The following is a 72,089-nucleotide window of genomic DNA, read 5'->3' on the forward strand; positions in this document are numbered from 1 at the left end:
TCTCTATGGATATGTCTGCTACCAATCTAATGTTTCTATCATTGTAGGTTACAGACCCCTTGTCCCAAGCTGCTTTCATGATATTCTCTTTGTCCCTGAGATTTGAAAGTTTTACCATTAGATGTCAGGGTGTTGACCTATTTTTATTGATTTTGAGGGGGTTTCTCAGTGCATCCTGGATTTTGATGCCTGTTTCCGTCACCAAATTATGGAAGTTCTCTGCCATAATTTCTCCAATATAACTTCTGCTCTTCTTCTTCTGGGATCCCAAATGTTCTAATATTATTTCATCTTATGGTATCACTTATCTCTCGAATTCTACCCTCATGATCCAGTAGTTCATCTCTCTTTGTCTCAGCTTCTTTATTCTCCACCATTAGGTCCTCTGTGTCACTAATTCTCTCTTCTGCCTAATTTTTTCTAGCAGTAAGAACCTCCATTTTTATTGTAACTCATTAATAGCCTTTTTGATTTTGACTTGGTTAGATTTATTTCTTCAGAGAAGAATTTTCTAGTATCTTCTAGCTTTTTTCACACCTAGCTAGTATCATTATAATCGTCATTTTGAACTTTAGTTCTGATATCTTCCTAATGTATATTGATTAGGACCCTGGTAGTTGGTACTGCCTTTTGTTCTTTTTTTTGAGGTGAGTTTTTCCATTTTGTCATTTTTTCCAGAGAAGAATAGGTGAATGAGAGAAGAAAATGCTAAAAGGTTAACAATGGCCCCAGAAAAATATACACGAAACAATTCAGAAGAGAACCAAAACTGGAGGAAAAGAAAAAAAAAGAATATGATAAGGTGGTGAATAGAACAGAGCCACACACTAGATTTTGGGTATATTTTGGTCTGTTAGAAGAATGTGTCTCCCAATATTTTAAAGAATGAAAAACTTACATATATGCAAAAAATAAGGTTAAATGCGATGAAGAGATAGAATATGACTGTAAAAATGAGAGATAAAAAAGATTTTAAAAAAGGAATTGATATTTGTTGAAAAAGGAAAGAAGAAAAATAAGAAAAAAATTAGAAAAAGAAAAATGAATAAAAATTTAAAAATTAACATTGAAAGACAAAAGGATCATGGGGAAAAAGCCTTGAATTCTATGTGCTCTATTCCCATAGTGCTGGAGTTTTGCATTTCTTATTAATTGGTAAACTTGGTCTTTTCAGGGAGGAGCTTGTTGCAGTGATTCTTAAATGTCTATGCCAGAGGCCAAATTGCACCACCCTTGCCAGGGACCAGGCTAAGCAATCTGCTCAGATTAGCTCTAGGTAGGTTTTTTCCCCTGAAGGATTTCTGCACAGCTTTGGAGGACAAGAATGAACGTGGCCACCTCTCAGTCTCTTTCCTGGAGGAGCTGAGAACTCTGGGCCCCCCTGCTCAGTACATCTTCAGAAAAGCAGTCAATCATTCCCATCTCCCTGGTCTCCAGCTGTGCTCTGTGCTCACCCAACTTGTGACCAAGCATTTCTCCCATCCAAGTACTAACCAGGCCTGACCCTGCTTAGCTTCCGAGATCAGACGAGATCGGGCGCGTTCAGGGTGGTATGGCCGTAGACTGTGACCAAGCATTTCTATCTCTGGCAGACAACCCCCATTTGGAGTCTCCAAATCCAGTAGATTCCTATGGTGTGCTCGTGCAGTGGGGTCCCATGCTGTTCCTCCTGGGGGAGGAAGGAAAGGGGAGTCTCTCTGGATCTGCCACTTGTTGGGTCTCTGCTGGAAGAGTAGTGGCATGATTGTGGCTCAGATCATGATTTATGGCAACCCCGAGCCGAGAGCTCACTGCTTGGCTCCATCTTTACAGCTGGCTTCCCTGCTCTAATACCTGGGAGCTCTACTGCGCTCAGGTGCCTCTGGTCCTTCTGTGACCCCAAGGGTCCTGAGACCACACTGTCCCCATGAGGGCTCTGCCTCCTCCACCCCTACTAAACCACTAGAACAATGTCCCTCAGCAGAACAGGCTTCTAAAAGTTCTGATTTTGTGCTTAGCTGCTCTATCACTTGTCGGGAATTGTCTGATGGAGGCTCCCCCTCACCCCCTACCACACGGTCTGTCTTCCCAAATATTCCTCTGATTCACTTCTCTGCGTGTGTGCCTTCCAGAAAGTAGTCGCTTTTCTGTTCATAGAATTGCTGCTATTCTTTTCTTCAATCTCTTGATGAGTTCATAGGTGTTCAGAATGCTTTTTGATAACTATCTAGCTGAATTCCTGCAACCTTCCCCCAACTACTTATTTTTCCTGGTTATTATTGTATATCTAGTTTTGATATTAAAAGTTATTTTAACCAAGTTTCTAGAAAGGAAAATGTTTGGATTTTTATCATGATTGTATTAAATTAATTATTACTATATGACATATCCTGCGAGTTCTTCTTCCAGACAAAAGCATGTCTCTCCATTTACTTCAGTCTTTTATGTCTCTCAAGAGAGTGGGTGAGGCCTTTCTAAGCAAAACAAAACAAGACCTAGAAACTATAAGGGGAAAGACTAAAGGATATGAGTACATACAAATAAAAATAAAATTCACCAAGGAAAAAATGGCAAAAATTAAAAGACAATGTCAAACTGGAAAAATATTTGCCACACACAGCAGAAAAAGAACATGTTGCTAAAATAAAGCCAGGGATTACAAATCCATCACCAAAATACCAAAACTCAATGGAAAAATTGACAAAGAACCCTCACAGGCAATCCATTGAAAAAGATGAGACTAAACTACCTCCACCACTACCACCAAAACCAGAGTCCCATCGTTCACCTAACAGACCGGCAAAGAGTAAATTTCCTTCTAATAGCCCATTTGGCAAGAAGAGAGGAAAATGCCTCCTACACTTATACTTTGGCAGGAGAGCACGTTTGTGCATTGCTTTTGGAGAGCACTTTTGTGGTTTCTCACAAACAAAGGACAGATTCTTGGACTGTACAATTGCTCCTCTAAGAGTTTATCCTACAGGCACGCTCTATGTGTGCAGAAAGGCACAGAAACAAGGGTGTGGCAGATCTGTAAAGGCAAAAGATGGAAAGCCCTTAAATGCTGATCTGTAGGTATTTGGTAAGATGCATTATCATTCCTCCATAAAATAAAATACAACACAGTCTTGAAAAAGAATGATTGGTCTGTAATTGGGCTGAAATGTATTATTGTAGTAAAGAAAAGCTTGATGCAAAAAAGTGGGCACTGGTTGCTCTTATTTGATGTGAAAAGAATATGAAAAGATACACAAATGAACACAGGGGTTTGAATATGCAAGGACATTTTTGGAGGCACACAAACACTAATAGGATGGGTACATCTTACAAGGAGTTTGGGAGTCTGGTTTATGATGGAGATTTTTCTTCCCTCTTCCCTCCTTCCCTCCCTTTCTTCCCTCCTCTCTCTCTCTCTCTTTTACTTTTATGTAATATTCCTAACACATACTTATCTTACTTTTCAATAAATAATGGGGATTAGATAAAAATCCAAGAATGAATCAGAAATACGAATCATCCATGTTTGGCAAACAAAGAGCATAGAATCTCTCTTTCAGAAATACATTTCTAAATTTCTGAATTTGCAAAGTTGGTTAAGTTATGAGTTCCTAAGTTTTGCAAAAATTTTATTTTATTATTTTTTTAAAGATTTTATTCATTTGATTGGCAGAGATCACAAGTAGGCAGAGAGGCAGACAGAGAGAAAGGTGGAAGCAGGCTCCCTGCTGAGCAGAGAGCCCAATACAGGGCTGGATCCAAGGACCCTGGAATCACGACCTGAGCTGAAGGCAGAGATTTTAACCCACTGAGCCACCCAGGTGCCCCACAAATATTTTAATTCAATCCCATCATGCTTTTAAACTTTGGGAGCAGGTGGTTTGAAACCCAGATGTGAGGGGAACTGCTTGTAGGGATCAGATCACTTTCAACTGGAAAAAAAGAAAAGAGAGATTTAGGTTGATTAATCTCGGTGAGATTAACCTTTGCAGAGAAAGTGAGACTGACAGGGTGCTGGGGGAGGTGGAGGAGAGGGACAGGAAGCAAGACACAATGACAGGGCTGGGTGGAGTCTGCTATCATGCAGAAGACTCTTGTTGAGACTTTGCATTCTCTTCAGCCTCTTAGGAATATGCATTTACAAATGATTCTCTGGGGGTGCCTGGGTGGTGCAATCAGTTAGGTGGTGGACTCCTGATTTCAGCTCAGGTCATGACCCCAGGGTCTTGGGATCAAGCCCTGTGTGGGACTCTGCGCTCAGCCAGAGAATCTGCTTCAGGATTCATTCTCTCCCTCTACCCCTCCCCCTACTTGCTCAGATTCTCTCTCGCTCTAAAATAAATAAATCTTTAAGAAAATGATTCTTTGTTCCTTTTCTGTAGCTGAGTATTATTTTTGTTTGAACTCTCTTTGGCATAATAATTTTAATTATTTCCTCAGCTTTTGGTTTGACAAAGGTTAGAGAGTCAATTTCTTCTTACTAAAATTTTCCCAGAATCCTGGCTGTAAGGCTATCTGTGGGAATCATATAGAAATAGGTTGTACTCTATGAATGATTGCTCATACATCCTTTGTGAGTTCTGAGAGTGCTGAGAGCTTTTCAGAATAGTCTGGAGATAATACCCTAGCCTTGTCCATGCTCATTTTTGAAATAAAGCAGATGTGGAATAATTAGTTGTTGGTTCCATATTTTTAGAAGACATGAGTGATTTTTTTCCCTCAAAGGATGCACAAAGCAGATGCATTTCACTACAGCAGGAGGAGCATCGTAATAGGAACACGCGCGGTGGCTTATGGGAATGGAGTGGAAGGAGAGTGGGAAGGACTCAGATGAGGAGGAGAAATTCACTCGGGGAGAATGGTTGCAGGATAGAAAAGGAATGGAAAATAGATGGACTGGAAAATGACCACAACCAGGTTAAAAACACATGTGTAAGAGACTCCTGAGGTCACTGGACTCTCACTGTCAAGGGTTCTTGGTAAGAGAGAGATGAGGATGTTTCCCACTCCTCTTTCTCTGCTAAGTCTCTCCCTTTGGAGGCACAGAGGCCTGGCTCTCAGGTATATCTCCTCTACTTACCAGGAGCAAATCACCTCTCAGAGCCTCCATTTTCTCATCAGTGAGACGGAAATATTTAGCACCAACTTCACAAATCGTGTGCTTGGCCCATAGCAGTTCCTTAGTAAATATGAGTTCTCTTTACTCCTCATGGATCCTTTCGGTCCTAAGTATCACTTGTGAATCAGCATAGCATTCAGTCTGCCATGTTCTGAATTCTTATCTTATTGAGCAAATATAACCTTCTAACACCCTTAAGTATTAGTCCTTGACTTTAACAACAGAAATGACCATTATTCTAGCAATTACTCCTCACATAGGCTTCTAGATCCTTCTATCATATGTATCTTGTGGCCCTGCTAAGCTAGGATTAATATGGTGTCCAACAGATAAATTCAGAAATGGGGACTGAGGTGTAAGTGACAGGCAAGGTCATAATAAGTGATGAGCACAACCAAACCTCAACCAGCATCCTCTGATACTTACCTAAACTGGTAACAGTCCCTTAGGGAGGTCATTAGACATCAGAGTCATGTGGTTCTCCGCTTTTCAAATGTTCTTCCTTTATGCTTGTGGAAACCCATTTGTTTTCAGGATTCATCTCAAGGTTTTCATATTCCAGGGATTTTTCTGACACCAGTGCAAGGTGTGTGTGTGTGTGTTGACACTGTGTATAATCTGGATGTTCTGGCATTTTTGTAGGAGACCCTTTGGAACTCAATTCTTCCTTGGCATAAGAAGAAGATGTGGGTTACAGCAGTGATTGTGTTTTTTGTTCTTTAGCAAGGAAGAGTGAGGGGCTGTGGGCCTCTTCATAGAAGATGGATTTTGCAGGCTGTAACAGAGGAAAGGGATGTGGGAGTTTGTAGGTGCTCTGGGAGAAGTCTCTTTTTTCCTAGAAATTATTTATGCTTCCCTTTATAATGCTTCTGGAGGAAGAGAAAGAGAAAGTCATTTCCTGCATGAGATAAGAGAGTTTTGATTGGGTGTCTCTATTGAACCAGCCCCAAATGACATGAGAATTATGCTTGGATGTCACTATTGACCCATCATTTCAGTCCTAATAAAAGTAATAAAAGGTGCCAGAACCCCTTCACCCCATTTGAAATGGTTGGTTGCTGGTTTACCTTGGTGAGGCTCAGCTTTGGTATGGGTCCCTCCCCCACCCCCACACCCCCGTTATCTTCCCAGTAGAGGAGACAAGCTAATTTGGTACTGGACCACTGAACATGATGTCTGAGTGTTCCTTGTCACCAAATTTGGTGATATTAAAGACCTTTTGTCTTGACATTTCCATCTCATTGTGATGAAAAGAATCAAAATGAGGTTTAGCCTGCAGGGGAGTTTTGGCATGTTGGAGAGCTCCTTAACCACAGTGAGCGTGCCTTTTTGGAGCCAGAAGAAGGGGACAGCTGCTGTGTTCCTTGCAAAGTGCTCTAACAACTCTGAAGCCAGAGCTGTACCTGGTGACGGTAACAGTGACACATGGTGAGAACGAAGCTTCTGTCTAGGGAAAGGTAGGAATAAGCATAGACCCAAGGTGTGTGCTAGCTAGAGTGTGAGCACAACACCAAGAGTCTGGATGCTGGAGGACAGAAGCCGAGGGCCTCCAAGGCCCTCCCGGGAGGTTTCATGGAGAAGGCTTAGACCATAGAGAGGATTTCTTCCCCAGAACTCATAGAAATAAAATGGCTTATGCTGAGTTTTAAGGTAGCACTTATCACAGAGTTTATAATGGATTAAAATCTAACATGGGAGAACTTGGGTCTAGGCTCAGAGAGCGGGATCAGAAAGCCTCCTGCTTCTATCACCATGAGGTGGAGTGGCCTCTGGGCCTATAGTCAGTGGCCACAGCTGGTCCCAGGGAGAAGGAGGTTCCAGGCCTCAATGGGAACCACAGGGGCATGTCAACTCTGCCAGGTCTCTCCTCTCCAGAGCTGGCCACCCCACTGGCGGCCTTGATTTCAGGGGCCCAGAAAGAGGGTGTGGCCCAAAGTGCAGCCCAGAGGGTCATCCAGGGCCCAGCTCCCTCTGTTGGTGTCAGCGAGAATGTGGAGGAGGCTGGGGTAAGGCCGTCTGTTAAAGGCAACTTGAAGTTAAAAACAGTTTCACAGAGATTGTAGGCAATTTATAGGCAGGGAAAGTGAGTTGGAGGAGTCAACAAAGAGTAGATTAATGATTCCATTATTAAATAACTTTGGTTTCTTTCTGGAAATTAGTGTTCTTCTCTTTAAAAAATGACAGCTGGCCTTTTCTGTAAACATTGCTGCCTCTAAGTTTTCTCTCTGAAGCCGGAGCTATTTGGCGCACTGTAAGCCTGTCAAATGTATGGAGGGACTCTGTGGTTCATCACGGAACTTCCAGAAGCAGTCATTTGTTTTTTTCCATTGGTTGTGACATTCCATAACTAAGGGATTAGTGGACCCTTTAATGTTCTCGGTCTTCCTAAAACCCTGAAAGGAATTCTTCCCAGACTCTGAAAGATGCCCCAGAATGAGTTTTTTTTTTTTTTTTGGTCTTGATGAAGCTTCACAAAAAGGAAGATAGATAGCTAGGGTCATGCATCATGTAAATTAGACACTGCAAGAGAATCTCTTTCAGCATGGAGAATGAGTTGGCTGTGGCAAGTCAAGGAAGGACCATTTGTTCTTCCTGGGAATCGTATCCCCTTTAAAGACCTTTAGTCAGTGAATCAGGAACTCCTTCAGACATAGCAGCCTGGTGGTACCGTTGTTTTGCATATAAGTTTTCAATGAAATTTCTCACTCTCGGTGATAATGGATAAAATCCTTCTTTTCAGGAATTTCACCATCTAGGTGAAGAAATGGGGTGAAGATAAAGGACTTTTGGGGAAGCACACACAACCTGGTGTTTATCCATGTGTTCTGAGTGCTATTTGAGTGGAAAGACAAGTGACATTCCTGTGGTCTGGGGTCACCAGGGACAATTACTTGGACTTGAGTCAGATCTTGAAGATGACATTAGTTTCAGCTAGACCAGGAGGAAAAATCACTTTCTCTGAAACACTGGGTGTCCCAAGGACCCCATGGGGCTGCTTTTGTTTTCACTTTCTAGTCCCTCTACCCCAGGGAACATAGCACCACTGGGGGTTGCTATGATCGATGTCCCTCAGGGACCCACCAGAGCCATCTCAAAGCCTACTGAGTCAGTTCAAGAGATGAAAGTGACACTACTCAGCCCAGCTCTTTCCTTTTCTGCAGCACTGAGGGGAACTACTCACCAGGAATCTAGAGTTCTCTGCTGCAGAGAAGCTGCTGACTTTCTGATAAGTCTTCAGACTGTTACTAGCATATGAGGGGAAACTATTTTTCTCATTTATTCTGACGAGGAATTAGACTTCTTAAGGTTTTTACCACTTCCTTATCCTATCACTTAGAGTTTTATAATTACATGGTGAAATCGCCCAAACTTCCTCGGAGACTTTGCTTTCTTTGAAAACACAAACATGGTAGAGAAAAGTAGGGAGCTAGAAAATCTTCTGCTCTGAGTATTAGAGGATATATATATACTTTTTCCTGGGCAATTTTCTCAAGGAAACAAAGAAAAGCAAGCCAACTTTGGACTGTGGGTCTGTATCATGGCAGGAGAGTGAATGGCTGAGTTGTCTGGAATTCTAAGGTTTGTAGATGCATCAGGTAAAGGGTTGTAGGTAAAAAGAGGATGGGAGAGAGCCCCGGGAGCAAGGTGGGTTTCTAAAGACTTGCATGAACAGGACTAGGGGCCTCAGAACTACTGTTCTGTGTTTCTGTGGTGGGTGATAGGCTGGTCCAGCCTCTCTGCAGCTGGTAACGTCCCTTCAGCACAGAAAGGAGACCTGGCACCAGGCACTCGGACATCAACTGCTTCTTTAACTTCCAGTGGGCCTGGAGGAACATAAGGAGCCCTTTCGTTCTCCTGCCCCTACTGTTGTGCACCACATATGAAAGAGCGAAGGACCCCAGCTTCTGAGAGGCTGGGTCTAGGGAGGGGCTGAGCCTGGCCTCAGACCAGCAGGGGGAGTAGGACACACAATGGTGGGGTGGGGTGGGCTTGGCAGCCCACAGCACAGTCTCAGTTAGGAGCAATGTTGCCATCCTACCAGTGCCCTCCTGTGGCAGTTTTAAAATACGGCCCCCAATTCTGTGACATTCCTCCTATGAAGAAGCGGGGTCTTTGATACCTCACCTTGATGTGGGTGAGTTTTGACTGTTTCTACCAATAGAATGTGGCAGAAGGGGAGCTGTGTCACCTTTGAGGCTGGATGAGTTTTGACTTGATGTGGGTGAGTTTTGACTGTTTCTACCAATAGAATGTGGCAGAAGGGGAGCTGTGTCACCTTTGAGGCTGGACCATAAAAGCCTTCCACCTGGTTCTCTTGGAATGCTTGTTCTCAGGACATTCCCTCTGGGGACAAAGCCAGGACAAAGTCCTGATGTGAGAAGCCACACAGAGAGGCCGTATGCGGATGCTGCAGGTGACAGACCTTGCTGACCTCAGCCTTTGTGTCATCCCAGTCCAGATGCCAGAGGTGTGGATGGAGAAACCTCAGCAGGGATAGGCCTTTCCCATTGGTTCCTGTCTGAGCTCCGAGCCACAGAATCTGAGAGCATAGTAAAACAGTCATTGTGTGATGTCTCTGGTATGGGGACACTGGTCACATAGAAATAGATAACCCACACACAATCCAGACACTTTAGTTACTTCACACCTGTGGCATGTGCCTTGTCTGCTTGCAAACGATGAACTAGACCACTGCCATACTCACTCGAAGGGAAAAGAAAGGAAAAAGAAAATGTACTGTGCAGCTTGGGAGAAGCTGGGACACAAAGGAAGCTAGGTGTTACCTTGATAATTAGAAGAAGCTGATCAAGTAGATTAGAAAAGAAATTTTTTGGTGGGGGGGGGGTAAAAAAACCAACCCTAGTTATCTTCAGAAAAACACAGGCAGTCAAGGATAGAACGTGTAAAAAATAAATCCATGACCCCCTAGCATTAAAATTAGGAACAAAATTCTCTATGAAACACAGGCTAATTTTAGCCTTTTTCTGTGTGCAAATATGAGTGTAAGAAAATATTTCCACACATGCACAGCCCAGAAGGTGTTTCCTCTCCAGACCCCTGCCGAAGCTTGCATGGCTCACTGATGGATAAGTCAAGGGGAACGTCCATGAGAAGCTGTAGCGTGAAACAGCGCAGGGCTCAGTGATGCAGGAATAATGGGGGTCTTCCTGGGGTCTCCTCTCGCCCTGCCCCTCCTCCTGACACTGCTCATTTTAGTTCCTCGACGTCTCTTCTCCATCTCCTCCTACCTTCACTGCCTCACCCCTCTTCCAGTCCTCTGACTGCAGGAAGAATAACACAGAAGACTGACCACATGACTCTGAAGCTTAGAATGCCTCCAGCCTCCCTTTCCAGCCAGTGGTTCAACCCAGGGCTGGTTCTGCAGAGGACTGTCCCCTGTGGGCTCTTGTCCTCTCCCGGCGCAGTGGTCACCACCCCCCCTCCCAACCCCCAGGGAAACCTCCCCATCCACACACAGCCCATGCCAGGCCCCACACTCCCAGCAGCCAGCATGTTCTCAGGGCACTGGCACAAGTGGTTGTACCCCTGAGGTCACAGCTGTTGCCACTGATGCCCTGGGAAGGCAGCATACTCTCAGGTCTGCCTGTCTTCCCAGCCTGCTTCACCAGCCCTGTGAGAGCAGGTAGCGCGTGTGCAGTCAGCACTGGTTAAAGAAATGAGCGATGAGCTTTGGCTTCAGTTCAGTCCCCTGCCATGTTTCCTCTTCCTGCTCGTTCCTGGGTGTCTCCACGTCGGGCCAGCATCTTGTCGGCCTTTGTGAGTGGTTTGCATGTTATGGGCCCTGCACAGGGTAAGTGTGCAGTGATGCTATGGGGTGAGGCAGACGCAGTTCTGGCTGGCAGTTTGGGGATGAGTAGAAGGTCACATCTTGACCTTTTGTCCTTCAGTTAGAGAGCCACCATCTGCAGGAAGTCTGCCCTAGCTTCCCAGGCAGGGACAGATCCCTTTCTGCTCCCTTGGAGCTTTGTAAAAAACTGCAGTATGATGCTGCTCAGCACATTGAATTTTAATGCGAGTTTACGTCTCATTTAACCTAAGCTGGGTGCATTTTAAGGCACCAGAATTGAGTTTGATCCGTCATGTGCACAACAGCATGAGGTCTCTGAGGGAGATGGATAAACGCTTGTGGAATGAAGGATTAGATCAGGATATTAGAGGAGATGCTCTATGGGGTGGGAGCCAAAGCAGCCCATATCCTGCCCAGCCTGTCTGACCAGAGGCTTGCTCTCCTGTCCATGTCCAGGCTCCTGCCTGGGTCACCTTGGGGAGCTCATTTGAGCTCTGGGCTTTGAAGACATGATCTTTTGCTCCTAGGTATTACACAGGGAGAAACTAACAAAATCTGGGAAAAGTGGAGTATTGGGGAACTATCCAGATGGGCATGTGGGGTTGGTGTGTTTCAGGGGATACTGTCTAACCTGTCCCACCTGCCTGTGGAAGGGAGAGAACAAGTGTGTGAGCAGAGCCCACACTTAACCTTCAGAGGAGTTTCCCACCCCACTCTCACGAGCACAGGTGTCCCAGCACATTGTGGTTTATATATATATATTAAAAAAATTTTGTTTTTGTTTTTGTTTTTGCATTTGCCTTTGTGCCTGGGATACAGATGCTAAAACATGAATCTAATTGTGCTTGGGAAAAGTTTGTCCAAAGGGAAAATAGATCCTGTGACTTTCAAAATTGATGTCTTTGCACTAAAATCACTGGGCTGCTCCCAGAGAGTGATGAAAGCTTGGGCTCTGGAGCCAGCCTGCCTGGGTTCAAACCCCAGCTCTGCCACTTAGCAGCTGGGTGACCTTGGGGAAATTACTTAACCTCTCTGTGCTTTAGCACCCTCATCTATAAAAAGTGACATAATAGTTATCTAGTTCCTGCTTGTTTCAATGATGAGAACTGGATCCAATCACCATTATATAGAAGTTAGCTTTTACTTTTATTGCTTTTTTAAAAATTTGATGCAGAATTCAAATGATTTGGTATGAATAAAAGCAGGGGGGCACAACTTAGAGGAGGTTGAGAGGAAAGTAATTTAATGATAAATCCAGGCAAAAAGCCTGTATATAAAATTAAACATGAAAAAAAATGCCTGGCTAATAAAAACAGAGTACTGTTTCTGGCAGAAACATAATTTTCCATTGTAAATACTATGGTTATTAAGTCCTTGTGTGATTTTTGGCATCTTTTCATTTTTTTGGAGGATATTTTCAATAATTTTGTTTCTGTCTGACTACCCTTACATGACTTCATAATGCTATTTGGGAGAAATAATGGGAGCTGAGAGGCCGTAATAGAGAATACTGAAAGCATCATCTCAGAGTGTTTTAACAGCGTTGTCATTGGGGTTTTCAAAATACTGTTTCTGGTGTGTTTTTGCTGCATATACAAGTTGTGATGTTTTCGGAGAAATGGATTATATTTTATAATGTTATAAGAAAAGAGTCACAGACCTAGAGCCTATTACAAATATATTGACATTATAGTTTGTATTTTCTTTTTCTAATTTTATTTGCTAACTGTCTTCAGTGACAAAGAAGTCCTAGCACACAATGAGACTATCTAATATATTTGGAACCACTTAGAATAACTGTGACATAGCACAGAGTATTTTTTCTAGGCTTTTATTTAAAAGGCCTTTCTCTAGTATCTCTCTGGATGCTCTTGTCTGACTGTGGGAAGAATAAGGGTAACATGTGAGACTGAAAATTCACCTCATTATAGAACTTGGCTATGTTTACCTGCTTTCAATAAAAAAGCTCAAATTAAACAGATATACCATTCCAGATATCTAGACAATTGACAGTATGTATGCAAAAGCAAACTTTTATAACTGAATTAAATTGTTTTACTTGTGTTTGGAACTGTGTGGACACATCCTTTGATTCACATCCTACCCATAAAGCAATTTTAAAGGGCAACAGGACCAGCAAAATTTATTCTTAAACAGGCATTTTCCTGAAAGTTTTGTTCCAAATGCCATTGCACATCTATTTCTTACCAAGCTTTTCTGGTTCATTTGCTTCAAAAGAAACATTTTAATTTGTTTTGTTTTGTTTTGCTTTGCTCTGATGGCTTTCTACCTGCCAAAAACAGTCCTCTAGTACCTTTTCCATATAAATAAGAATAGTCTTAAACTATTGGGCAACATTCATCTCATTCTGCCAACTTAGAGACCTTGCTTGGGATGTTGTCCAGGAGGTTATGGGAAGAAACTTGAAGTTGATTTAACATCTCATGATTTCCTTGTTATTATGTAACACTTAAAAAGAGCTGAGACCCTTGTGGTTCAGTCCCAGAGCAGTGTTGTGGTCACATGAACACAGTCCAGCTACCGATGGTTATTTCAAAATAATCAAGTTCTTCTATTTCCCAGAGAAGAAGTGGAGGAGCAGGAGAATGAGGAGGAGAAAGGGAAGGAGTAGGAGAAGTCACTGAGCTGGAAATGTTGCTTTGAGTCTCCTTTGGTTCCTCATGTTGTCTCAGGTTGTTAGGTGTTTGAACACCCCTCTTTAACCTCACCCAACTCCAGCCCCTCCAAATGTTCTTTTCTTCCCAGAATGTTTATTTAGCATTGCAGATGTGGAGTTAATAAAGTCATGAAGACCCTGCCTGGCAAAAAAGCAACTTCTCAGAGGACAGGGCTAGGGAGAGCATCTGAGAGAAGAGTGGGAAGAGGCAGACACCTCCTTCATGAGCAGGTGGAGGGAAGGCTTGGGATATGCTAATTTGAGAGAACATTCTTCTCAGACAACTTTGAAACTCTAGATTCCTTTTTTCCCCCCTTCTAATAATGTTGTGTTTATTCACAACTGCAGAGAGTCCTTTCTAACACATTAGAAGGGGCCCAAGCTGTTTCCACGGGCATGCTTTTTTAGCAACAGGAAACCAGCACATCCCAGGAATACTCTTCAGGAACATTCACTGCTGCTTATCACTCATGTTTTTCCTCGTGGAGAAGCTTCCCCTCAATAATATTTATAGATAATCCTTTACAGGCAATGTAAAAGGAATTTTCCTGTAGCTTTCTGATTGTATAACTATAGGCTGATTACAGCTGATGGGGAGTTCACCTACTTTGTGAGGAAGGAAAGGAGAGAAGATAAATACTAACTGTGATATTGCCGCCGGCCCCCCGCCCCCGCCCCGGCCCTCGAAAAAGAAACAAAATGCTGGGGCCTGGAAAGCAGCAAGGGAAGAGAAATGGAACACAGCCGTATCAGAAACCTGTGTTCAGTCAGTGGGTCTCTATCCCCCCTTGGGTCTCAAAGCATTGACTTCTTTAGTGCAGCATGTCTGGGTCCCTGTGCTGCGTCAGGACTTCCTGTCCAGGTGGCCCTTCTGAATGCAGAGGAAGGCTCTTTGCAAACCAGTCTGGAGATTAGGAGCACTTTCCCCCTGAACCTGAACATTTGTTTCCTCACTCTTTGCACCCAGCACATGTGAGACAAACAAAGCGTGTTGTGCACGGGTCCCTGGCTCTGGTTGCCTTTGGTGAGTGTCTCCTTCCCCAGAGCTCAGCTGACCTTACCCGGGTTGGATATTCTTCTCCAGGTTCTACTTTATGTAATAGAGTCCTGACAGCTAAGTAGCCTTACTGTTCATGTTTGTCAGATGAGCCAATGGAAGCACAGAGAGATTTATGTCCTTTGCCGAAGGTGACATGATTTGGAATGGGATCTAAATCCAGGAATTTGGTGCCCAGACCTGGACTCTGACCACTTGGCCCTATCATAGTACAACAAACCCAGGCCAGCCCAGGACTGAGCCACGAGAAGATGACACCATGCCCTGTAGTCTCAGTCTCCTGGACAGCTGGAACGATTGGCCCGTGCCACAGCGTAACCATAGTGTTGTCAAGAAGAGGCTGCTTGAATGCGGCCCATCAAATGCATCTTCCTTGACCTCTGTTGCCAGCCTATGCTTTTATGTGCCCATTCCGATTTCAGTAAGGATCTGGGAGCCCTCCGCTGCTCGGAGGAGAGGAAAGACTGAGCAAACAGCAGCTTTCACCTTGAGGCAGTGCCTGAGAGCTGCCGTGTGTCCCTAAGGCTGGCTCTGACTTTAGGAATTTGGGACCAAATAGTAGCAGCACCAGGGACTACAGATAAGGGTTCATTGCAAGGGCAGTGCAGTAGCTTGGGTATGTTTTCTAGTAAAGCAACTAACGGCAAGAGTTCAATTGGTGATTTAAAAATTCACAAATACATGAGTTTATTCTCTTCAAAATATTCTTGCCACTAGGATACTACGTTGATTCTATAAAATGTGACAAATATTACCCACCCTGTAAGCTCTTTTCTCTCTGTGTGTGTGTGTGTGTGTGTGTATTTAGGATTAGAATTAGTGTATGTGAAATGCTTAGGGCAATCCCTGATAGGGAATATATACTCAAAATAAAAGTTACTGCAAAAGTATATAATTTATCAGGCATTCATCCCCCACCCCCTAGCACTGTAAGCATCTTGTTGAACAGTTGGCAATTCCTCACTTGAAATAGATCATAAAGAATTTTGATTAATACAAACCATAATAAACTGGGGCACCTGCGTGGCTCAGTCAGTTAAGTGGCTGTGGTGGGCTCAGGTCATGATCCCAGGGTCCAGGGACTGAGTCCTGCCTTGGACTTCCTGCTCATCTGGGAGTCTGCTTTCTCCCTCTCCCTCTGCTCCTCCCCACACTGTGTGTTCTCTCTCTCTCTCTCTTTCTCAAATAAATAAATAAAATCTTAAAAAAAAAACCCAAACCATAATAAACCTTAAAACTCTAGAATGTAAGTTAAGGGTTGGTTTTCTGGTATGTCTTGACACAACTATCACCTTTCACCAAATTTCCAAATCAAAGAAGGAAAACAAGGGTCTTCTTGCTTGTGTCCACAAGACTTTCTCCAGGCATTTGACCACTTTCTAACGCATCTCACACCTATTAGCTTCTAGATATTTCACTGCTCCACTGTCTTTTCCCAACGTTTGCTGTTTGTCCAGATACTGGAAGCGTGGCTCCCACTGGGAAAAGATGCTGTTTTTTTTTTTTCCTCCAGAATTGCTTCCATTTTCCTTCCCTTTAAATTTTCCCAAAGGACTAAGAATTTACTCACTGAGTAATAGAACGTTCTTTCACACTGTCCTCAATTAAACCCTGGCCAGTTATTCCTTAGAAGTGATCAGTTTTATCATCCAAGGACAGACCCATCAGAAACAGAATTCTGGGGGCATCTGGGTGGCTCAGTTTGTTAAGCATCCAACCTTCAGTTTTGGCTCAGGTCATGATCTCATGGGTGGTGGGATCAAGCCCTGAGTTGGGCTCTGTGCTCAGTGGGGAGCCAGCTTGAAGATTCTCTCCCTCTGCACCTCCCCCCACCACTCCCTGGTCTGTCCCTAAAATAAATAAATAAATTAAAAAAAAACCAAAACCGAATTCCTGGAAATAGCCATTCGCAATTCTTATTTAAAATGCAAACCAGTGTTCGGAATGTGGTGTCAAATTGTTGCAATCAGGTCAGATCCCTTATGCCATTGCCTGAGATCATATTTTTCCTAGTATTTGCCTAAGAGTGAAAGACTTTCCAGTTAGTCATAGGCATCAGACTTCCTCTCCATACTTTCTAACCTAGGAAGGAAAAAAAGAAGGAAAGAAAGAACGAAAAAAGAAGAAGAGGAAGGGAAGTGAAGGAAAATGAGAGAAGGAAGGAAGAAAGGGAAAAAGAAGGAAGGAAGGAAAAAAAAAGGTGCTCTCTAAGTCCAGTAATGCGATTTCCCTTTTTGGCAAGTATAACTGACTAGATATCTGGAAAGACCATACAGTAGAAAACATCTAAAGATGCTGAATAAAATGTTGAAAAACATTTTTAAATGCATAAACACACGTGACTATAAGGACCATTTTTAGTGGCCGGAGTGATGAGGAGGTTCAGAGCTGGAGAGGTGGGCAAACTTCATCTGGGTTTTTGTCCTGGGGGCAGAGTGGAGACAGGCAGTTAACCCCTATCAAGGGTAAGACCTGGAGGGTGGCTTTTTCTAGACCTCACAGTGGGATAAAAGAGAAATTCTAGAGTCTAATCCATTTCAGTGGATAAACCTGGAAAATAGCCCTTCACTAGAGCCACACTCTTCAACAGAGCTGTGCCGGTGGAAGGGCTCTGTCTTTGTACCTATGTGTGGGTGTTGAACATTTGAATGTTACTGGGATGACTGAAGAACTAAGATGTACATGTTATTTAATTTTTATTAATTTAAATTTAACTTTATTTATTATTTTTTTAAAAAGCTTTTTGTTTTTTTATTTATTTGACAGAGATTATAAGTAGGCAGACAGGCAGGTAGAAAAGAGAGGGAAGCAGACTCCCCGCTGAGCAGAGACCCCGATGTGGGGCTCGATGCCAGGACCCCGGGATCATGACCTGAGCCGAAGGCAGAGGCTTTAACCCACAGAACCACCCAGGCGCCCCTAAATTTAACTTTAAATGGCCACAAATTTAAATAGTTAGTGGCTACCATACTGGGTAATTCAGTTCTAGAGTCTAGAGCACGGGTGTGTGAACTATAGTCTACATGTCAGGTATAGCCCGCTACCTGACTTTCTAAAGTTTTATTCAAGCAGAGTGTAGGGGAAGAAAAAACTCTACCATCTTATATTCAGTGGCTGGGTTTTGTGAATTAAATTGACAAAAGGCAGATTAACAGGAGAAAAGAGTATATTTAACATGCACCTGGGAGCTTGCAAGAAAGAAGTGAAAACGCAAAGAGCTGATCATCTGGGGGGCCTGTAGAACATTTTAACAAAGAACAATAAATTGTGGAGAAATGACAAGGAAAAGGTGTTTGGGTTTTTAGGTATGGCAAATTGTGGGAAGGTGGAGAGATGGGGAAGTTTACGGAAGATAAGTGTTAGTGAGGTTTTTACGCAGACTCAAGTTGGTGTCATCCCAGTGATAAGAAAAGAGTCATCAGCTCTTCCTGGTACAGGAGAGGGGAAAGGGAACATCTTCACAAAGGGAAATTTATGCCTGGCTTTTGAACAGAAAGTAGAAGTGCAGAGAGTTCTTTCTGCATTTGCTGTTTCTCAATACCTTTTAGCTCAGAATAATCTGTATGCAAAAGTGGCATAATTTGGGATGGTATGCAGGGGTCCCTTTCAACAACCACATCTGTTTCTTAATGCATTGTCTATAGCTGCTTTTGCAAAACAAGGACAGGGGCGAGTAGTTGGAATGGAGACCAAATTGGTCACAGAACAGAAAATATTTGGTATCTGGTCCTCCTCAGTAAAAGTTACTGACCCCGGTCTTGAATAATAGAATTGGGATAGATACTTGACTGACTTAGTCTTACTTCTGAGTGGAGGAAGGGATAAAGAAAAAATAAAAAATTCAATCCCTATATTCAGAAAGCTCAAGAAAACTGAGGCAGTTCCTCATTGGGATACATCACAGGAAAAAATCCAGAATCTCAAAAAAAAGAAAAGATCTTAAATGCTAAGAGACAGAGAATAAAATATTGCCACTACATTTCATCAAATCTAAAAGGAACATTTTCTTTAATAATTTAAGATATTTACATTCATAATCTATGAACAAGAAAACATTGTGTCATAGTTTAATTGGCAGTGTTTTTTCTTTCTTAATAGAAAAGAGAAAAGTGGTTATATGTTGACTCTGATGAAATATGGTACCTCTGGTGGGGGGGGTGTTGGGAGAGCCTTGTGGTGGGTATTAAGGAGGGCATGTATTGCATGGAGCACTGGGTGTGATGCATAAACAGTGAATCTTGGAACACTGAAAAAATTAAAAAAAAAAAAGGAAAAATCCAGCATTTTCCAAAGTCTGACAAAAATAAAAAAAAAAAAAAAAAGGAAAGAAATATGGTACCTCCAATTGGAATGGCATCTAGAGCTGGTTTCTCAGGTGCAGAAATCAGACAATAGTAGCAGAACGTTCCTAGAAGCCAGGCACAGTCCTAGGTGGCTTTTAAACTGTCAATTAACAAAACCTTCACAAAATCTTATGAGGTAAGCTTTATTATTCTTTGGTCCACTTTATAGGAAAGGGGACCCAAAGCAGAGTCAAGCAGATTCAGGTAGAATGGCTTTAGATTCAGTGGTTTTTAATTTTTTTTTTTATTCTAGTAACACTGAAATATAGTGTTACATTAATTTCAGGTATACAACATAACAATCCAACTTCTTTCTCTATTATGCTATGCTTACCATGAGTGTAGCTATTGTCTGTCTCCATATGAGGCATTACAGTATGGACTATATTCCTTATGTTGTGCCTTTTATTCCAGTGACTTATTCATTTCATAAATGGAAGCTTGTATCTCCCACCCGCTTCCCCTCTGGCAACCATCAGTTTTTTGTCTGTATTTATAGGTCTGATTCTGCATTTTTAAAAAATTCAATTGTGTTGTTTTTCTGATTCCATATATAAGTGAAATCATGTGGTATTTGTGTTTCTCAGTCTGGATTATTTCTAAAATTTTTTTAATAAGACTTTATTTATTTATTTGACAGACAGAGATCACAAGTAGGCAGAGGGGCAAGCAGGGGGTCAGGAAGCAGGCTCCCTGCTGAGCAGAGAGCCTGATATGGGGCTTGATCCCAGGACCCTGGGATCATGACCTGAGCTGAAGGCGGAGGCTTAACCCACTGAGCCATCCAGGTGCCCCACTCAGTCTGGATTATTTCACTTAGTATAATACCCTCTATGTCCATCCATATTGTCACAATGCCAACAAAACAAAACAAAACAAAACAAAACAAACAAACAAAAAAACCCCTCATCCTTTTTTATGGGTGTGTAATATTCTATTATATATATATACCACATCTTCCTTATCCATTCATCTATTGACAGGCACTTAGGTTGCTTTCATATCTTGGCTATTGTAAATAATGCTAAAATAAACATGGGGTGCTTATATCTTTTCAAATTTATGTTTTCATTTTCTTTGGGTAGACTCAGTGGTCTTAACAGCTGTATGATAATGTCTCAGTGAGAAAGGGGAGATGGTAAGATCAAAGGACTGAGATAAAATTGCATACCCAGTGGAGTTACTTTTTAAGAATGAGGAAAGGCAAATGGAAAGTTTCCACTAAGGAAACTTCTAGAAGATACACTTTACAAAGAAGGAAAATGATCTCATAAGGAAAGTCTCTGATGCCAGAAGAAATGGAGAACGTGAAAGCAGTAAAAATGAGAGAAAATATACACAAACACAAGCTCTGTTAATAATGCCCAATTGGTAGTATTTAAAAGAGAACAAAATGAAATTAAAATACTGTCAAATAAGCGTAAATAAACTGGGAATGGAGTGAACAGACTTAAAACACTTTGAAGTCCTTTAATTATTTGGTGGAAGGATAAAAGTACTGGTATAATCTAAACTGTTTTCAGTAAGAGTTATCTGTAAAAATTTAAAGAATAAACATTTAAAAGTATAGAAATGAAGTATAGAATTTCTCAGCATATGGAAAAATGAAATGAGAAATGAAAAACAAGCCTAAAAGAAGGAAAATAAATGAAAGGGAAAAAATAGAAAAAGAAAGCCAAATAAAAAGCACAAACATAATATGGCAGAAATAAGTAAAAATATCCATAATCATGATAAATGTAAGTGATATTCTCTATTTATTTAAAAATGCATGTCAGGGGCGCCTGGGTGGCTCAGTGGGTTAAGCCTCTGCCTTCGGCTCAGGTCATGATCTCAGGGTCCTGGGATCGAGCCAGGCTCAGCAGGGAGCCTGTTTCCCCGCTCCTCTCTCTCTGTCTGCCTCTCTGCCTGCCTGTGATCTCTCTGTCAAATAAGTAAATAAAATTAAAAAAAAAATGCATGTCAGACTGAAAAAACAAAAATCTAGCCATAAAATGTTTACGAGACCCACCTAAAACATAAGAACACTGAAAGTTTGAAAAACAAAGGTGGAAAAATGTACCAGGTATATGCTAACTAAAGGAGACCTGGTAATGTTACAGTAGTACCAGAAAAAAGATTTCAAGGAAAAATGCATTACTGGAGAACCAGAGGATGAATATTGATAAAATATTCCATTTCTAGAAAGATATATTAAACCTGGGTTCACCTAATAAATCATTATTATACAGATAAGATTCTAAGTCCACATTATAATTAAATAAGAAATCAAACCTCAAGTGATATTTAATAAAATCATCATCTGCTTGGTAGTTTTAAGAACATACCTTTAAATAACTCACAGGACAAAGAAGAAATTGTAATGGAAATTCTTTAGGACTGAAAAATAAGATATTACATATCAAAACTTGTGTGTTATAGCTAAACTAATATTTAGAGAGAAATATATAGCTTTAAACGTTTGAATTAAAATGAAAAGGGTAAAAACATAGACTTTTAGCTAATAGGACAAAGTAAATACTAAGGAGTAGAAACTAATGGAGAACTAAACTACTGGAGAACTAAACTAATGGAGAAACTAAAGAACAAAGATATAATAGACTAGATGAACAACATTAGGTTAATTTTTTGGAAAAGTTTTGAAAAATGGCAAAGTTCTGGTAAGACAGAATAAGAAAAAAGAGAAGGAATTAAAAACTCAACCAGCGGGGTGCCTGGGTGGCTCAGTGAGTTAAAGCCTCTGCCTTCGGCTCAGGTCATGATCCCAGAGTCCTGGGATCAAGCCCGGCGTTGGGCTCTCTGCTTGGCAAGAAGCCTGCTTCCCTTCCTCTCTCTGCCTGCCTCTCTGCCTACTTGTGGTCTCTGTCTGTCAAATAAATAAATAAAATCTTAAAAAAAAAAATCAACCAGGAATGAAAGAGGACTTAATCACAAATAGAACCAAGATTTAAAAAACACTAAGATGGAATATAATGAATACTTCATGATAATAACCTGAAATCAGATGAAGTGGAAATAATTATAGAAGATATAAGTGACCAAAAGTGATGCAAGATGAAATAGTAAACCCGAATCAGTCTATGTTCATGAAAGACATGAATTCTTAGTTAAAAAATATTCATCCTTAAAGAAAATACCAAGCCTAGTTAATTTCATAAGGAGTTTGACTGAATGCTCAAGGAACTGGAAAGTCTAATCCCATACAAAGACTTTGAAAGGTTTACAATAAAACTATAAAAGCAATTAAGATGAATAAAAATTGGAATGAAAGAGTTATAAATATGATAATTGGCAGTTATACTACTGTCTGTATGTTAAATCCCACACACTATACAGTGAAATTAGGAGAATTAGGAAAGCCTGGCAAGGATACTGGGTAAAAAATCCATGTACAAAAATTGTTTTTATTTCTGCACACCAAAAATAACATTAGAAATTGATTAAAATAATAAATTTGAAATTTAGCAGTGTAGTGATTGATAGCATGAACTCAGGCTCAAATTCCTTCCACCCTTTCTAGTTATATGACTATGGTGAAGTTATTTAACTGAGAGCAGTGCCCCATCTCTTTATCTGTAAAATAGGATAATGGGATAATAATTATACCTACTTGATACGTTTGTTAGAGGAGTAAACAAGTTAATGCTTAGAATGTTATTATATCATAGTCATTTGTATGTAACTTTATGTGAAAGGCAAGATTCAAAAATTTTTAGGAGAACACATACATGATTTCCACAGTTTGGAATGATTTTTCACACAAGACATAAAAAGCACACACCAGAAATAGAAAGATTAATAAATTCAACCACATTAAAATTAAGAACTTATGTTCATCAAAAGGTACCATGAAGAAAGTGAATAGACAAGCCAAAGAGAAAAAATATTCCCAATAGATATAACCATAAAGGGTTAGTGTTTAATATATATAAATAAACCTACAAACCAAGAAGAAGACAAAGAACCCAATAGAAAAATAACTGAAGATATATTTTGTACAAGAAGAAATATCAAAACTCATTGAACATATGGAAAATGCTTAACCTTATTAGCTATCAGAGAAATGCAAATTAAAATCACAACGTAAAATTTTAAATCCCCCAACTTGGTAAAAATGGAAAGTATGACCATACCAGCTGTTGGGTCAATAGGAACTCTTACGCATTGCTGGTTGGGGGTATAACAATCATTTTGGAAAAAAAAATATGGCTTAACCTATTAAAGCTGAAGATATGATTATCTACTTAATCACTGGGCTTGCTGTTAAATTTTCAATCACATTTTTTGTAATTAATAATATAAAGTAGTCAAAGACCAGTGTGTTTGTATTTGGCTGACCACATGCCTGTCTGTCTATCTAGCTGGCCAGCCAAATGCTAACACTTTTTTTTTTAGTCCAATATTTCTGTTGGTACTGATAACTTACCTTTTCCTAGGAAAACTTTTTGATTTTACCCAAGTTTTCTCACTTATTTTATTTATTTTGTATGTATGTATGTATTTATAAAAGATTTTATTTATTTGACACACAGAGAGAGAAATCACAAGTAGGAGAGAGGCAGGCAGAGAGAGAGGGGGAAGCAGGCTCTCCGCTGAGGAGAGAGCCTGACGTGGGGCTGGATTCCAGGACCCTGAGATCATGACCTGATAGGAAGGCAGAGGCTTAACCCACTGAGCCACCCAGGTGCCCCAGTTTTCTCATTTATTTACCAGATAATTGAACAAATAGTCTTTAACAATTGCTTTAATGTTCTTTTCATTTGGAATAAGCTTACCTTTCTTATTTCCAACTTAGAGATGTTTTCCCCCTCATACTGTTATTAAGTGATGATTCAGTAAGTATGTATTGAATGCTTAGCATACTGTGATCACAGATGTTCAGAAATCTGTGGAATTAATTGTCTGGTGGGAGGAGAAGGACATTAGCCAGGTAAACATAAATAATGTAATTTTAAACCCTGATCAGTATCAATAACAAAACCTAAGTGGGGCAAAAGAATAGCAAATAAAGTGGAAGGGAAGCTATTTTTTTAAAAAAATTGAAGTATAATTGACATATTATATTAGTTTCAGGCATATAATGATTAGATACTTATATATTGTGAAATGATCACCATAAGAGGTCTAGTTCACATCTGTAACGGCACATAGTTACAAAAATACTTTTTTTTCTTGTGATGAAAACTTTTAAGATTCACTCTCTGTGTATTACATCCCTGCGTAAAACTTAAAAAATTTATTTTGGGATGCCTGGGTAGCTAAGTTGGTTAAGTGTTAGACTCTTGATCTCAGCTCAGGTCTTGATCTCAGGGTTGTGAGTTCAAGCCCTGCACTGGGCTCCATGCTGAGCATGGAGCTTATTAAAAAAAAAAAAAAAAAAGACTTATTTATCTTATAACTGGAAATTTGTACTTTTTGACTCATTTTGCCTACTCCTCACCCTTCTGCCCCTGGCAACCACCAGTCTGTGTCCTCTGTATCTATAAACTTGGATTTAAAAAAAAATTCCATATGTAAGTGAGATCATATGGTATTTGTCTTTCTCTGTCTGGCTTGCTTCATTTAGCACAATATCTACAAGTTCCATCCATGTTCCTGCGAATGGCAAGATTTCATTTTTTTCAATCACTGAGTAATATTCCAATATGTGTGTATCTATCTATCATCTGTCTATCACATTTTCTTTATCCATTCATCCATCATTGGACACTTAGGTTGTTTCCATGTCTTGGCTATTGTAAATAGTGCTACTACAAACACGGGTTGCATATATCTTCTCGAGTTAGTGTTTTTAGTTTTTTGGATAAATACCTAGAAGTGGAATTGCACAAGCATAGAGTAACTCTATTTTTAACTTTTTGAGGAAAAAGCCACTTTTTCATACTGGCTGTACCAATTTACATTCCCACCAACAGTGCACAAAGATTCCCTTTTCTCCACATCTTGCCAGCATTGTGGTTTTGATTTGCAGTTCCATGATGACTGGGGATGTTGAGCATCTTTTCATGTATCTGTTGGTCATCTGTATATCTTCGTTGGAAAACATCTATTTAGATCCTCTGCCCAGTTTTTAATTGGATTGTTTGTTTTCTGTTATTGAGTTGTATGAGTCCTTTATATGTTTTGGATGTTAGCCCGTTTTCAGATGTATGATTTGCAAATATTTTCTTCTGTTCAGTAGTTTGCCTTTTCATTTTGATGATGGTTTCCTTTGCTGTGCCAGAGGAGAAGCGATTTTTGATAATGAGGGCATCTATCAGGAGGTGTTCTTTTCTACCATTTATAACCTTTTTTTTTGCTTGATACTTAATGATATATTATTGGACACATAAAGGATTAGGACAGTCATACTTTTTTCCTGGATTATATACTTCATTGTTATGATGTGGTTTTAGTGTCATTTTAATGCCTTTTAAGCTTTAAATTCAACCAGTTTTATCATCTTAATAGGGAGGGCCCTGGTTTGTTTTCATTACGGCTGGCTGGTTCCTGGTACACATCTGTCCTGTCTCTTCCAGCCTTTCTGAGTTACTTTGCTGAAGACCATCCTCATTCATGTAGCACATGGTAATTTTTTACCCAACCCGGTAAATTTTTACCCAATCAAATGCATCTCATTTACATATATCATTATAACATACACTTGTTCTTATTTCCAACCTCTTTTTCTATTTTGTGTTTCTTTGAATGGATATTTAATTTCTCTGTGTTTTGCTAAATGACATGTTCTCTTTGATTTTCCTTTCTTCTAGTAATTGGGAAAGTGTCCTCCCTCTGTGTGAGGCCACATTGAGGACTGGAGGGCCTTCAGAGCTCACTTTCTGAAGGCTGGTGCATCACAGGCTCGTGGGAGGGGAGGGGGCAGCAGGCTGCTGGGGACACACCATGGACTGCCTGCCAGTCCAGCCACGGTCCGATTGATCTTCTCGATCAGGGAACCCGTTCCCATCTGATTCCCTCTGAAATGTGCTAACAGGCACTGTGGTGGCTGGTGCGGTAAGTGGAGGAAGGAATTGCTCATGGAATATGGGGTTGTGAGGGACAGACTGAGGAAAGAAATGCCATGGTTATGGGGTCATGGTTGGCAGGCAGAGGGAAGAAATGCCCAGGGAATATGGGGTCATGATAGTGTGATCTAGGTTGGGAAGAAACAAGGGGGGTGGGAATCAAGGCAGAGGGTGTTGTGAAGGGAGAGCCCATACTCAATGATTGCGCCTTTAAAACTAGACACTGGGGGAGGATAATCACACCAGAAGGGTGGAGTAGAAGCTGTGGACTTGCAGTCATCCCCTGCCCCATGGGGTGAGGGTCTGCTCCCTGTGAGCTATTTTCTAGACATGGTATAAGCATAGTGCAGGAGCTCCAGAGCTGCAAGGGACCTGCCCTGGAACAGGCTGTGTTGGCAGCTGCCAAAGGGAGAAGGTGCCAGCAGCTACTTCCAGGGACACTGCTAAGGAAAACCAACTAAAAAGAATGAATGACTGGAAGAAAAAAAGGGAAATGGGAAGAAACCGATGGAAGGAAGTAAGGAAAGTTGCTTCCTATGTGATCGTGTTACACGTATTATTTTACTTATTCCTCATAATCTCGTTTGTTGTCCTCATTTTAAAGATGAGGAAACAGGTGTCACAAGGGTAAGTCATGGTGACATCACAGGAATCGAACCCTGGCAGGTGGGATTCACATCTCTCAGCTCTGCTGCCTATAAAACAGGTAATGAGCGAAGTGAGTGGGATAGAGAATAAGATGTATAACATAAGTAATTTATTGATTGCACAAAGAATCATAAGGTGATTGTGATCTGAATGATCTATCATGGATTCATCTATGCTGTTAGAAAACAGGACAGTGGTTACCCTTGGGAATGCAGGGACTAGGAGGGCATGCCAGAGGCTTCCGTGGCATTATTCATTCTGTCTCTTGAGCTGGGTGCTGGTTAGTTGGCCCGAGACATGGGGAAGCTCGGATTATTTAAATGTGAAGTCTTAGTGGCAGGCATGGTGTCTTCGGGCAGTTGAGATTATGGCTGATGCAATTAGTAGAGTCATAGAATGTGTCACTGAGTTAATGGAGGCAGTGTTCCTGGAACGTGAGCGCAGTTTTGAACTTTCAAGATCTATTGCCATGGATGAGAGAATCTGTTAGAACTCTCCAAGCTCCGTGGGGCTAGAGACATTCGAATGCTAAAAGCAAGGCAGGTTGTTGCGTCGGTTCTGAGACACAGCTGCCAAGAGGCTCATCCAGCTGGCTTCGCGCAGGCTGGGATCGGAGAGTCATCCATGCACAAGCACTTCTGGACACAGATGCCTTGGCTTCAGTCTTTGGTTCAAACAAAAGGCATTTTTGTAAGCCTCTGTCTTCTTGCCCAGCTTTGAGTAAGTGCAGCTCCAACTCTGCGAGTTGCTTTTGGCTCTGGCCAAATTCTGCTGTTTGGAGATTTGTTTTGTTTCTTTTTGATGCTCTGTAAGTCAACAATCACAACATACACCAAGGAGAGAACATGTGGTGAAGACAATGAAAACCAGATCCATGGCTGCCAAATAAAGAGGTGAAAAGCCAAAACCTTCTAGTTACATAAGAGCACAGTTCAGGGTGTGCCCCTCCAAGACAGAATGCTCTCTGGCCTGGTGGTGGAATTCCTCATGGGCGAGTGCCTCTCTATATCTGGGTTCAATAAAGATAATTCACTTCATCTAGTGTAATCTTCAAGCATTCTGTGGCTTTTTTCCCAAGATCTTTCACCTACTTTTTAAGTGCAGCTGAGTGTGGATTTAGGGCTGGGCTGGAAGAAATGATGAAAAGTTGGCGATTTGGGGCTTTATGCTCCAAAAGCCATCTGCATCTCCCCATCGCAAGGCAGGCTTCTGAAATCCTTTTTAGTCATAAAAAAATCTCATGAAATCCCACGAACAAAAGAGGACATGAAACCCCACCTCCCACAGAATCTGCTTCACCAGGTGGATAGATGTTGGCATTCCAGTGATTTGAAAGCATTGCCAATCTGTAAGGCTGATTTGCATTTACAGACGGAGGCAGGAGCTCTCCAGTCTGTCAATCAGGCTTACAGTCATCAGTGAAAAATTTGAGTGAGATCCCCTTTGACATTAGAACACAGGACGGAAACACGTTATTTCTGACTTCTTGTAATCTGGCTGATGGTTCCAGTGGAGCAAGTGAGGCTACTAAGAAATGATTTATCCTCATGAGGTGAATGACACACTTTCACAGTTAATATAGCATCCAAAAACAAAACAAAAAACCCCAGCCTGGTGGGGTGGAAACAACAGAATATTCCTTCCTAACATCCTTAATTATTTTAAATTATATATCCATATGTTTATGTATTAGACATAACTATATATCATTATTTTCCCCCTGAAGATTGTTAGTTCCCTGAGGATGAGGCCTCTTCTTCTCCCTCTCCATTTCTGTTTCCCAGCTCTAAAACAATGCTTGGAAGATTGTAGCTGTGTAATTTATCTAGTCATTTGCTTATTTAACCAAGATTTATTGAGAGTCCACTATAGCCTGAGTACTGTTCTAAAGGATATCATAGTGAACAGAAGGGACAAAAATTCCTATCCTTGCAAAGTTTACATGTGAAATTGATGAGAAAAACCCCTCCCTCTTGCTCTCTATTCACCCCCCACCAAAAGGGAAGAAAGAAAGAATGTAAGAAATCAGGCAAATAATAAGGTAGGGAAGAAGGCTATAGATTATGTCAATATATATACTTACATAATGTGGAGGAATGTGGGGAGGTATTGTTGGAATTTATATACAGCCGTCTAGGGAAGTTTTCACTGAGAAGATGCCATTGTGTAGGATTATCAAGGAGGTATGAATTTGTTGGGGGAAAGCATTCTAGCTGCAGGAAACCTCAAGTGCAAATGACTTGCAGTGGAAGCATACCCCAAATTCAAAGACCAGCTCAGAGGTCAATATCTAGAGCAGTAGGATCAAGAGGAGGCAGAGATAATAGATGAGGTTGGAGAAGAATGGAGACTAGATCATAGGGGTTCTTGTGGCCATTTGATATTACTGGCTTTTATTCTGAATAAAATGGAGAGCCAAGGGAGGATTTTGAGCTGATGGGTAACTTGAACTGACTTGAGTGTAATGGGATCACTCTGGCTGAAAATACATTAAAAGGCAGCAAGAATCAAAACAGATAGACCAGTAAGAGGCTATTGTGATGGTCCAGGAAAGAGAAGATTGGGAAGTGGACCTGAGGTCATTGGTGAACGTGGCGAGACACGTTCTGATATAAAACCAGTAGGCTTTTAAGGGATCAGATGTGGTGTGAAAGAGACAGAGGAGTCAAGGATGGTTCTAAGATGTTTGATCTAAGCAACTGGGGAAATGGAATTACCACTTATGGAAATGGGGCATCTGTATGGGAGGCCAATTATAATGGTAGGAGGGTTATATTGGATTCTAGAATACCCTAGAAGTTACTGGATAATTTATGGGATATTTCCAAATTTCTCCCCCACATGGTTGTCTAAATTATAATTCCACCAGCAGGGTATGAACATTTCCATTTCTGTACTTTTTCTCCAAGGATTGCTGAACTGATGGCTATAAGGGATATTATATAGTCATTTCAAGTTGTGTTTCCCTAATTGTCAGTGAGTTTGAAGCCAGTTTCTACATTTATTGACCTTTTGGATTTCTTCTTTTTTGAACTGCCTATTCATATCCTTTGCCCATATTTTCTATTTTTATTTTTCTTATTTGTAAGAACCCTTTATATACTCTATACTTCTCTTCTAACTGTTACAAATGTCTTCTCTCAGTCTTGGGTTGATTTTAAATGTTAGTTTTGCTATCTTTAGTTGTAGAGATTTGTAAACTTTAATGTAGTCCAATTCTTTCATCTTTGTCATTATGTTCATGATTTTTGCGTCTAGTTTTAAAAATTCTCACTTTCCCTGATGTCACAAAGATATGTGCATATATTTTCTTCCAGAAGTTTTCAGTTTTGTCTTTAACATTTGACTTTAATTTACTTACTTAACAAACACTTCAATGTGCCAGATACTATTTTAAGTGCTTTACATATAATTTCTTCACTTAATCTTCATGACAGCCATAGGAGTTATGTGCCATTATTATTATTCCCATTTTACAGATGAGGAAGCTGGGGGATGGGGAAATTAAGCAATTTGCTAAAGATCACAAGTGGTGGAATCTTTAGTCTATCTGAAATTAATTGGTATAGTGTGAGATAATTTTTCTTTCTCCATACATACAGCTGGTTGTCATGGCACCATTTATTAAATAGCCCATTCTTTCTCAGCTGATTTATAATGCCATATCTATTATATTTCAAGTTCCCATAAATGTAAAGGCCTATTTATGGGCTATTTTGTTAAATTAGTCCCTTGGTGAATGCCATACTATTTTAATCACAAGAGCTTTTTCATAAGTCTTGATATTTGATATGGTATATCAATTTTTCATCTTATTCTTTATATTCTTTGACTTCAAAATTGTCTTGGCTATTTTGTACCCTTACTCTTTCAAATGATCTGTAAAATCACTCCAACAAGTTCCATGAAAATTCTGTTTGGAATTTTGATGGCAATTTCATTGCACATGTGAATTATTCAAGTGAAAATTGACATCTATATGATATCAAAGTCTTTACAACCATAACTATGGTGTCCAATCCAGCTTATTGCATCTTCTTTTATGTCTTTCAAAAAAGCTTAAAAAACTTCTCCATATGGATTTGCATCTCTTCTGTTGGATTTTTCAGCAGATTTCATAGTCTCTTGCTATTGTAAATGCAACCTTCTTTCTTCAAATGCATTTTCTATTTGGTTGTCCATAGCGAATATTTATTTGTATGCATATTAGTCTTATAGGTAACCACTTTTTTCTTAGTGGTCCTAATAATTTCCTAAAAACACTCTTGGGTTTGGGGGAGTTGCTCTGGCCTTATGCCACATGGTCTCTTCCATGGGCCTTTGGCATTTGCTACTCCCTTTCTCTATAAATCTCTCCCCTACTTTACCACTCCCAGCCAATAAGCCCCTTTCTTTCCATTGACCCATAAGCTCAATATTTATTTTGCTAAAAAATAAACCCCAACCTCCCTGATATGGACACTACCATTAGCATTGGGGGTTTACCACAGAGGCTTGAGAAAATAGTCTGTGTTGGTATAAACAAGATGGATAAATGAGTCCCAAACTAAACCAAACACAAGTACAACAAAATAAAAATTAAAAACATGGCTTCTTTAAACAACAGAGCAGTGAGTGACAATGATCCTTGGGAAATATTTCATAATGGATTTTTAGAAATGATTGTAAGCCACAACAAAGTGAAGCCATAATTATCACTTGCTTTAGTAGGCATCAAATGACCATAAGACTAGGTTATTTTATTTTATTTTATTTTTTTAAAGATTTTATTTATTTATTTGACAGACAGAGATCACAAGTAGGCAGAGAGGCAGGCAGAGAGAGGAGAAAGCAGGCTCCCTGCTGAGCAGAGAGCCCGATGCAGGACTCGATGCAGGGCTAGATCCCAGGACCCTGGGATCATCACCTGAGCCGAAAGCAGAGGCTTTAACCCACTGAGCTACCCAGGTGCCCCAAGACTAGGTTATTTTAAATGAGTCGGTTATTCATTTGACAGGATCACTGGTCTGGGAGAGTTGGATTTTGTTTGGGTATTTGAGGTTTGAGACATCAATAGGGACCCTGTTCACTGCTTCAGTTAACCATTTTAGTCACTTTCATGATAACCAACATGAAGCACACTTTTTACACTGGCTATCCCTTGCTAAATAATCAACTCAAAGTTAGATTTGTGTATACCTGGATAAGTGAAACTCTCTGAGGACTGATATTATGTGGGAGAGAAACTGTTCAGAGGTATTTTAGTGAGACAGTTGATGGCTTCTTGCCTTAATGTGGGGTTGATTCAAAATTGACAGAACTAGGAAATATGTTGGAATACAGTCCAAGATCGAAAAGGAATGTCTGTGGCAGTTGGCATGTGGAAGCAATTAATTGCATCTTGTCCAAGTGGAGGCCAACATGTAGAAAGAAGAACCGTCCAATTATGAGAACAGACATACTGTGACTAAGTTGCTTTGTAAAGCTGTGGATTCATGGGGCATGTTCAGGATGAGGCAGAGGCATTGCTTTGCTTGTAGTTACAGTTGTGTGATACGTACTATCATTTTTAGCCATCACATTCCCTTCTTTATGAGATTATTACTAAGAGACCCAGAGGAAGATATTCCTTGCCCCACTTCAGCCCTGGTTTCACAGGCCCATAGACTGCTGTGGCCTTTGTTTCCTGCTATGTAACAAATACCCTTCCCAGTGAAGGAGTTTCTTTTTAGCATGCTCTTAGCAAATTTGTTCATACAATGGCAAAGGATGAAGTCAACAGCCAGAAGACCTGGCTGCCAGGACCTGTGATCTCGAGTGTGTTGATCCTCAGTTTCCATGTGTAAAGAAATGAATAATAAGTACCCATGGTGTTACTGGGAGGATGCAGTGAGATTACGTATATAAAACCTATGGTGATGACAATTATGACAGCCATGAGATGCCAGAAATATTCTCACTGGTGCTTTTATTTGATAGTTAATAATGATTTGTTTTGGGGCACCTGGGTAGCTCAGTGGGTTAAGCCTCTGCCTTCAGCTCAGGTTGTGATCTCAGGGTCCTGGGATGGAGCCCTTCATCTGGCTCTCTGCTCAGTGGGGAGCCTGCTTCCCCTTCTCTCTCTGCCTGCTTGTGATCTCTCTCTCTGTGTCAAATAAATAAATAAAATCTTTAAAAAATTAATAGTGATTTGTTTCAAATTTTTAGGACTCCCAACAGCTACACAGATATAAAAATTATTAAAGAAACTCATAGTTTTATGTTGGGTATTTTCAAAGGTAAGATAGATGTCTGTTAAGCATTTTGTGTAGCTACAGGGGGAAGAGATTAAATGATTCTAGAACTTTACCCCATGTTTAAATGTTAAATAGCTATGAAAAGGGAAATGCCAATCTGCTTGTGGCTCTCTAAGCCCTCAAATTCATGGGTCCTGAAATGCATGAGTCTTTTTACTGTTCCCTGGGCTTTAGAACAGCTCCCTCCACAGGGACAATAGGTATCCGCCAAACCTGACCTCTGCAGTTATGTCCTTATGCTCATATCCTTATGCTCATACCTTAGCAGACACCACTGCAGCTTATGTATCTGCATCATTGCAACCCCTGCATTTGCTGAGGTGGCTGGAAAATGTCCTGGTAGTTACTAGGTGAGAGGAAGGGCAGAAAAATCTACTGCTCTATTTGTAGTCACCTTCACATACACACTGCAGACTCTTAAGGAGATGACCAGAGCATTAGTCAAGATTTGACCAAGGCAAGTTTCTCTTTCAACGTGCTCATGACGGTGTTCCCATGCCTATAGTCCATTTCAGAGTTGGAAATAATAAATTACAGGTCTCAGTTTAATTCAACATTCAAACATTTATGGAGTGTTTACCATGCTCTAGGTTTGAATTTGGAATTAAAAAAAACAATATTTCTACCAATCAGAATCTGGTGGAAGGGCAGACACACACACTACACTGTCACACATACAAAAAAATGCATGTGTTCTACAGGTCACAATACAGATGTGGTATAGGTAATATGCACTACGCCGAGCAACGTTATATTATAATGAGTAGGAGCAAACTGTCTGAGTTCAAATCCTGGCTCTGCATGTGAATTTGGGCAAGTTGGTTAGTCTCTTTATGTCTTAGTTCTTCATATACACTCCTCTCCACACACATATCCCACACACACCACACACACACATACCTCACACATTCCCATGCACTCTCCCCACAAAACACACTGCACATGCACACATACCACACCCACACACCCCTTCCACACACACCACACATATACAGACACCCTTCATACATATAGCACATGCATACATACAGCACATACACACATATACATCCCACACATAGAGTAAGAAAGTTCAAGAAGACAAAGTCAGTGAGAGATTATAAGGACCTAGGCTAGAGGTAGTGGAGCTATAGGGAAGCCAAGTAATAGTCATAAGTTATAATTATACTATGTGTATCATCGCATTCAATAATAGTTACCCAAGGTCACCTGTACAGAAATAAAGGAAAACAATGGGCATTGTGAATCTATGAGTAAGAATTGTCCAGACAAGGAGTGGGGTAATGTTCTTGGACCAAGAATTGGGACTATCTCCTTACTGCTAAGTCATCATAACTATTGTCAGCCCTGAACATGACTGCCAATCCAAGAGTTTCTTTTTTTTAAAATTTAATTTAAAAATTAAAAAAAAAACATATAATGCATTTTTATCCCCAGGGGTACAGGTCTGTGAATTGCCAGGTTTACACATTTCACAGCACTCACCATAGCACATACCCTCCCCAATGTCCATAACCCCACCCCCCTTCCCCCATCAGCCCTCAGTTTGTTTTGTGAGATTAAGAGTCACTTATGGTTTGTCTCCCTCCCAATCCCATCTTGTTTCATTTATTCTTTTCCCACACCCCAAACCCCCCATGTTGCATCTCCACTTCCCAAGACTTTGTTTTGATAGGCAAAGCCTATATTCCGCAGAATACCCTGAATTCACCCACCTATCTGCCAGGTTAACCTACAGGAAAAAGGGAGAGTTGGAATTGGGCTGTCAGTCATATGTCCTTGTACTGGAGATGAGTCAATAGAATCACAGCTATTTTATTTTATTTTTCTTTTCAAAGATTTGGTTTATTTATTTAGCAGAGAGCCAGAGAGAGAGCACAAGGTGTGGGGCAGTCAGAGGAAGAGGGAGAAGCAGGCTCACTGCTGAGCAAGGAGTCCAATGCATGGCTCAATCCCAGGACCCTGGGATCATGACCCAAGCCAAAGGCAGAAGATGAACCAACTGAGCCACCCAACTGCCCTGATCACAGTTATTTTAACAGTGGTAACACATGAGATTGTGATGAGAAAAGGGCACCCAAGGGAGACATGCCAGTGTTCTGAGTAACCAGGGAAAGAATGTTTCCCTGAAAATTATTTTACTTTTTGACTTAATTTAATTTAATTTTTAGAGAGAGAGAGAGAGTGAGCGAGCAGGTGGGGGGCAGGGGAGAGAGGGATAGAGAATCTTAAGCTGGCTCCATGCCCAGTGTGGAGCCTGACATGGGGCTCAATTTCATGACCATCAGATCATTACTTGAGTCAAAATTAAGAGTCATATGCTTAACTGGCTGAGCCACCCAGGTGCCCCCTGAAAATAATTTTATATCAGAACTGAAAATAATTTTAGAAGATGATGTGCTGGGAAAGTAACAGGAAAGCATGGCCTCTCTCAAGCTGATGAAAGGAGAATGTGAAAATGAAGGTAGAGGAGCTGTGGGAGTGGCTGGAACAAGGACAGCGTGCAGTCAGGATTGTCATGTCTATGCAGGATAACCATGCTGTGGTCACAGCGATAAAGAGGGCACATTTGAGCTTCATCATTTTCTCCCCAACTGCTAGCATGGGGCTTGTGCCTAATAAAGGTTTGTCAAAGAGAAATACCTGCAGGGATGCAGCCTGGCGCCATGTCTGCTTTGACTCTCAGCTTTTGAGGGTGGGAGTGGTGTCGAGTGGAGTTGGGAAATGGCACGCATGGCTCTAATCCTCATGCCTCTTCCATGATGGCATCTATCCCTCTATCCTCCAAAGCCAAGGGGAAATATTATCTTCCTCCACAGTTAGTTCCACTCAGTCTTGTAGTTTCTTTGCCACTGGCAATGCTGAATGCCCTGGGGGGCTCCTCTGCAGGAGGAGCCAGCCCCCATCTCCAAGTTCTCAGCAGTGGTTGAATCAAGATTCAAACTCAAGTCTGTTGACTTAGACCTTTCTACTCCTTCCTTTGGGCCATCACCTTCTGTGGAGCAAGGAAGATACATTTGAGCCATAGTCATCTCAACTTTGATAGAAAATGTGACTTCACTGTGGAAAACAGTATGGAGGTTCCTCAAAAAAGTTAGAAATAGAACTACCTTACGATCCAGCAATTGCACTACTAAGTACTTACCCAAAGAATATAAAAATACTAATTCGAAGGGACACACACATCCCAATATTTACAGCAGCATTATCTACAATAGCCAAATTATGGAAAGAACCCAAATGTCCATTGACTGACAAGTGGATATATATATATATCTATATAACTATATCAATATCTATCTATATATATATCTATTACTTGGCCATAAAAAAGAATTAAATCTTGCCATTTGCAACAACACAGATAAAGCTAGAGAATATAATGCTAAGTGAAATAAATCAGTCAGAGAAAGACAAATATCATATGATTTCACCCATGTGTGGAATCTAAGAAAAACAAATGACCATAGGGGAAAAAAAGAGAGGAAAACCAAGAAATAGATTCTTATCTATAGAGAACAAACTGATGGTTACCACAGGGGAGGGAATTGGGGATGGGGATTAAGGAGTGCACTTATGGTGATGAGCACCGGCTATTACTGTATGGAAATGTTGAATCACTAAATTGTACATCTGAAACTAGTATTACACTGCATGTTAACTAACTGGGATTTAAATAAAGACTTAAAAAATAAAAAAAAAAAAGAAAAGAAAAGAAAATGTGGCTTCACACATTCTGACTACGACCCATCTTCTCATCTCTTTGGAGCCCAAAGTTTTTCTCTGAATATTTCAGCTAACAAGGCTGGGGCCACGGGTTGTTTTGAGAGAATCTAGGGGCAATTTCTCCTGCCAGAACTCTAAGTTTGGAGCTTAGTAATTCTATTTCTGATGACTGCATCCCACAATTACTTCTCCTGTCGTAAATTGGAACCTTGGCAGGTGCATAAAAGAGAGCTGATTTACAACACACCCCATTCTTTTTTTTTTTTTTTTTCTTCCCATCCCAGGCGTTCTTTTCATAACCCCTCCTTGAAATAGTGGTTTTTTTTTTTTAGTGGTTTTTAGTCTTTGTTTTAGGTCTGTGTTTGTTTTTGCTGTTCATCTTCAAAGGAGAATTGGTAGACAGTGCTCTCTGGTTATTTCCTGATAGAATATCCACAATCCAGCAGATAGTCTTGTTCCTCTATTTTGGAAGCAGAAGCTCCCAGGGTTTTGTGTTTTCTACAGTGGTGTCAGGTGAAGCTTAATGGCTCAGAACCACTGGCAATCAATCCACAGTGGGAGCAAACCTGCCTCCCAAACCCTGTACAAGTGGACTACTCACTTCACCCGTGTAACCATCACCCTCCAATTCACCTTTCAGTTACCTAAAATTAACTCACTGACGAGACCCTGGGGCAACAGTTTAGTTTGCTTCTTCAGGGCCAGATGTCTTTAGTGGGAGAGATTGGGACAATGGAGTACCTGTTCACAGAGCGTCCTGCTTCCCAGCATCTCCCTTCCTTTCCATCTGGAAGCTAGCCCTCAGTCTACTTGCACCCACTGTCCACTGCGGAGAACACACAGGGTGGGATTCTGGCTCCAGCTCCTCTCTGGGGGGGTGGGGGGTTTCCTTCAGCCTCAACAAAGGGCGCCTTCTGCAGAATTCCCCAGACAGTGTTAGGGAGTGTCCTCTTTTTAAAGAAAAATGTGCTATTTTTTCCTGACACATTCCACCCATATAACTTTTTTCCTCTGGCTTCCATCTGCCTAGATAGAGATTCTCTCACAGAGCTGAGAAGAATCCTGCCATTAAGGTTATTAACCATGAGTCTTGAGTGGGTGCTGATGAAGACAGAAAGAAGGGAGATTTGCATTTTCTTTTGTAGAGGATTGTAGAAAGAGGGGGCCAGGAGGGAGGAGAGAAGCAGATGTGCGCACTGATGTTCGTTCCTGGATTTGCCTCAGGCAGCAGATATGCTGGAAAGCAGAGAGCAGGGAAGGGGGCAGGGGCCTGCCTCAGCCCTGCTCCCTGCTTGGGGAGCAACTGCCATGCAAGGGAGAGTCAGTCAGAGAAGGTTCTCGTTGGAGTCTCTGTTCAACCATGGGCTCCTGCTTGTAGGGGACACTGAGTTGAAAGTCAGGAGTCCTGAGACAGAGTTCATCTTAACAGTTACTCACATCAGAGGCTGGGGCTCCATCTGGCACCGGTGAGACAGGGCATGAGGCAGCATCACGGGGCAGTTAGGTGGTCAGCTGATTCAGCAGAGAGGAATGCTGGGCTCGACTGAGCTAAGGAAGGATAGACTTCCATGTGTAGCTAGTTTCTAGTACTGGGTCAACATGTTTCGCACACTAGAAATGTTGCTTGGCACCCAGGTGTGGGATGTGGAACTCATTGCCTGCCATCTACTGCCATAAGACTATGTGATTCCTCTCCACATTCACCCAGAAACTGTACTGGAGAGAAGACAGGGAGGGATGGTGGGAAAAAGAGAGAATGAATAGTTACTCTTATAAGGCATTATTACTCTGAGGGAGGCTGACACTCTGGAGTGAAAAAAAATGGGCACCTTCTGACTGAATGAACCAGGTCTGTAACTTACTGGCCCTTCTGTGCTTTACATAGTATCCATTTATTTTGCCTATTTTCTCCAACATTTTGAGAAAACAGTAAAGGACAAACTGAAAAAAAAAAAAAAAAGCCAATTGTTAGAAACTTTCCAGAAGCTTCTTTTGACAGATTCCCTCTTTGTGCCTTGTCTCTCTAACAATACTTCCTGGAGGTGGAAATACTCTCAGAGTCACCTTCAGGGCTCTGGTGGAGCCGGACCTACTAGTGGGCAGTGTCCTTGGGACGTGAACAGCGTGCTCGTTTGCTCATTCATATAGTGGACACCTCCTGCTTCCTTCTTCCTGGGGCATAACATGAGGGCCACGGAGTGGCCTTTTCTCTCTCGCTCTCCTATCATCTGCTCACATAACAGATGTGATAACCAGAACCAAAGCCCACAGCCCTAGATCAAGCCTGACTGTCTGATGTATCTTGGTCCCTTCCTCTGCTCTGGGGGGGGGGGGCTGGAGTGAGGGGAGGACAAGGAATGTGTCTGAAGATAATGCGGTGGGGCAGTATGAGCCTTGGTTGTTGCTGCTCTGGAAATAGGAAGAAAAGAGACATAGATATGGTGGGTTCTGACACCCAGGCTTCCCAAATTTCCACAAGGATCTGCAGCTAATTTGTTCCCTTAATTACTAAGATCTGTGCAGGGGCTGCCTCGTCTACTCAGTTCCAGAAACAGTTATTGAATCCTTAGCATTCCCCACACAACATGCTAACAGCATCAAGATAAATGAGACTCATGCCCTGTTTTCAAGATGCTTGCAGTCAAGTGTGGAGAACAAAAGCTGAACTATCTTAATTAGTGCCCCAACAAAAGACATTACAGTGGTAGAAGGAGGAAATGATTGGCTCTAGAGAAGGATAACTTAATATATTAATATCAAAACATTAGGTAGGTGGTTCGGTGGCCAGGTCCTTCATCAAAATTTTTCATACATTTATTTTTGGGGGGCATTTAAAATCAGAATATTTTTGATGTATAAAAACCCAATAAACTCCCCTAGCACTTACACACTGTGGCTGTTGTATATTCATAAATATGCTCAGAATAATACATTTACGATGCCAAAAGAGAGACATGCTGAATTTATTGAGCAAACTAAAGAGAAAGAGAAGTTTCTAAGGGTATTTTTTAAACTACCTGGCATTGGGGTGCCTGGGTGGCTCAGTGGGTTAAAGCCTCTGTCTTTGGCTTAGGTCATGATCCCAGGGTCCTGGGATGGAGCCTGGTGTTGGGGCTCTCTGCTCAACAGGGAGCCTGCTTCCCTTCCTCTCTCTGCCTGCCTCTCTGCCTACTTGTGATCTCTGTCAGATAAAAAGTAAATAAAATCTTAAAAAAAGAAAATCTAAAAAAACCCAAACCACCTGGCATTAAGTGCTAAGCATGCCAAATACTAGGAAACTGGATAAAATAAATGTTTTTGACCAAAAATACCCTTTAAATTTTGTATTTGATATATCTTATTTCTTTTTCATATCGGGTGTATTTTATTTATCCAAGCATTATTTTTATGATTTTTAAAGTGGATGAGGAAACTATGTAAAAAATAGTTACTCCTCACTGAGGACTGACCTCTGTGTTAAGTGCTCATTCCAAGAACAGGAAGCATTTGAAGAGAGACTTGAGAAGGAGAAGAAGTGTTTCTGATGCTAACAGCAGAGGAGGAGGTGGCTTGGCCTCGCACAGTGGGGCATGTCCGCCCTTGTTCTCTTGTCTGCAGGGATAAGAGGGGAAGCATCTGGTGAGGCTGCGAGGGGCAAAGGAGTGCTGAGTTTCTATCAGCTGCATTATGGGGAGGGGGTCCCCTAGTCTGAGAAAGATGCACTAGGAATCAGGTACATCAAAACTGATCTGCATGACCAGTGGTCACAGCAAAGCCAGGCTCTTACCCCAAGGGAGGGCAATCTTAAAGCCAGCTGGTTTTAAATCATTTCCTAATCCAAGGGCAGTACAGTTCAGGGAAGTTCAACAGGAAGTGACAGGAGTAACACAGAAGCCAGCAAATGCAACCTGTATATAACAGCTTTGCTCAGTCCCTGCCATTTAGGAGACGGGCATCCTGAGGGAGAAGGAGCATGGTGTCTCAGGAAGAACTTGTGGTTTGGCGTGACCAGAGAGGGTTCTAGAGAGTGAGAGGTGGTGGTAGTTAGGGAGGAGCAGGGCCTCACAAGAGCTGAGGAACTTGAGGAACGCATTGTTCTTTTTGCTGTGGACCATAGAAGCCTGGCAGGTTTTTAGTAGGGAGGCTTTGTTTGTGCTTTAGAAACAGAGGGAAAAGGCTCAAAAATCCTGGAATTAGGATATCAGAGCTGAAGTGGTATCAGGCTTCACTGAATGCTAGTGCTCTCCCTGTATCACAAGTAACTTGTTAACATAATCAAACCCTGTATTTAAAAGCAAATCCAAACAAAACAAAGCCGAACAATACAACCACAAAACCCTTCCTGTTACTTGACTGTGGTTGAACATCCTATTTCTAACAGAGGCATCTTAGTTATTGGCAGCACAGCTTCTTGATTCTATCCCTATAGCAGGCCCGAGTTCTTACCATTAAAGAATCCTTCTAGAATGATAATCTGATGAACCATTTTTCCTTTACTCCTTAGGCTCTACTGACCCAAGGCAAAAATGTGATATTGGTGACATTTATCTTTCACTCTTCCTATAAGACAGTATGAATTAAATAACATTATTTAATTGTAAAAAAAGTTTTAATAAAAACAAATTAAAAATGTTGATATAGAATGAAAATGACTTAGGCTTACAGGTAACTGGTCTAATCTCTTAAGCTAAAATATTTCCCCAGATAAGACCTAGATTGGTTATATGACTTTACCGAACCCACACAACTAGCTGGTGGCAGAGCTAAGTCCAGAAAACATCGTTCCTAATGTTCTTTCCATTTCACCAGATGACCAGATGTATACTGGTCTATCCATCATTACTTCTTTACTTTGGTATTGATTAAAGTGTATTCCTGTTAGCCATTGTTGCTTAGTACCTATCTAAAACTTAATGACTTAAAACAATAATTGGTGATCTCTCATTTTTCTGTGGTTGACTAGGTGGTTAGAGTTGCTGTTGGCTGGGGCTGTATTGATCTGAAAGCTCAACTGGGCCAGAAATCCAGGATGGCTCACTTGCCTGCCTGAGAGTCGATGTTGGGATTGTAGGCTGGAGCTCTTAAACATAGATGCTATGAGGCCTATGTGTTTCATAGCATGGCAAATGGGTTCTAATAATGAGAGTTCCAAGAGACCTATATAGTAGCTGCAAGGTTCTTTTTGACCTAGCTTTGAAGTCCCAGTAGTTTGCTTCTGCTGTGTTGTTTATTGGCCAACCAAATCACCAAGACCAGCCCAGATCCAAGGGGGGAAGATCAGAGCCCACTTCTTAGTGTGGGAGTGAATCACAGGAATTGCAGCTCTGTTTAATCTGCCACAGGGAAAGTAGAGAGAGTGCGGTAAGTAGTGATTATACAGAACAGCAGAATTTGAGAACCGTGGCAGTGAGAGCACAAAACAATAGAAATGCGTTAAGTCAGTAGAAGGCTTGTGTCATAGTTTTAGGCACCAAGTACAGAAGAACCCAGTCTCTGTCTTTCAACACTCATATTCTAATAGGGCACAGACATTAGTCACTCAGATTTTCAGTGTTGTAACAGAACAACAGAAGTACTTGTTCATGAAAGCATCTACTCATCCATTCATCTGCCATCCTTTATTGAGATCCTGGAGCTAAGATGACTTGGGTCACTGAGCCTATATTCTACTAGAGGGGAGACAGAGCACAGCATACCACATCCAGAGAAGAATCATTGCAGGCAGTGATTTAAAAAAAAAAAAAAAAAAGTAAGATGGGGAAATGGAGGGGTTGGGGGTAATTAGGGAAATTCTTTTATAGTACAGGAGAGAGCAACTCTTACCTGAAGGATGATAAGAGCTCAGCCAGGTAAAGATCTGGGGGAAAAAAAACCTTATAGGCAGAGAAGAGTAATAATAAAGGCCCTGAGGCATGAAAGGTGTTGGGGTGTTCAAGAAGCAGAAGGAGGGGCGGTGTGGTTGGAGCTCTGTAACTGGGGAGTAGGAAGTGTGATATGAGGCCAGAGGGCCTTCCTGAGCTCTGGGGTGCAGAAGGTTCTCCTTGGGAGTCAGTGCTCCTCACAAAGCAGGTGGTTTGTGAGTTGAGTCTTGAAGCATAAAAACTGCACTTGGGTCAGGTGAGTTTATGATGATGGGTGGGTCATGGGAGGCTTAGGTAGGAGGCAAGGAAGGATAATAATAAAGGGTACTAATATTTATTTGTCCCTAATTATGTTCCACGCACAATGCCACAGGCTTTATCCCACTGAAACCTTATAATCTCTTTATTAGATGGATCTTGTTATCCTTATTTTACCAAAGACTAAATGAAGGTCAGGGGTCAGATTTGGGGTTTGTTGACTTTGACGTACTCATAGGAGGCCTTTAGGTGGAGCTACATAAATAAACCATTGCTTAATAAACTGAAGCTTGCTCATATCAGGCACTGGGTAAATCAGTGTTGAATAAGATAGGGGTATATATGGACTTGGGAGCGAATCTTCAGTGGGTGGTCCTGACCTTGAGAGGGTAGATAAGTGCCTAGTTTGCAGCTTCATGAGCACCAAGATGGTGTTGCTTATATGCTAATTAAAATATGCTTTACTTTCCAATAACAAATTTTATGATCACTGTGGTGCCATGTGTCCTTTCTGGTCCATAAGTCTCTGAACCCCATTCCTGTGTTTAGGCAGAGCCTTTGTGCCTTTATGAGCAGAGCCTGCCTCCCACAGGAAGGGACAAGGCTCCTTTGAGCTAGTGTGTGGTCGTGTTACCCAGACTTTGAGAACCAGGTGCACCTGCCGGAGCTTTGAAGCAGAAGCTGGGCCATACAGCATCTATTTTTGAGGTGTCCTTAGAGGGACTGGATGTGGTGGGCTGAGGCTGCAGGAACAGAAGTTCCAGACAGGATCTCATAACCAGGGTTGGGGCCCTGGGGGTCTGAGATACAGACCTGAGCCCAGTAGTGTCCCTCTGGTCTATTCAAGTTTTCTCATTTTGGCTTAACTTTGTTTATATTTGCTTTCTTAAAAAAATCGCCCAGTTCACTTACATAATTATATTTACTGTGTAGAGTTGAACACGGTCCTCTCTTTCAATTATTTAGTCTCCATCGTGTCTGTGTTTATTATAAATCCTTTGGTATTCCTTTTGTTTTACATTCATAAAGGGATGTATTTTATTGGAAGATTCTTATCAAATATAACAGGAAAAATTAAGAATGAAAGAAATATCAATTTTGTAAAACTTAAATGTAAGAAAATTGGCATATAAGTACTTTTTTCTCTAAGTGGTTAGATTAAGTTTTTTTTAAATGTCTTCTTCTATCTTACTAGATAATTCAAATTTTGTGTAATAAGCCCATATTTCCTGTGCACTCAGAAAAAAAAATGAGATGTTATATGAAAAACAAACTGTGATCACATAGCAATAAACATCATTCTGAAAGTTCTATTTAGGTAAATATTTTATATAAATATAACAAGTATCAGATACATATCCTCATGCATCTTTAAAAACTTTTCCAATGGGGAAAAAAAATACTTTTAATGATGCCAGTTTCCCTACTGCTTCCCTTGACCAAACTCCATAGGTTTTGGTATGGGGTATCCTAATTATTGTTCAGTTTCATTTTGTCTCTATGTTTAAATCCAGATTTATTTGAATGTCAAGGTGCTTGGAGTTGTTGGCTCTTCTTTTGTTATTAATTTCTGGTTTTACTGCATTGTGGTTACAGAAAGTAGCCTGAAAGATTTTGGTTTTAAAAAATATATTAAACTTTTTTTTTTTTTGGCCTAGAACATGATCAACTTTGTCAGTGTTCCAAAGATATGTAATGAAATATATACTATCTGTCGGGGGTATAGTAACACACACATATATACGCACATAAACACATTGTCATGCATGTATATTTATATATCTGGTCTGCTGGTTAGCTGTATTTGCCAAGCCCTGGAGTCATTTCAACACAAGTTTGTTGAGGCAGACTTGTCCATTTCATTCTCAGCTCTGCCGCAAGTGCCTAACAGGACCTCCTTCACACAGGAATTAAATAAATATCGGTTGAATGAATTAAAAAAATTCTTACACCCTTAGTTTTCTTTCTGTATGAGACATCATTTTAAAGTTGTACCAAACTCTTCTGTTTTGGCCATGTAATTTTGTTAAATTTGTCTATTTAAAATATATTTTAGTAAGTTTTTAAAAAAATATTTATTTATTTACTTTAGAGAGAGATTGAGAGAGGGCATGAGCAGAAGGGGCAGAGGCATAGGGAGAGAGAATCTCAAGTAGACTCTGGACTGAGAGCACAACATGGGGCGCAACTCATGACCCTGAGATCACGATCTGAGCTGAAACCAAGGGTGAGATGCTTAACAGACCATGCCATTCACGTGCCCTTCTGGTAAGTTATTCTTGAAGCTTTTGGGTGCCTAAAGATTTGTGATATGTATATTTGTATTCATTTCAAGAATACTTACTAAATGCTTGTTATGTCCTAGTCACTGTGCTAAGCACTAGAAATACAATGGCAAATTAAAAAAAAAATCTAGGCTTTCTGCTTTTCATGATTTATACATATATAATTATGGAAACAAATAACCAAGTAAATAACTAAGTAAATACTAATTTAAAAGAATTCCAATTGTTTTATGAAGGAAGAAAAGGTGCAGTTGTTAAAGGTGGTGAGGAGAGTTGAATTATTGATGGGATAGTCAGGAAGTTGCCTTCCCTGGGGTGGGGACATTGAATTGGAGGCCAATGGGCAAAGCGAGTCAGCCCCATGGAAGCTGTGGGGATGGTCCACCAGGCAAGGGAAGAGTACCTTCTATTAATATGAAATCCTTTCTCTCTCATGTGTTTCACTGAGTTCAGTTTGATGCTTCCTTTTTTTTTCCCCCCTTTTTTTGGTACTTACACGATACATGTATTAATCTGCATAATCACACAACCCATACAATTAGGTGTTAATACTTTTAAATGATTTTTGTTGGTCTTATGAACAAAATAATTTTGGATTCTGCCATACCCTCCCACACCCCATCTGTAATATTTTTGATTTGTAGTATGGGAATTTAATCTATTCCCATTTTTAATAATCTGATAGCTTTGGTTTCATTCCTGATATTTTCCTAGATGTTTTTGGATATTATCCTTTAGTTTTCAACATTGCTTGTCTTTTCCAGTAAGTTTTATATCAGGGAATTATTTATTTCTTGTCCTTGGGTGGTTCTCTTAGAGAGCAGCCTAGTTTCTGTGTTAATCCAAATAATGATCTTTGAATTTCTCTGAGGATAGTAACTGAAATTATTCTTCCTCCCAGCTTTCTTGGGATATAACTGACAAGTAAAAATTGTGTATACTGAAGGTGTACAGCATGTTTTGATATGTGTATATATTGTAAAATGATTACCACAGCCAAGCTAATTAACATACCTTTCACCTCATATAGCATAAGCTACCTTTTTGTGTGTGTGTGAGAACAATTAAGATGTAGTCTCAGCAAATTTCCAGTATGTAATACAGTATTACTAACTATAGCCACCACACTGTACGTTAGATTCTTTAGAGCTTGTCCTTCTCCCATAACTGAAACTTTGTACCTGTGACCAGTATTTCTAAGTTCTTTGTTTCCTGCCGTAACTGTTTCCTCAAGGGCAAATTATTCTACTGATCCAGCTTGTTGTATCTAATTCATGGAGTTGGTTTTCCTTAAGTTTGGGGTGAACATTTAGCATTCAACTTATAAAGTTCTGGATTGGACACTGGGTTGTATACTATTGTACCAGTTGTGATGGTCAGAGTTCAGGTTCCCCTGCCAAGTTCTCCATCATGCCCCCTACCCAGGGTCATTCTTCCTGGCAATCTGCAAGGAGTAACCAAGTGAGCCGCCTTCTCACTCCTCACCTCCAACTCCACTCCTGCCATTGGGGCGGGAGTGGAAGTGTTGGCCTGGGGTCAGAGTGCCTTAAGAAATGTTAGTACTACTCCAGATGGACAATTCTTTTCCTTTTAACCTGTATCCACAAAGGTATGGGGACATTCTTAGGGTATTGTCATACTGTTTTCCTTGGCCCAGTGCTCTTCTGGGACCCTTCCCTGGAACTTCCCTCTTGACCCAGAGTCAGACATTCCCTGGAGTTTTTGGTCCTCTAATGAGCATCTTTCCTGTTGCCTGCTTTTAAACATTTACTATTATCTTCATGATTTATATATATATTTTTCTGTTATTCCAATGGGATTTGGGGAGGAAAGAGAGAAATATGTGGCCTGACTTAAAAAAGAAAAAACAACTTACAAAAAAAGTATGTGGCCTAATTTTCCATCCAGGTGAGAAATCTGCATATAGAATTTATTGGCTGATATAATATAGCAACAGATCCTGATATGCACCATTTCCTTTTTCAATTTGCTGCCCCCAACATGAAGGCCAAGGCAGAGATTCTTGAGCCAGAATTAAATCAATGAGACTTAAAGAATACAGATTTAAGAGTTTGCTGGTTTTTAGTTAATCCGTCACACAGGGTGTTTCAGGATTCCTACTCAAATAACTCAGAAGAAAGTTATTTTCCAGGTTCAGCACCAAGTCAGTTCTGCCACGTCACAGTTGCTGTTTCCTCCCAGCCAATGTTTAACCAGGATGATGGGGGCTGGTGAAGGTGGCAGAGGACAGTCCCTTGCAGGGGAGAGAAGGACAGGCGGACAAGAATAAGAGCGAATGGAGGCATGCCTCCAGTTCTGAGGAAATACAACAGGGGGAGAGAAAAGGAGAGAAATCTTATGTGACTGGAACAAAAGGAGGTATTGGGGGGATGCCACTGAGCAAGCTGGGTGGGTGGATCCAGGCATTTAAGAGCCTTTCTTGCTGTAATAGTTGGATTTTATTTAACAGGCAATGGGGAACCAATCATGTAAAGCTTTCAGGAGAACAACAGTATGATTGGAAAAGTGTATTGCATGCCAGTATATTCCATAAAGAATAGACACTGACTTTGAGGGACAAATATGGGAATGCTGGAGCACTTGGGTGGCTCAGTCGGTTAAGCATCTGCCTTTGGCTCAACTGGGATCGATCCCCGTGTCTGCTTCCTTTCTCAGTGGAGAGTCTGCTTCTCCTTCTTCTTCTACCCTTCCCCACTGTTCATGCTCTCTCTCTCTCTCTCTTAAAATATGGGAATGCCTTTCAGGGGTGTTGACAGCAGCACTACTCAGACAAGTTGATCGACAGGAGGGATCCCATTGTCAGGGGCGTCAGCCTGAGAGCAGAGCATGTCTGGACCCCTTTCTTGGTGTTGGGCTTAGGCTGAGAGAACAGTATAGGGCCAAGATGGGCTCCAGCCTAGAAGGGCCTGCTCAGGATTCCCACAAAAAAGCTTGCCCAGGCACGTGAAGTTCCATCCTGCGTGGAGGGGAGCACTCCATAGGGCAGCCAGCAGTACCACTGGGATGGTGGTCAGTGCTGACAGGGAGCATCAGAGCTCTGGCATCACGGTGATTCAGGGCCCAGCATGTTGGTGGTGGCTGAGTTCTCTTGGGACAACAGGTGGTGTTGACAAGGATGGGAAAAAGAGGAGGAGGGGCACACTTGCAGGAAGAGATACTGAGTTGAGTTGGGGGCATGTGGAGTTGGAGGTGCTAGTGGAACTCCCAACACTAGTGCCCAGGAGGCAAGTGGGAGCATCCAATTGAGGACTGGAAATGGGACTCTGGAACCTTGAAGAGAAGTCAGGAATTGAGTCATCTCCTAAGAGATGGTTGTGGTGGTGATGGGAATTGGTGAGATTCCTTAGGTCCAAGCAAAGAAAGCAAGCCAAGGAAAATCACGGTCAAGGCAAGTACAGTAAGGATCTACTGCATCCTTGAAGTATTTCTTTATCTATAAAGGGCATTTTTTATTTCATGTGCAATGAGAATTCCAGCATTTTATTATTAGTAGTATTTAAAATAAATGACTCAGAGGGAATTCTGGCCCAGCACAAGAAGTGCTAAATGGGCAAGGCTTGTTGCCTGCCTTTCTGAATTGCTTGTGGTACAATTGGGCCATTCACTCTGTTCCGGGCTCTCTGTGTTTCCTCCTTTCCGGGTTAGACCTATTTGCTAGGGAAAACAATCCATTTCTCAGGGCTTCAGTTTTATGTACTGTTGATCTGTTACTTTATTTCTCTAATCTTTTTCCCACAGCAAATAGTTTTTATTACCTGGAGCTAAAAACAACCTACAGGATACCAAAGCACAAGTTAAGGAAAATCATCTATGATTCCAGTGGGAGGAGTGGGGAACAAATAGTCCACCTACTTGCTTGGAAGAGCATGTGGCCTAAACAGCTATTTGATTTTTGTATTCACTTTTCAACTTGTTGTATTGACCTTATGTTTTTTATTATACTATAAATCTCTTCACCATATTGAAAATTGAGGAACACATTTCTTCTCCTTGGTTCCATGCATCTGAAGGCCATGGGTAGACAAGTGTATAAGTGCCAAGGGAAAATAGCTTTTCTGGAAAATAGCTTTTCTGGACTATCAGGTTTGGTCCTCAAAGATTAAGAGCACTCCATGTGGTGAGCAATAAATCTGGATTCTTCTGTGTTTAATTAAGGTAATTTTCCTTCTTAGCTCCAGATGTGGAGATGAGATTCAATTTTTTTGTATTTAAAGGACCGTGTCCTTCCAAACATGCATGTCACCAGCATGGAATGCAACCACAGACTGGCTTCCTTCGACTTGAGGAAGAAGTTCTAGCCCCATCTTCTGCTCCTGTGTTTTTCCATTGCATGGGTATGGGTTTGTGAGGTGATGGAATCCCACTACATAAATTCCAGATGTTAAAAGAAGAGCAAAGGAGGGCAAGAAGTTGAACCAGTAGAAGGCAGAGATTGTTACATAATACTTTTTTGCCAGGTATAGTATCTGTGAATAAAGACTTTTATTACAGAGAAAGACCAATGCTCCTGCCCTCTTTTTGCAAATTAATCAATAAATGTTAGGAAAATCACATAGTATTTCTTAGCTAGTTCCTGAAAAGACTCTCTGAAAATAGCAATATCATCACCAAGTAAACATAGCAAATTCTAGGACAAAAGAGAGCTAACAGTCCAGTTAAAATGTCTGAATTTCCACCGCAGTTTTCTTGTTAATGAGGTAGCCCGACCTATGCTTGACTACATCCAGAAAAAGGAAATGCATTGTCTCAAAGAGAAGCCCATTCCACTTCTAGAGAGTTTAGGCTGTTGAAAGTATCTTGCTTATATTGTTGTGACAAGTTCCTTCTCTTTGAGTCGTTCTCCCTTTTGTTCCAGTTTGTTCTCTTAGAGGAACACAAAGCAAGTAGAATGTTCCTTATTATCTCTTAGACTATGGGTGTCCCAAGTGATAAATACATGTCCTTGTCCTCAAGAACATCGTAACTGAGTGGAGAGAAGGAGAAGTCCCTCCCCAAGGTTAGGGGTCACTTCTTATTCATCTGTATTTTAGTGTATTTTTAGGTAGAACAGGTGGCATAAAGTAGGCAGTGATATTTTTGAGATATCTATAAAATACCAAAAATATTTTTGATCTTGTATTTAATAATATTAATAAATATTTGATAATCAGAAAAAGCAACATTGCTTTTCTCTGGTTCTTATATCCCATGTCAAACTCTGGGACTTTCTGAGTGATGTTGGGTGGAAATTAGAATTCTAGCTCCTTTCCTGCTCTCCTACCTGGCTTACAATGTCCAAACGTCAGTGCTCCATTCTGATTGGCCACATCACCCATGTGTTTGTGTAGTATCTGTCTAAGGATCCCATCCCCCACGGCTTGATTGCAGTTAGCCTCACCTAGATAGAGACTCTAGGGAATATTTGAATGTATGAGCACCTGTACAATGCATTCTACCACAGTGGGGTTAGCATTTTTTGGATGCTCCCTCTACACTGCTACTGGAAATAGGAAGTGGTCCCTGCTCTGTGTGAACTCAGTCTGTCTAGGGAGATAATATAGCTATGCCGGGAATCCCAAGACAGTTTTGGTGACAGAGGAGTGGTACAGATTGGCCCAAGAATGGAAAGGGAGAGTAATGTGCAGTGTTAGTGTGCTGTCCAAGAGTCTTGACATGACTAGAGGCATTTCATACCAGAAGGGGTAATTGATAAGACCACTGGCACATAACTTCACAAGGCTGGTTGGGGGAAGCCTCATGAAGAGGTGACACCTGAGCCAGAAGACTGACTGACAGCAATGACCAGCATGGTTTGGGTCATACAGGCAGGCATAATGAACTGGATATGGTACTAGACTCACCAGGGAGGAGACGGAGCACAGCAGTCTCCAGACCCTCCTCCACATTTGTGACCTTTCCGTCTTATGTAAGCAATCCAATGGCATTCTTTATTGATTAGCTCCTAGATGGGATGACCAGCTTAGCAAATGAAAATACAAGACACCCAGTAAAATTTGAATTTCAGATGAACAATAAACAATTTCTTAGTATGAGTATGTCCTGCAAAAAAGAAAATATTAAGATTCTCTGTTGTGGAAGCAAGTACAAAAGTGGACAGAAGAAAGGAGAGAGACGTCCCAGACACCATCCTAGTTAGAGGGAGGTAACAAGGTGGAAACTTCTGGGTTGATTGGCCTCCTCTCAGCTTTGTAGAGACCAGTCTAACCCTTGGCCAGTGTTGGACCGAGCCCAAAGTACAGACAGGTGGTTGCGTGGGGGAGTGTGTGGATGACCAAGCCTGGTCCTTCCCCCTCCCAGGACCCACTAGAGTTAATCAATGGTGGGGGAATCCCAGCCTCACCCTGGAGCCAGCCTGGGCAGTGGTGCTGTCAGAACAGCTGTTCAGAGCCATGGCTGGGGGGGCAGTGCACTGAGCTGGGTTTCAGCAGGGGTGCCTTGGGCAAGCGATTGAGCTGAGGACAGCAATCCCTTGATCCATTTGAGGCAGATAAGAGAAGGCTAAATCCCCTTAGGTTGTTGTGAGGATTAAATGAATGAATGTAGAGAAAGGTATTAGTTAAATTCCTGGCCTGTGGTGACTATTTCTTTTTTCAGTATTTCTAAGAAAATAGAGTATCTGTTTGCTTCTTCAGTCAGACCGTATTGCAGATGACTTAAGACCGGGCAGCAAATTTGAGGTGGAGCCCATTATCAAAACGGCGGCCCAGACCACAAAGCTGATTTATCTGAATCATAGCAGCAGCAAATTCCTGTTATTGTAACGAATCACAGCATGTATGCACACAGAGGCAGGGGGCTGGGCCTTGCAGCCAGGGTAACGAAAAGCAGACACTTGCAATATCCTAATGATGTGTGTAGCAACCAAACCTGTAGCCTGGTTACACAAAACAGGCCATAATGAAATCCAGTTTTTTTTTTTAATGGAATATTTTCCCTACATGATAAGGTATTGCATGTGGTTCTTTCCCCCTTGCACAGCAGTTCCATCCAAAGCAAACATTTTAAAGATTTTAACTGAGGTTGGGAAACGAAAACTTGCCTCGGCATAAGAATGTCAAAGCCATCTGCTAGAAAATCACAGCTCTGCAATATAAAATACGAAGATCTGTGTTGCTCAAAATGATTTAATCATAAAATATCATTTCCTGGAGCTGAACAGAAACGTGTCTACTTGGCCACTAGAGCCTTCTGGAGAAAGTCACTATGTATCTGCAGCGTGGTAATAGTAATTTTTGAATTTCAAAGGGAAAACAAAGGAGGGACTTTGGAAAACATACTTTGAAGGGATCATCATTTCAATTCTTTGCAGATGATTTTGAAAGTTTTTTGTTAAAACAACTTTGACAGAGACGGAGAAACATAGCCATCCATTTGGAGGAAAAGAATCAAAATGTGCTGTTTGTATTTTATTTTGAACACATTTAATAAATAAGGACTTCTCTGTACCATGAGAGCAAAATTCCAAATCACCAATGGGATGGGGGGCGGTCAAGAGTCAGGCTGGGCAGCATATGTAACCCTGTGTTCAAGTGACGAGGACCATATTTTGGAGAAAAGTTTCTCTGGAAGGCCTCTATATATGTATGTATATCTATCTACCTATCTACATCTCATATATATGTGTATTTCCCCAATAGGACCTTTTTTTCAGAGTGATTATCTAGTTAGTTCTGGAAAATTGGTTCTGATACTGCTCCATTCTTTGAACATAAGTTTGATCTGATCTTATTTTAATATTAATTGGCAATTTTTCCTTAGCTTTTTTGCACAAAATGGTGCTCAGTGAACACATGGGGTTTTTAATCATGACATATTCCTATATTTGAAAAATAGTCTGTGCCATATATGCCTATTCTTAGTAGTTACGAACTTAAATGCAAACTTTTCTCTCTTTTAAGCACTCCTAAAATCAGTTGTGTGCATTAATCAATAATGAGCATCAATTTTTAAAATGGGCCTCTGATTTCAAAATTGAGAAAACTTCAACATTGTATTAGGTATTTATTTTATTTATTTATTTTTTTAAAAAAGATTTTATTTTATTTTATTTTTATTTTTTATAAACATATAATATATTTTTATCCCCCGAGGTACAGGTCTGTGAATCGCCAGGTTTACACACTTCACAGCATTCACCATAGCACATACCCTCCCCAATGTCCATAACCCCACCCCCCTCCCCCCCAGCAACCCTCAGTTTGTTTTGTGAGATTAAGAGTCACTTATGGTTTGTCTCCCTCCTAATCCCATCTTGTTTCATTTATTCTTCTTCTATCCCCTTAACCCCCCATGTTGCATCACCACTTCCTCATATCAGGGAGATCATATGATAGTTGTCTTTCTCCGCTTGACTTATTTTGCTAAGCATGATACGCTCTAGTTCCATCCATGTTGTCGCAAATGGCAAGATTTCATTTCTTTTGATGGCTGCATAGTATTCCATTGTATATATACCACATCTTCTTGATTCATTCATCTGTTGATGGACATCTAGGTTCTTTCCATAGTTTGGCTATTGTGGACATTGCTGCTATAAACATTCAGGTGCACGTGCCCCTTTAGATCACTACGTTTGTATCTTTAGGGTAAATACCCAGTAGTGCAATTGCTGGGTCATAGGGCAGTTCTATTTTCAACATTTTGAGGAACCTCCATGCTGTTTTCTAGAGTGGCTGCACCAGCTTGCATTCCCACCAACAGTGTAGGAGGGTTCCCCTTTCTCCGCATCCTTGCCAGCATCTGTCATTTCCTGACTTGTTAATTTTAGCCATTCTGACTGGTGTGAGGTGATATCTCATTGTGGTTTTGATTTGTATTTCCCTGATGCCGAGTGATATGGAGCATTTTTTCATGTGTCTGTTGGCCATCTGGATGTCTTCTTGGCAGAAATGTCTGTTCATGTCCTCTGTCCACTTCTTGATTGGATTATTTGTTCTTTGGGTGTTGAGTTTGCTAAGATCTTTATAGATTTTGGACACTAGTCCTTTATCTGATATGTCGTTTGCAAATATCTTCTCCCATTCTGTCAGTTGTCTTTTGGTTTTGTTAACTGTTTCCTTTGCCGTGCAAAAGCTTTTGATCTTGATGAAATCCCAATAGTTCATTTTTGCCCTTGCTTCCATTGCCTTTGGCGATATTCCTAGGAAGATGTTGCTGCGGCTGAGGTCGAAGAGGTTGCTGCCTGTGTTCTCCTCAAGGATTTTGATGGATTCCTTTCTCACATTGAGGTCCTTCATCCATTTTGAGTCTATTTTTGTGTGTGGTGTAAGGAAACTTTCCAATTTCATTTTTCTGCATGTGACTGTCCAATTTTCCCAACACTATTTATTGAAGAGGCTGTCTTTTTTCCATTGGACATTCTTTACTGCTTTGTCGAAGATTAGTTGACCGAGAGCTGGCTTTCTGGGTCAAGTGGTTCCTTTCCCCAAGTGTTCATCGAACTATAAATACATTCTTGATATTATTCTGTGCCACCATGGGAATGCATCCCGAGGACTGGGACTCAGAACTGCACCTAAGATTTTATTGACAGATATTCTTTCTGGCTATCACCTTCCATTTATTCTTTGGTTTGCCTTTTATTATCAGGCTCGGTTTTCTAAGTGTCATTCTAAGAAAGGTGAGGGGTGAAGTAGGGACAGGAATCTCTATTTCCATCATGAAAGTCAACGTCAATCTTTCCTCTCTTGGTGACTAATTGATGCCTCATGTTTCTGGAAATATCGCAGCATTCCATTCAGATTTGAATCTGGATAAGCCAAAGCATTTCCTCAAAAGTCATCATTGGGATCAGCTCACAGACTCACTCATTCTATTTACCGGTGCTGTTCCCCAGGCTATTTTACACGTGTCATTCATTGGCTTTATCAGACGGGCTGCTGGTCTGCTGCTCTGCGTGGATTTGATTCTCCAGGCACCAGGAGCTTTTAGGTCTTCAGGCTCTGGTTTGCATGAATGTGTTGAAGGCTGATCTTCTCTCCACTGTAGCTGGCCTTTAAGTGCCCTCAAAATAATACCTTCAGTCTTAGAATAGGAGACTTGGGCAACTCCTTCCCACACAAATTCACTCTCCTCGGGTAAAATGCAAAGCAAGCACAACTGGGCAGTGCCTTCCTCAGTTTCTTGGTTCTCAACAATTGGTCAGTTTCCCTGGATGGCTGGTAACCTATGAGTTCAGTCCTGTACCATCTTCTGGAAATGTCCAAGAAGACATCTTAGGGAATCTGGCTTTATCTTCATGTCCTGGATCATACAAGGGAACATTTTTCATTGTGGACTAGAACTTGAGTATTGACCAATGGGTGTATTTCCTGGAACTGTGCCTGTGTGTTCACTGAGGAGATTAAGATTCTGAGACCAAAGAGGTGATGTGACTGAAGAAAACTATTTTCTTACTTTCTCAGTATTATGCACAAAATAGTGTCCAGTGAATCAGTCAGTAGGTTTATGATAGGTGACTTCTACATATTAGTAAAAGTTAACACCTTTTTTTCTTAGATCCATCTCAGTTATTCAATTGCTATCAATTAATTAATTAATTATTAATTAATTAAATGCAAGTGTTTAGTCTTTGGGATAACAAGTCATAAGATTAGGGCCAGCACCAGATTTCAAGCCTTCTGGCCATTAGTTGGCCAGTTCTGGGTCATGCACTAATAATTTTCTTATAGCACCTAGAGAAAACTCTCTGTACTTAACGCTGTTCACAAGACAACCTCTTTCTGATTTTTACTATTGATGAATAAATACCTGCAAGGGGAAGCACTGGGGCAGAGGGCATGAATGAGGTTTTTGTTACATACAAATAGGAAATGTGAGCCAATTTCCAGGCCCACCAGTAGTCAAGGGGAAAGGCAATCTCTGTGAGCTATTATCTGTGTTCAGACTGTTGCATTAATTCTTTAATATGATAATTTTGTCAATACTGTGTAGATATTAATGTTTTTAAAATATACACTGATTTTATTTATATATTTGTATATTTACTTATTTATTGAAAGATTTTAGTCATTTAATTGAGAGAGAGAGGGCGTGCTGGGGTAGGGGGAGGGACAGAGGGAGAAGCAGGCTCCAACTAAGCAGAGATCTGGATGTGGGGCTCGATCCCAGGACCTGGCGATCATGACCTGAGCTGAAGGCAGATGCTTAACCAACTGAGTGCCCCAATATGCACTGATTTTATCACAAATGAACCTGGCCTCAGGGTGCCTGGGTGGCTCACTCAATAAAGCATATACCTTTGGCCTAGGTCATGATCCCAGGGTCTTGGGATTGAGCCCCAAATAGGGCTCCTTGCTGGACAGAGTCTCCTTCTCCCTCTCCCTCTGCCATCCCCCCTGCTCATGCTTACATGCTCTCACTCTCTTTGTAGCATGCTCTCTCAAATACATAAATAAAATCTTAAAAAAAATCCAGACCAAACCAAACCAAATGACCCTGGCTTCTTGTTTTGCCCTAACACAGATTGATCTTTATACCCTTTTCTTTTAAAATTTCCACTCATATTTTGTCCATTTGGACAGGGTGTTATGTTTTTTCTTACAGATTTGTAAGGTATTTTTGATTTAATGATAATGCTTAGCTTTTTATGACTTGTACTTTACAAATACTTTCCCAATTCATCACGTGCATTTAAATGTTTTGCTAATATTTTTAAACCTACACATATTCTTACATTTTATATGGTTTTATCTCCTAATCATTTCTCTTTCAGTTTCTGTGGTATATTCCTGATGAGACCCTCACTGTGCTTGGAAGCTCTTGCATTTTTCTAAGTTGGTAAGTTTATCTTGTGTAAAGGGAAAACTTTTCAAAGGAGAATCTTGACCATTTCCACTTGAGCTTAATGTTGCTTTTGGATTAAAAAATTCTATTCCCTGACATCATCACTTCTTCTCTCTCTCTCTCTTTATTTTTTTTTAAGATTTTATTTATTTATTTGACAGATAGAGACAGAGAGAGGGAACACAAGAAGGGGGAGTGGGAGAGGAAGAAGCAGTCCTCCTGCCAAGCAGGGAGCCTGATGCGGGGCTCAGTCCTAGGACTCTGGGATCATGAGCTGAGCCAAAGACAGATGCTCAATGACTGAGCCACCCAGGTGCCCTATCATCACTTCTTCTCAAACATAACATTATTAAGGAAAATGTTAAGCATACACAGAAGTAGGACAGATAGTGTAATGAAATCTCATTTCTTCATCTCCCAACTTCAATAGTGATCAACACTCAGCTATTTCATTTCATCTTCCCCTTCTCCCCCCCCCCCACCCCTTTGGAGGAAATTCTAGATACTATGTCATTTCATGCACAAATCCTTCATTTGTATCTCTAACAGAAAATACTTTTTTAAAAACACAATCATTGTATTTTTTCACATTTAGTACAACAATCATTAATACTTTAATAGATATTCACATAAAAATTTACATCAAACTAACTTCTTACAGATGCTTTGCTGAATCAAGGATGCAGAGAGGATCCCCACTTTGCACTTAGGTGATGTGTTTCTTAGGTCTCAATCTGTAACAGTTCTCCCTCCCTTTCTTCCCAGTTTGTGGAAGAAACTGGGTCATGGGTCATGTCCTGTAGAGTGTATTATGTTCTGGATTGAGCTGACTGTCCTCTCATTGCACAACTTTTTTATCGTCTATGTTTCCTGCAAACTGGTTGTACCCAAGGCCCAATTAAGCTCATTATTATTTTTTCTTTTTTGGCAAGAATACTTTATATGAATGCTTTGTACTTCCTATTGCATCATATTGGGAAACAATCATGTCTGTTGATGTCACTTTTAATGGTATTAAGATTGATTGCTGAGTTCAAGTGTTGTGGGCCTAGGAGTCACCCAGTTGTCTGCATTTCCACTGATAATTCGCTCTGGGATTCAGAGCCAGTGTTGGATAGAACGGTCAAGAGTAATAGCCTGGAGTCAGAAACTTGGGTTCAAGTATTTGTTCTGCCAGTTACTTGTCCTGCCTGGGCTAAGTTCCTTGATCTCTCAGGCTTTTTGAGGCTTACTCAGTTTTGAGGCATGGATAATCCACTTTGTGTGTGTGGCTGCTGTTGAAGTTGGATACATTCTTTGTGCAGGGCCTCGGCATGGTGTGGAAGAATAGTAGCTGTGATTTACTGCCATTGGTGTAAGCAGATGGAAAGTGTCTAGATGACCTTAAAGGTCTTTCCAAATCTGAGGTCCTACCATGCAGCTCTGATAGCTGGGTGACCTGTGTATTCAGAGAAAATCTGTGGGCAGGAGAGCTCATCAACCAGTTGTAATAGCTCAATAGAGATGACAATTCTGCCAGTTTAGGGTCCTGTAGGCAGAGCTGAGAGGTCTATAAATTCACATTTACTTTTCAAGTCCCATTTTATAACAGCTTGCCAAATGTGTCGCCAAGATGAAGATAGATTGTAATGACTATATTTTGGTAATTTCTTTCTTTACTGAAATCAATGCTCAGTCATGTTACAAGGCTAGTCTCCATCTGGTTTTAATCAATGGCAGAGGGAGCACCATGTCTGGACAGAAGGGCTGTGTCTGTGTCTATTCAGGAAAAGCTGCATGGAGAGAGCTCCAGCTGAGCAATTACACAACAGATAATGGGGTTGTGGGTGGTGTGGACCACCAGATGGGCTGGTTCAGGTCCCAGATAGTCAGGTCATCCTTTAGGGCCATTTGTTCACAAATATTGTGAATACCTACTATGTGCCAGGCACAGTTCTACGTCTTGGGATAGCTCAATAAACAAAACAGAGTTCCCTGTTCTCCTGGAGCTGATGTGTACTATAATTGAGGGCTGTGTGAGGGGGCCCCCAACATATTATCAATATAATCCATAAATTAGAAAGCAAGTCAGAAAGCGATATAAAGCATGGCAAAGAAAGTGTAGAGTGGACTAAAGGGGGTTTGAGGAGCCCTCGGAAGGGTGCGCATTGTGGTTTTAGGTGGGATGGTCTGGGCTGGGAGTCCTGGTTCACAAGAACAGGCTAACGATAGCTTCTTCAGATCTCATACACTCAGTAAACTATTTGCTCAGCCCCAATCTCTGCCCCAGATGAAACTGCCATGCTCAGAAGATCGACTGCCCTCTAACATCCCTGCCCTGGATTCCTCAATCACGGTGCTTCCCAACCTTCTGCTCTTTGCTCTCTGCACCCTCTAGGAGGTCCTGGGTTACCCTCTTCCCACCCCCAGGCTTATCTCTGGGCCAGGATTCCAGCTTCAGCTCCCTCTGGGGTCACTATGTTTCATTCATTCCCTCAAAGTTCCCTCCTACCTTCTCCCCTAGCTCTATGTGGTCTAAGAGATTTCCTGGCCCCACAACTTTGCCAGGACAATATTGCTTCCTGGAGAAGACTGCCCGGGGAAGTTTGGGGCATTCTGGAAGATCATGATGTCATTGTCACTACCACTATCATCCTCATGACCATCACCACCACCATCACCCCATCTCATCATCTCTAAGAGTGTGACCAAGGAGAATTTCATATAAGCCACACATGGACATGGGTAATGAGCTCTGCCGAGTCGGTCGAATGGGCTGGGCTGGGTAAGGCTTTTGTTTGTCACAGGAAGACAACTTTGTGCAGGCCCTTGTTTAACCTGCTTTTCCCTCTTTAGAAAGAGAATTTCCACCAGATGAATCATGCCTAACATGTTTGCTGGAGCCAGAGACATTTGGCTTCCCAGGCTGTTTACTACAGCACAGACTTTGTCCCGTAAGTGTTCTTAGGAAATGACAACAGACAGAAAATTGTCATTGTTTTTGCTTAAAAAAAGTGGAGGCCTGGAAAGAAGCCAGTCCTGGGTAGAAGGGAGCTCCTATCTGCTGACCTATTCAGTGACACTTGGAACAGTAACAGTGACACTGGGAACAGTAACTCTGGGGCCACGGTAGTGACATGCCTTACAGGTGAGGCCTGCTGAGTTCTGCAGGAGATCCTAGTCACTGCCCCAGCAGGTGGTCCTCAGCCCTTCTTACCATTATAGGTGTGGCCCTCAAACTCAGGGTCAGTATATAAGTAAGGACAGGACATTTGAAATTCTGTTTTTTTCAGAGGTAGGCAGGTGCCACTTCACTTGTTCTCTTTCTGTCTGTCTCTTTTTTTCCCTATGCGGTTTGATGGACTTGTACTTATCTAATTAAATTAAATTAATTAATTAATTTAAAAAAGATTTTATTTATTTATTTGACAGAGAGAGAGAGATCACAAGCAGATAGAGAGGCAGAGCAGAAAGAGAGGGGAAGCAGCCTCCCTGCTGAGCAGAGAGCCCGATGCGGGACTCGATCCCAAGACCCTGGGATCATGACCTGAGCCGAAGGCAGAGGCTTAACCCACTGAACCACCCAGGTGCCCCTCGTACTTATTTTAACATTTTACTCTTGAACAACTGAGACTCTAAGGACACCTGTTCTGTGGAAGTGGAGGGGACTGAAAGCTCTTTCCCTCTACCCTCCCCAGTCCGTGTTTGCCAAGTAGGGCTGAGGAGGATTCTCCTGCACAGGCTGGCTGATGGCAAGCCTTTGACCTTGGGAAGCTTCTGCAGCCATGTTCTTCTTGCCTTTCTATTCTTACTTTGATGGTTAGCTGCCCGTAGCATGCTCTGGCTGTCCAAGGAGAGAAGCCATTGCTGACACACGAGGCAACAATCAGTATGTGTTGGTGTTTGACAGAATCAAGAAGGGCAGCTCTGTGCCGTGACTGTGCCAGTGGGCCTGGGCCCCCTCCCCCACCTGACTTTCTCCCACCACCTGCTGGTCTTTAGATAAGAAGGGACACTGATCATTTAGGGAGGGAGCAGAGTATGGTGGATGGGGCCTGGGCTTGGGTTTTGACAACCTGGGTTGGCTCCTGGTTCTGGCACTCAGGGGCGTGTTTCAGTGGTCTAGTTACTGAATTCAGAGCTAAATTCCTGTGCTCACTTTGCTTTGCTTCTGCACCTTGAATATGGTGTCTTTCCCTTCGTGATAGTAGAGGCAATCCCCTCTACATCCTGGAGTGGCTACTGGACTTACCTGGCATAGAAAGCATGTCCTGACATAGCTTCTGGGAGCCTCAGTGGCCCTTCAGAAGTCTCTGTGTCCCTCTGCACAAAGGCAGCTGTAGCCAGGTGAGGAGACACCCCATCCCCCATGGGGAAGCAGGAAGAGCAAACCATACCATGGGGACCTGGAGAACCCATCCAGGTGTGCTGACATTAAGGGCCAGGAGGCTTCAGGGTGCTGGAGCCAAGAAAAACTGTCCTATGATATTTGACCCTGTTTTCAGTCCCAAATGCTCTGTCTGGAGAAATTGCTTATATGTATTTGTTGCTTCGCGAGTTGGAAAATGTTTCATTGTCTTAATTACTGATTGATCTTTTTCTTTTTTCACATCTTTATTGGCCATTTCTACTTCTTGATATCCACATCTTCTCCAGTAAAAACACACATCAGGACAAAACAAGGCAGTTGCAGAATTCTTCTCCTTGGACTCCACTGAAGTCTCAGGCCATTTATCTTCCCAGGTCCTCTCTGCACCTTCTTCTCACCCTTCCTCCTGGCCCCCCTCTTCCATCTCCAGCCCTTTCCATCTGGGTCTTACTCCTACCAATGCATAGAAACTGTGCCCTCCATACCCAGAAGCCCGGAGGAGCCTCACTCTGCACCCTGGCCCTGGAGTCCCACAATGATGGCCGGACTCTCTGACCTCTGCGGGGTCGTGCTATGGAGTGTCCCTGCCCAGCCTGTCCCCTCTCTCTGTCTTTTTTTTTTTCTTTTAAAGATTTTGTTTATTTATTTGACAGAGAGAGAGAGATGACAAGTAGGCAGAGGGGCAGGCAGAGAGAGAGGGGGAAGCAGGCTCCCTGCTGAGCAGAGAGCCTGAAGCGGGGCTCGATCCCAGAACCCTGAGATCATGACCTGAGCAGAAGGCAGAGGCTTAACCCACCGAGCCACCCAGGCACCCCGTTCCCCTCTTTATACCTCTTCTCTCCTTCATCTGGTCCTTCAGTCCCTGCTAGTGACCGCGTCCCCACCTGTCCTGAGTCTTTCTGGGTGCCAGTCTGCAAGTTACAAGCCCTCTGAGCACTTCCCTGTGACATTCTACTGGGATCTAAAATGACAAAAGTGAACTACAGAGTTGTTATAGTTGTAAAACTACAGAAGTGAATTACAGAACACTACAGTGTTCAATATAGAATTCCTGGCCGCCCTGCCCCCAATGTGGAAAGTGGGGCCCCGCTTCTCCTTGCTGTCAGTCTCTGAGTTGTACTGGTACCTTCATCACCCAGCAGCCCAGGTAACCACGGAGTGCAGCTGCTTCTCTCTTTCCAACTCGGCTGTCATCCTTATTTGGTTCTCATGAACTCAGTGAGCACAACCGATCATCAGCCCTGCCTTCTCCACAGCCACTCTGGACAGCTGCCGTATCCTGGACCTCCTTCTTTCTTACAAGACTGTAGTATTCCCCAGATGTTGGAATTCCTAGCTCATTTTTTCCCCATTCCAAGTTGCCTAATCATAACCATGATCTTCCCTGAACAGAGATCTGATTCTGTATCTCACCTCATTTCCTCACCCGCCCCAGCTGTTCTCTGCATGCCTCCGAGTCTCTCTCTTCTGCCATCTATGGACTTTCTGGCATTTTCAGCATTGTCTACCAGGACAGCCTATGAAATACTCTTTTTTTTTTTTTTTTTAAACTTCTTAGCAGCTTTGGACCTTGTTCTGTCTTCACCCCTTGACATGCTTCCTTTTCTTGACTTCCGGATCACCACTCTCTCCTGGTTTCTGTTCTCTCTGCCAGCTCATTGCTCAGACAGGTAAATAATGGCATTCGACCAGGTTCAGCTCTGGGTCTTCATTCAGCACCATGGCTTCACTGAGCTCCCGTGAACGTTGAAATGTGGTATGGAAATCTTCTCCTAGATCTTTCTTCTCAGCTCCAGAAGCACATACCCAACGGCCTTCTATTTTTTTAAAATTATTTTTAAAGATTTTTACTTATTTATTTGACAGAGAGATCACAAGTAGGCAGAGAGGCAGGCAGAGAGAGAGAGGAGGAAGCAGGCTTCATGCTGAGCAGAGATCCCAGGACCCTGGGATCGTGACCCGAGCTGAAGGCAGAGGCTTTAACCCACTGAGCCACCCAGGTGCCCCCCCAACGGCCTTCTTGAAGCTTCTATTTAGATGGCACCTCTTTACAGAATCAAAACAGAATCTGACTTTTGAGCTCAGAGTCACTCCTAGTTCCCGTGTCCCTCGTGCTAGGAAATCGCCAGGCAGACGCTATCCTCTCAACAACTCCGCATGTGGTCTGCCCTGATAGTGTCACCTGCCAGGGATTCTCAACCACATCCACCATCATCCAGGGGCAGCGCCTTAGTGGGAGTGGTGGCATCTCTCTACTGTATCATGGAAATCGCCTCCATACCTTTTCTGTGTCTGCTTCTGTTACTTGCAACCCTTTTCCTATACTGAGTCTGGCCAATGAGATCTTTTTCAAAACTTCTTCATACCACTTCCCTGCCAAAACCCCTCAGTGACTCTATGTACTTCTTCGTTATTATTATTATTATTTGTTGTTGTTGTTTTCAGAAAAAGAGAAGGATCCCTAACTGGACCCAAAGTTCTCCCCAGTCAGGCCTCTGCCTCTCTTTTGGGGCTGTTCTCGCCCATGCCTTGGGCCTGGCCGCTCTCTGCTATTTGGGCTATCACATGTTACTTTGGTTGCCTCTCTGCACATCCCTCTTCTCTGGCCTGTTCCTATGCACTGTGCTCCAGACTTCAGTCCAAGAGTGATTCCTTCAAGAGGCTTTGCCTGAGCCTCGGAGGGGCAGGGGCCAATAGCTTCACGGTGCACAGAGTCACCCTCTGCACCCAACCACCGCTGCTCTATAACTCCTTACAGGTTGACCAGATGAGCAGAGGTCTTTCCAGGGCTGTGAGAATCGTGACTCATTGTCCTCTACCACTAGTTGAGAGAATAAATACTTCTTTTTCCAACACAGCTTGGCATCACATAGACCATATTTGATGATCCTCCATGTGCCACCACAGCTTTGATAAGCCTCTTTCATGGATGAAGAAAGCGAGGCTTGGATGACTTAAGGATCATCATGAATTAGGTTGAAACTCTAGAGGTTTTGGGTTCCAAGCCAGCAGGGCTGCCTTTCAGTTCTTGGAGTGTCCCAATGTGGCTCTAGTTTTCTGCCTGAGAAAAGCCAGAGTTGGGTGAGAGTGACTCACCCCGCGGCCCCTAATTGTGCCCGTTTCACTGGGAGGAAGCCGTGCACGAACACGGGTATCCTTGAGAGCCATTTCAGCGCTATCCGGAATGGGAGCGGGGTTCCTGCATTTGTGGTGAGCAAGTTCCTGGCTCCTTTCTGCCCTGCCCGTCCATCACCTTCTGTCTGTCTGTCCCTGTGACTTCCTTATTTTCCAGTCCCTCTGCCTTGGGTGGACCCACCCACGTCTGTCTGTCTGTGGGTCTCATTCTGTTCTGCTCTGCGCCCCCGCTCAGATCCTCCCCTCCCTGAGGGAATTCCTCCCCTGACCCGTGGGGGCCTCACCTCTGGAGGCAATTACTGCTTGGACCATGAAAATATAACAGGAGATTCGAAGAGCTATCATGTTACATCCTTCATATTTTACCAGCAATAAATCCAGCCCTTTTGCTCTTGAGTGGACTCGCAACTCTATAAATTAGGAGTCTATTTCTAAGGAGGAGGATTTCATATTCCCTGAGATTCCCTATGACCTGCTCATATTTCAAGTATTGTACCAGGGTTGGACTTAGAAGCCAGGGGCTTTCAGAATAAAAGGAAGTTATGCTCTGGGAGCTGAAACCACACGCTTCTTGCTTCTCTCCTTCCTGCCCCTTCTGACTTCAGCTTCTCTTGGATTTCTGTGCTGTGCTTTGGCTCTGGTTATCTGGCCTCAGGCCATCCTTGGATTCACTTTTGCTTTATAACTGGATCTTCAGAATCTTCCCTGGGAACACCTGTGCCCACGGGCCCACAGGGCTTGCTACAGTGCAGCTTCCGCAGCTCCCTATGCCAAGGCAGGATCTCTGGGGCAGGGGCCTTGACATCTGCCATTTTTATCTCTTGCAGGTGATTCTTATGCATAATAAGGTTTTAAAACTGCTGCTCTATGTGCTAAGTTTTGGGATTTGAGTTCCATTTCCAAAAGCCTGTCTTTAGCTTGCTTCTTATTTTAAACTCTATGCTGTAGGTGCCAACCCAGTACCCCCCTACAAAATAGTTGTCTGGGCAGTGAGAGAACAGTCTTCTTTCACTCTCCATCCTGTATACCTTCTCCCCCAGGCCCAGAGAGTACTGAGCTTCCCAGAGAACTCCGGGAAGGCGAGAATACCCCTGCCATCGGCCCTTTGGTGCCATGGTATTGCCAAGGGAGAAATTTTCCAGGGCAGTTCTAAAATGTGTATGGCCAAAGACAGAATAAATGTTGTTTGGAGAGTGGCTTAAGTCCTGAATAGAAAAGACAGGGGCTGTAACTGTGTGAAGGGAAGACGCAGAGGAAGGAAGCAGAGGTGGGGATTCAGCAGAGGTGAGGAGAGAGGGGCCAGGGATGGTGGCGCAGAGTGGACGGGGCAGACTGGCAAATGGGGTCCACACAGAGGGTGGTCCCTGACCGGGAGTCTGGCTCCTCAGGCTGTCTGGACAGAGGATACTGGGTCACACCTGTCCTCCCCCCACTACCCCTGCCATTGCCTCCATCCTAGGATTCAGCATGAGGCATTACTACATCTCAAATGCTGGGAAGGCAGCACTGGATTTGAGACAGGCTGAGGGTGAGTGTTCTCTCGCATATTGTCCCTGTTCTGGGTTCCTTCAATCAGAGAAACTGCAGCTCAGAAGGATGCCTTCAAGCAGGCTGGCCAAAGCCTCTTAGCCCCCTTTCTTTTGCCAGCTAAACAGCCATGCTTGTGTCTCTTCTTAGATTTTTACCAGTCTCAGAGCCCTCAGCAAGCTGCTTTCCTTTCTTTCCTTGCTTTCCCAGGAGGAAGCTCCATCTGTGAGCCTCTTTCTTGTATATGGCAGAGACTGGGGGATGGCCTTGGTGGGGAAGGACAACACGTGGGGTTGGTAAGTTGAGACTCATTGGGGCTTTCCTGTTGGACCACATGGACTTACCCTATTTTGTTTGTTTCATGGACAGAGGGGATAGAGACCCACCATTTCATGAGCATATGGGGCTTAGACCTCTGGCCCCAAATCAGGCAAAGTCCCACATAACAGTGTTCCCGGGATGGAAGGTGGAGAGGATAGATGACTGTCCCAGTGATTAAGGACACTGATTTCCAGAATGGATTCTGATATGTGGGGAAAGAGGAGGTTAAGGAGGGGACTTCAACTTGGCTCAGATCCACAGAAGGACAATTGGCCCATAACTAATTCAACTACTTTACAGGCAGCAAGTGCTGTCCAGACGATCACTGATGTGAGTGAGAATAGTTGTGTTTGTTCCTGAGCCATCTTTTCTGCTGGGGAATGACTAGGCCAGTGCTACTTGAACTTCGGTTGGCATCAGGTTCACCTGGAGAGATCTGTGAACTCCCACGGCTCATGCCCCAGGCTTCTCTGAGGGGCCTGAGGCTTGTCATCCCTGTGATCCTCCTTGGTGATTTAGACACAGGTCAAAGTCCAAGAACCACTGACTAGACAATATGGAGTCTTATGACATGTCTGTGGGACAGAAACACGCCCTGTGTGCATAGAATTGCACCCAGGCTGATGGGAAGAGCAACAGAGTTTGGTCAAATGTTTCTTTAGGGACTGTCAAGTGTTTTAAACCTGGATAGCTGTTAAAATCAGTGGGAGAGTTTGAAAAAATAAAGAGGTCTGACTCCCGTCCTAGAGACATTCTGTTTTCATCAGTCTAGGGTGGGCCACAGCCCATGGTACAGCTAAAACTCTTTAGGTGTCTAGTGTGCAGTCATGACTAGTGAGAACCCTTGGCCCACACGCCTGCTGCCATTTTTATCTTGGTTTTAGATACCATCTTTGCTTGCAGGTAATTCTTGGAAAGGCTACTTGATAAACTGCCAACCTTATATTTTTATATTGAAAATCAGATATTGGGAATCATAACCATGGTCTTCCTCTGGGCATTCTGGGAGAAGTTTCTATTGTGGTAGAAATGAGGTATTTGTTAAAAGTTGATTTTGCCTTCACATAGTGCCATTCTTGCCTCCCCTGGGCCCACACATGGTAGGAGGAGGGTGACTAATGCAAATGCATGAACTTCCGTAGAGACTTGTCATAGGACTGAGAACATAAACCACTGCAAAGAAGAGGGTGGCGGATGGTGATGACAGTTTTAGCTGTGCTCATTTTGTTTCCATGGCCCTTTTACTAGAGGGTTACTACTTACCTATGTCTGTGTCTGAAAGGCCTCACAAAGATGCAGTCAGGGAGCACGGCTCACACAGAGCTGCTGTTGACAGAAACAGTCTTCAGGACTTTGCAAGCTGTTATTGTGCATTTTCATTCCCAAAGGCTCAGCCCCGGTGGAGACCTAAGAGAACAAAGGGAGCAGTGCTTGCCATGTGAGGCAAACGTGCTTCATGATCACAGAGGATGAGGGCTCAGCCAACATAGCCTGGAGCCTGCCAATTGCCTGATGGGCCCACTGGAGACTTAGTGCTGTGTGCACTCAGCTGACCTCCTTCAACTTCCCTAAGTGCCACGCCTTCGGCATTCTCACTGAAGTGGACTCCCTTCCTTTACCGACCTCAGAGTTGAGAGGAGAGGTTCAAGGTTGACCAAGTAGGAGAATGAGAACTCCCACAGTCACTTGGTGCTATGGAGGCCTGTACTATAGGGCAGTGTGGACACTAGTGTGGACTTACATTTGTCTACAGGAGAATTGTTCATGGGAGAATTGTTCATTCTTCTTGTATAGCCTCCTCTCTTCATATAGAGATCCTCTAGGGACATTGTGGTTTCCATAAATGACAGGCTGGGAGGATAAGAGAGTGGAATGTGACTTTAACAGATCTTGAATAAGGAAACCAAACATACTAATACACAAAATATTTGTTCTTGTCCAGGACAGGCCTTCTTTCTGAGATGTTCTTTGTCTATTCAGGCTGCCCAGAGGTAGATGATGTACTCACAAGGGAAGCTCTGGGGAAATCGAAGCTGTGACAGCTTTCCACTGAAACTTTATCATAAAGCTTCTTTTCTCCAGGACAGTGGTTGAAATATAGGAAAGACAGCAAGGGCAGCCTAATTCCTTCTCAGCTCTACTGTATCTACATTCAGTGCCCTGGGAGACAGAGCTTTATCTCCATTTCAATTCTGTCCTCTCCTCTGGGAGAGTGTTATGGTTTCAAAAGCTACTGCTAGGTGCTGCCATTTCTCTCGTTTTCCAGGCTACTGATGAGAAAGATTTCACAAGATCCCAAAGACACCTTATGCTTCTTCTATTTGAACGTGGTTAATAAGAATAGAAGAGGGTTAGAAATGAGACCAAGAACTAAATACTCGAGTGGGGCAGATTTGGACTCAGTCTAGAATTTTCAGTGATTGTAGTGGCTCACGTGGAGTACTCAGCCTGGTAAGGAAGCAGTGCCCTATGCCACAAATACTTCAGTCAGAAGCAGACATTAGAATTAAATAAGTCACCAAATATCGAGTACCTTCTTTGTGCCATAGTGGGCCCTGGGGTGACAACAGTGAAGGAGAACACAAGGATACTTCTCATCTTGAGTTGACTGTGTAATGTGAGAGGCAGAGAATGTAAACATGGAGAAAATGCATCATGTAAGTTGGGTCAAGTGCCTGATGGAGGCAAATAGGATACAGTGACCGAGAATACGATGGGGAACTAACTTACACAGGGTTGTCAAAGACCATTCTGTCCAGAAGGTGCAAATGTAGCTGGTTATAACTACAGATTCGGATTGCAAAATCCCAGATCTGAAACTAACCTTGAGAGCAATTGAGTATAAATATGCGTGGTCACAGATGCAAAGATGTACAGGACCAAAACAGACTTACATGGAGGTTAGAGGGAGAGCGTGGCCAGGAAGCAGCATTCCGGGCTCCCAGTGTAGTCATGTCTTCTCCGTTGGACTTCATCTGTGAGTTCCCCCCATGTAAGTTAGGTTCTGAGACCTGATAGCTCTTTCCAATTCCTAGGTAGTAGAATTTAAAAAGTTTGAGAGGCATTTATAGCACCTGGTTGTTCAGACAGTTAAATCAACCAATCTCTTTGTGGATTGAATTTTCTTGACTAACAAATTACGTTGATTTCAAATCAGATGGAGAGCAAATCATCTTGGTTTGCTATTCCATTGCTTCAGCAATGAAATTAGCTCATCTCCTGACTTGAAAGACAAAAATGGGTAATAGATGCTTGAGAGAGGCTTATGGGAAGCATCCAGAGAGCTGGTGACTTTTGCTAATAGTAAACTTAGCACGCTTTGGTTCACTCAGGCCTTCCCTCTGAAGAGCACATTTCTGGAGAAGACAAGCTGTTGGTTCCCAGCCCTTGGGCATGGGTGTTTTTGTTGGAGCCTGTAGTCTTGTCATTAGCAATGAAGCCACGCGTGGAGACCTAGACACTATTGGAAGGGACTGGAAGAAGAGGATCTGCCTGGAGCAGCTGGGGTGGATAGGGCTCCCACCATCCAGGAGCCTCTGCCCTACTGCCCTCAGCCATGTTCTAGAATGAAAGGCAAGGGACAAAGGCAGAGGCCTGCCGCTGCCTGTACTGAACCTCCTGAGGCTAGTTTACTTTTGTCAACCTCAGGTCCTCTTCATGTGTCTGAGGTTCTCCCTGGAGCCACACCCTCTATCACATGGCAGATGCAGGGCTGTGCTCAGATCAGTGTTGGAGGGACTCTGGCGCAGGGTGGAGGGAGTTTAGAAGCAGACTCAAGGATAGTCTACACACTGGATGTGTTTGACCCTGAGAAGAGATGATATAGAGGGAAGGAGTTTGGTTTCAACACCAGAAGGATTGCACATGGAACATTCAAGTCATTCAGTGAATGATCTTTGTATCTCTGTTTTCCAGGCCTAGCTCAGGTCCAGCGCTGTGATCTAGGTCCACAGGCTCTCATCAGGGTGCTGACAATCTAATTGAATGAGGGCGGTGGGAGACAATGAATAAGAGGAAAGTATGGTGATACTGGCAAGTGATAAGAGTAAGAAAGAAAAGAAGATCATGTGCTAGAAAGTTACAGATACGGGCTCCAGACTGGCAGCACTCTATGAGAACATGTCAGATGAGACTGGAATGGCATGAAAAATCCGACACAAGGAGACATGAGGCAGGAAAAAATGAACAGGGCAAATGTCCCCAGGCTCCTGCTGGGGCTGGGACATTTGTGGACTCTCAGTGGGGTGGTGGTGCGGGTGAGGAGTGGGGAGTCAAGGTACCCCTTCTTATCTGAATCATCAGATATGAAGCGTGAGTGGGAGGGGTCACATTGAGGAATTCAGGTTGTCTTCAGAGGACAGGGGAAGCCACCCGGAAGTGTTAAATAGGGAGTGAAGGATTTTATTTGTGTGCCGGGGGTGGGGGTGGGTGGGTGGGCGGGGGAGAATGACTTGTTGGCGGGCAGAGGGAGAGGCTTGTCATGGAAGACCGAAAAGCAATTGCAGAGCCAGATATTGTGTTTGACCTGGAAGACATTGTAGATGAAGAGAAGGGGGCCCATCAGTGATTGATTTCTATAAACAATATGGATTAGGTGTGTGGTTTATGTGTAAGGTGGATTCGATTCAGAAAGGCAAATTAGAGCCAATGGTGGACACTGGATGAAAGACATTTTTCAATTTTGGACATTGCCATTTGAGAAGCAATATAGGAGAAAGAGTGTGGAATTTGGTGTTTGTCAGACATGGATTCCGCCTCAGCCCTTTCATTCAAAAGGTGAGTGATACAGGGAAGCTCAATCTCTGGACCTTCTCCATGAATCTCTGAGAGGAAGAGACCCAGATGCCCCTGCAGAGTGACCACAGCATGCGCTGGGCACACACTGTCCGAGGACCTCACCATCAGTCAGCCCCCTTCCCCTTTTGTTCCCTGCCCACAGGAAGTGCTCAGCCTTGGGGTGCTCCCCTGAAGGCGACGTTCTCTCTTCTAGGTGGGAATTTGTACTTATAACTTTAAAGGTCCTTCTCTGTTTTAATGCGACATGGTTCTGTGCATTAATTACATCTACGTTTAGCCATTGATAAATGCATGAGGAAGAGAGAGTTAAATGCTTGTTTTATGAAGCCTGTGTCAGAGTCTTCCTGGCACAGTAAGATCAGTGGCTGACAAAGCGCCATGGCAGGCGTGAACTGCAGGCCTTGTGGAGGAGGGCCGTCATGTGTCACAGAGAGTTCTAGCATGAGCTGCCTTTTATTAAATGACCAATAATGCGTGATAGGGAAGTTTCTTTGAACTTTTCAAGTCAGTTATTAATTTTTTTGGTCTTGTTTTTAAGGTTTGGCTTTTAGAGATAAGGGCATTAAGTTTGGCTAAAATTTATTAAGTCTTTTGAAAGCTGCTGTGAAACGGATAATTGGATGAGTTGGTAGTAGTGGTTGAGTAAAACTGTTGAGTTGACACACATGTCACCCCCAGTACAATCAAGGAATTGTCTGCCGCTTAGAAAATCACTACTGTGAACAAAAATAAGCCCAATTATTTGAAATGATCATTTTCAGATTTTGGATTTATGTAAAAATGCAGGCAAATCCTGAAATTTTGTACACAGGATGAGCCCTGTTTTTTTCAATACCTGGCAGTTCTTGGTCAGAGTGAATAGGAATCACTGATAATGGAAGGAGAAGAAAGCTAGAGACTTTTCTGGTTCAGCTTCTACTTAGGGAGGAGTTCTGGCATGGACACATTTTTTGAAACTGTGGATAGGTTATATAGGTTATATATATCTTAGAAGCCAGAATTCTTGAGGTTATAGTACTCTCGAGCTTGAGCTCCTAGGAATTCTGAAGGGTAACCTTGATTCTTTAAAATGAATAGAGGCTGAATTTATCTAAGCCCCAGTTTCTCTGTGACTCAGTTTCTCCCTCTGTGAAGTA

The sequence above is a fragment of the Mustela putorius genome, unplaced genomic scaffold, assembly GCF_011764305.1.
Source record: "Mustela putorius furo isolate JIRA1106 unplaced genomic scaffold, ASM1176430v1.1 tig00003909_pilon_pilon_pilon, whole genome shotgun sequence".
NCBI classification, from domain to species: domain Eukaryota; kingdom Metazoa; phylum Chordata; class Mammalia; order Carnivora; family Mustelidae; genus Mustela; species Mustela putorius.